General features: G+C 42.5%; 2 pseudogenes; both read right to left on the bottom strand.

Moving 5' to 3' along the window:
* Nucleotides 1-36,460: 36,460 nt before the first annotated feature.
* On the bottom strand, nt 36,461-38,787 carry LOC109676736 (thyroid receptor-interacting protein 11 pseudogene; annotated as a pseudogene).
* Nucleotides 38,788-45,224: 6,437 nt separating this feature from the next.
* LOC109676739 (protein mago nashi homolog pseudogene) lies at nt 45,225-59,124 on the bottom strand (annotated as a pseudogene).
* Between the last annotated feature and the right edge of the window lie 12,965 nt (nt 59,125-72,089).

Raw genomic sequence — 72,089 nt, 5'->3', positions numbered from 1 at the left:
GGGCACTGGAGCACAGCAGCCTTCAGGATAGATGCTTAGCAGAGCTAAAGGCCAGGCTGGGGTCACAGAGTCAAAGACCACCATGCCCCTGGGATTAGCCCATGAGCCACACTCCCTCTCCTCCTCTGCTCCCCCTTTGCTGAGAGGTGCACTTTTCACATGGCTGCTTCCCACTTATGTTCATGGGGTTGATTTGCTCCAGCAGAAAGCACTGTGACAGCTGAAAGCATATAGCTGCTGCACAGGAGAGGTTTGTGTCCCCTCCCTTTCATTTTTTTTTGGAGACAATTTCACCCTTCACAGTCCTATGTGGCTCATGTAGAAATTATTCTGCAAGCCCATCCCATAGCTCACAAGACTGTCTGGCTGCCTCTTGGGCCTCAGACCTGCCAGTTAAACTGGGACCATCTTGGAAAGGCATTGTCGACAATGAAACAAGCAATTATGTTTTCAGATTCGGTGGCATAATATCGCAGAAACCAGCAATTATAGAATCAGAATGGTATCAGACAGAGTAGCAGGGAGTGAGCATGGATTATTCTTTAAATAGCAGTTCCGTGAACTCATAATAAATAGGTATTAAGTGTTAAATGTATGATAAGTAATTCTTGACAGTGCAATTATCCAAACAGAAGAGGGAAAGTGGCAAAGTGGCATTGTCAACCTCTTCTGTGTGTAGCACGCTCTGTAAGACGGAGACATGGGGTGAATTTGTCTTTGTTTCAGCCTCCAGTGGGGCGAGAATACAGATATGGGCACGGCAGGAGAAAGGAGGGGATTTGAAAGTTTCCAAGAAATGACAAGTTTTCAAAAGAGCAAAGCCCTTTACAACTGGGGTGGAATGTAGCTGTCCAGAAATTTCCATGACAACGAGCTCGGATTGATACCTAGCCAGTTAATCAAACTCATATTTAGGGGTCCCTGCTATGAAATAATTTGCATAAATGTACCTAGCCTGGTTTTTGGCAAATAGTAGGTGTATAAGAAATATTTGTTAAATTTAGCTGTACTCTTAGAAGTACAGCTATTATGTAAGGCTGCACAGGTTACTGACGAGTTCCAGGGAGCAACATTCATATACACTGTGATGTGAACAGTCCCCCTAAGAGTTGTGGAAGAGGCTGGGACCTGGCTTTGAAAGCACAGTAGAATTTATTTTAATTGATGCAGGGGAGAATGCACTAATTCAGTACATGTATCCAATGTGTAACGTCCAGATTGGGGGAATCGGCACCTTCATCTCCTACTCATTGATAAGGAAAACTGATATCTGTGAAATTGGAACAGGGCAAATCACATTTCAACTCTGTCAGTGACTGTCCCCAATATTATTTTATGTGTAAAAGTGACAGACTATTAGAAATCAAATCTGAGCTTCCCTCATGAGCTCTGTGTCTTTGGGAAAATGATTTAATTTCACTGAGCCCCTGTTTTTCTGATTATAAAATATTTATAAGGATTGAATGATATAAGGCATTAATAAGCTTATGAATAACTATTCATAATACACCTTCCATTTTCCTCCTGGGCTATCACATATACTACATTTCTTAGTACCCTGACACTTAAGTGTGCCCATGTGACTGAGCTCAGGCTAACAGATTGTGAGTAGAAGTGATGTGTGTCGCTTTACTATGGCCCAGCAGAGAACTCGAGTCCTGGGGAGTGACGGAGTGATGAGATGGAAGGAGCTTGGGTCCCTGAAATCTTGTGGATTAGGCACATAGAGCAAGTAGAGAAACACAGAACCTGGGGGTGGGAGTGTCAACTGGTTAACACAGTTACCGTCATCCTACCACCTCCATCTGGAGGACTTGGGCAGTGTGTGCCTTGGGCCAGCTGTGGAGAGGCCAGATTGAGAGGTGAACAAGAAAGAGTTTTACAGTGTCATTACTTAGAGTTCCTGGGGAGAACACAGCTGACCATGGTCACTCAGGGCAGCACCAGAGCTGCCATGAGGCAGAGGGACAGGGTAGGGCACCCATGATTGAGTCCTAGAGGATTCTTAAAAAGAGAAGGATTGGAGGAGACACATGTCCCTTGTTCCTTGTCTCTGTACTGTGATGCCCTGCAAGAAAGCCACCACCAGGTGCAGACCCTGCACCTCCAGAGCCTTGAGCCAGAATAAGCCTCTTTACAACTCACCTAGGCAGTGGTACTGTGTCATTGGCAACTACTCAAAGTAGACTAATCAGATGGGAGTGAGTGACTCCTCTCCAGAGTCTCAAAACTGGATCTTGAGAGCATTTGTCAAATCTGGATTTTAGAGCTGAGCCTGACAGGTGCTTGTGTGTGACTGCCATTCAGACAATGCTTCGTGCTTGCCAATTCTGGATCCACACATTTGGCTTAGTGAGATGACATGGTGCTATTGTGCTAGTACAGACAAATGACCAGCTGCAAAGCAAGGTCACCAGCACTGCTGAGAGACAAGGTCTCCAGAAGGATGGTGCTTGGAGCCACTTAGCAATATAGAGCCCTATCCCACTATGGAGTGACACTGTTGGAGAGACCACTTGTGTAAGCATGTGCACTGGGTTCACCCTGGCTTCTTCTTCTTTGAAACCCAAGCCTTTATGTGAACCATCCTCAGCAAGTTACCTGATGAGAAATGTGAGAAATGTGCCCAGTTGTCCCTGTCACCCAACCAACATATAACAAACGCCATAACCAAAGCTGCTAGGCTGATGGCAGAGGCATCCATCCACTCAGTCATGCCAACAGAAGAATCAGTCAGCTGAGCCCAGCCCAAATTACTGCCTTGCAGCATCAGTGAAATCAGTTGTTGGTTCTCGTCACTGAATTTTGAGGCCAAGTACATTATCAATGATAATGGGTGCACTGCCACACCTCGACCAACATCCAGTGTTTTTCCCATGACCTGCAAAGCCCTACATAATCCCCAAGAACTGACACCACCCACAGCTTACTATCCACATCACTATGACTCTCTTTATTTCTCTTTATCCTTTACTAGTCCAAGAAGCCCCTGCCTGGAAAGATAAAACATCGCCACCTTATTGCTCATCCCACAGACTTCCTGATATCCATCAACATTTTGATGGAAAATGTCAAACAACAATTTGTACATAAGACTCTTTGAACCCCTTGCTTCAAGACCCAACATCCCTGCATCCTCATCCAGGTCCTAACCAAACTCCCTCACTGAGAGACTTGCCTTAAGCCAGACTCCAAAACTCACATGCCTGTCCTGACATGACCCTGGTCTGAGACACTGCAAAGATTGTTTAGGTGATGCTGCCCTTATTTGGGTAAGAACAAGGTCAACTCAGTCCCGTCCACAGCGGGGTGATGGTAACATTTTCAGGGAGCTGCCTTTCATCACCTCTCTTTCCTCCTTCCTGCCACTCACACCACTCACTCCCCACTCACACCAGCCTCCTGCCCTTCCCTGAACAAAACAGCGTTTTCTGTCTTAGAGAGTTTTTGCGGGCTGCTCCCACAACCCTCAATATTTACTGTTTCTTCTCTTCCTTCATTCAAGAATGTTCAAATGTTGCCTCATTTTCTTCTTGTGCCTAGTACATTGGCATCCTTCTGGCTCTTCATTTTATCTTGCTTTACTTTTGCTTCTTCTCACAGCACCTATCTCTGTCTGATGTTACTACACACACACACACACACACACACATACACACTCACAATTGTGTGTTTATTTGTTATTTTCTCCTTTATTGGAAAGTAAGGTCCAAGGAGAGAGGACCCTGGTTAGCCTCTGCATCACTGTACCACTGTGAACTCACAGTCTAGGAGAGAGGTTCTAAGTAAATACATGTGAGTGTGTTAAAAACAACAAAATAAAACTAAGCCAGGTTCTGGTGGCTCATATGCCTGTAATCCTAGCTACTCAGGAGGCAGAGATCAGAAGAAAAGCGGTTCAAAGCCTGGGAAAATATTTTGCGAGACCCTATCTCAAAAAACCCTTCACAAAAATAGGGCTGGTTGAGTGGCTCAAGGTGAAGGTCTTGAGTTCAAGTACCATCCACACACAAAAAAGCCTAAGATAATTAACTTTTGAAGAGAAAAGATTCGTTTAGGCTCATGATTTTAGATGGTCCAGTCCATAATCAGGCAGACCCGTCTCTTTTAGGCCTCTGTGAGAAGCAATGGCAGGTAGCACATGGTGGAGCTGAACTACTCACCTCATGGCCCGGAAGCAACAGAAGAAGAGGACGATCCCAGGGTCCCACGGTCAATCCCCTTGGAGGGTGAACCCTCACCATCCAAAGTCCTCCCATGTGCCCTGCCTCCTGAAGACTCCGCTTCCTCCCAACAGCACCACTTGGGGACAAATTCTTTAACACAAGGACCTCTGGGGGACACTTGAGTGAGCACTGATAAATATTAGATGTGTTATTTTTTTGTTGATGGCAGAGTTGTTACTGACATCATTCTGTTCTGTCCTGTGCTTTTTCTCTCCAGAATGGAGCTCCCACTGCACTCCCGTTTCCAATTCCTGCTGAAATGCCCTCCCCACCCCATCCCCAGCCTCTCCACTGACTCTGCTCCATCTTCCTCTTTAGCAGACACCTGGCTCTGTCCTGAAGCCACTGCTTTGCTGACAGCCTCTTATGCTCCCTGACAGCCTGCTTAGTCTCCTGTCCACTCATTTCACATGTGGGGTTTGAACTGGGCATTTTTCTCACCCTCTCTTCTTACTTTTAACTCTTCAGCCTCAGAGGAAACCCCTGCTTCTTTGATGTCACACAGCTGTGATTCATGGCCCTTTATCAATCCTCACTAGTGTGGTCCTCTACCTATTCACACACCCTTCCCCTCCTTTACTAAACATTCAGGTACCTGGCTCCCATTATCTCTCCCCACTCCCTGGTGGCTTCTCCACCATCCATGTGGACATCCACCTACTCAACATCCAGTCTCATCTCTGATGTCCTTTGCCCACACCATTTGTCGCCTCTCGCCTTTAACTGTTCACTCCCTGGTGACTCTCTGGAGTCTACTTAAGAGCTCTTCCAAGGAAGAAATCTGAAACTCAAGCATGTTGCTATCTGAGTGCAAACTATTATCTTTTCAAAACTCGTGCTCCTTAACACATCTAATCTACAGGATAAAGAAACATTAAGTCAAGTTCCTTGGCTTCTTGGCTTCCTCCTCCTCATCCCTCTCTCCTGGCTGCATGTCTATTCCAATCAACTTGGGCCATAAATTCTTGACTTTCACATCCCTCTTGCTGGGAACCGCAATTCATGGACTCCACTGTGTTTCTGTCACATCTGCCAGCCATATTCTGGCCTTCCTTCAGCCTTGATGTAACCTCTCTATTTTTTCATCCTGACTATTAAGCCCTAAGGGAGGAAATCTCACCACCTTGCAGGGTCGCCTCCAAAATGACTCGGTTTCCTGAGTCTATTCTCTCCTACTCTCTGGAACAGCTATTTCAAATTTCTCCACATTGCTCAAATTTCCTACCCTACTACCTCCCACTCTCTGGAGGCAGCTAGCCTTGTCTCCTAAAGACAGACAGCTTTAGACAGAAACTCCTCAGATTTCTGATACAGATCTGCAAAGTGAGGTACATTTGTTCCTCCTTTCTGCTGTGACCTTGAAGGTAGATTCTGTCTCCCTCCCCCAGCTCTGAATTTTTTCCTCTCCTGAATTCTTTTTAGACTTCGCACAATTACTCTCACTGTCTCTCAAAAATCCTAGTTTTCCCTTTCTTACTGATTCTACAGTATCTGGGCTAAACCTTGAAAGTCTTCTGATGAATCACAAAATGTTCCTTGACCCTCCAAACCCACCAGCTGCAGCCACACTCTCCCACAGCAAAGTTCCTGAACAAGGAGCTGACAGGTCCTCACAGTCTTGCCCTCATCAGCCAGCATCTGCCTCTTCCCGAAAGGCTGATCTCATGAAGGGGAACGACTACTCTTGTGTGCTCCTGTACTTGACCTTTCTACTGTTAACAACTGTGAGTTTCAAATCCTCCCCTCCTTGCCTTTGTGGCAATGTGTACTCCTATTCCTCTGCCTTCTCTGGTCAGCCCAACTCCACGTTCCTCATGAGGCTCCATCCATGTCTCCCTGGCACTGAGGTTCCTTGGTTCTGTTAGCTACCCTTCAGTGCAGACTTAGATTTTTCTCTCCCCTCTTCGCACTTTCCTATGGCATTCATAATTCTCTCTACGCTGATAACCTCAGAACTGACATTTCCAGCCCAGCTTTCTTCTGAGTTTCAAAAAAACTTTCCCAAAAGCCCACTGGATATCGCTGGGGCGGATTAGCAGGCAGGGAAAATAACTTCCCAGGAACTCTCTTCTCTTAAGTAACGAAGCCAACAGGCACCCCAGCAGGTCCTGAACCATCTTGAGAGCAATAAATCCCCTCTAAATTGTAAATACCCTGATGGTCATAAAGACCACTGCAAGATACCATCCAGAAGATGGGTCTGCCCATCTCTGGGTATGCCTTTCTTGTAAAAAAAAAAAAAAATGGCCTGCCCCAGTTTGACCTCCCAGGCCAAGTCTTACTTAGGACCTCATGAATACTGGTCGCATCACATACATACAATTAAAGACCTAAAAATTAGCATAAGCACATGCACAGAACACCCCTTGTTATGGAATAAGACTGTGTTAAGTAAACCCACCAGCCACTCTAGCCCTCCCTAAGGACTGCCCACATTTTTCCCATCTTACAACTTATAAAATGGACGTAAAGAAATCAATGCTTCTCTGCCACCTGACAGAGCCCACTGCTTCCCTTGCAGTGCTTTTCTTGTTCTATCTCTTTCCTTTTCTTTCAATAAAGTTTTGATACTGTTTTGTGATTTGTGTCTCTAAGTGACACAAGAACTTGAGATCTTCTGTACTTGTTTCTTCTTAGACTACTCAGCCCAGTAATACCTCTGTCCACATGTCATAAGTACATCAGCCCATTACAATGTGTGCATTTCCAGGTCATCATTCCTCGAACTACCCCTAGGTGCTCAAACAGAAAGTGTGGTTTCTCCTTTGGTTGCCTCCTCCCTTCATCCTCCACTGAATATAATGTACTTTCTCCATGTTCCATAAATCCATCCACTTCTAATCAATTTACTGCCTATTCTTTAGGTCATTAATATTTCTCTCAGAGATTTCTGATTTCCCTCCAATCATTGCTATGGCCTGAGAGATTATTCTAAAGTGGGAATCTGATCCTGTTAGTCCCTCCCTTCAAGGCTGCATCAGGGTTTCTTGTTGTTCTTAGGAAAAAGTCAAAATCTTTCTCCTGACTTCTGAGCCCTTCATTGCCTGGCCACAGGAATCTTCTCCAGCCCAGGTCAGACCCTCTCAGCTTATATTCTGGGTTCTGACTATAGACCACTATTTCCGAATTCTTGAGCAAGCTGAGTGTCTTGCTTCTGGAGCTCTTCACCTGTGTTCTTCTTCCTGGAGTACATCCTCTGCACATTTCCTCTCCACTAATTCTTATTTTTCTTTCTGATCCTAGTCCAGGAAGTCTTCCGGACCTCCCAAGCTACATGAGGTCCCTTTCCTACCTACCCTTTCCCTGCACTTGTCACAGGACCCTGTTGTAGCCTCTTTACTGACTAGTCATCCACAGGTCTTCAACAGTATAATGAAGCCAGCACTCACTTCCTACCCCAGCTCCCAGCACAGACTTACACAGACAATATCATGTAAATTAGGTTACAAGAGGGTCAAGGTGACAGTGGGACTGAGTACCGTTAGCCCCTCCCAGCATTTCCTTCAGTTCTGCTCACCACATCCAAGAGCACTGGAAACCAGCTGGTTGAGCAGAGCCATCCTTCCACCTTTCCAGAACCAATATGTATAAAATCCTGGAGCCATTTTAGATGCTTTTATCTTTTAAAACACTCCATGTAGTTTTTTCTAATTTCAAATGTAACCTAGCATAAAGTAAAAAAATTGCCAAATGCAAGAAAACAACAGCAAAATGAAATCATCTATTTGCTACCATACAGCGGTACCTGTTATTAAATTTAATTGGGAGTCTCCAAGCTTTTTTATTAGCATAAATGAATTGTACAAAAGGTTTTCATTGTGATGTTCATGTACAGGCATATAATGTGCTTTGATAAAATTCACCCTGTCTATATTACTTTCTTAACTCTTTTCTCCTCCCCCGACCATCAACAGTTTTTACTGGGTTTCTTTATGGCATTTTATTTTCATATATATATATATATATATATATATATATATATAGTGTGCTTCAGTCATATTAACTCTCCATTACCTTCTCCTTCCCCTCCTCTTTGTTCCTCTGCCAACAGCCCCCCTTTTACAGTCATACTATTATTAACTTTTAAGTCTAGATTCTGTAGATAGCAAAAACATGCAATGTTTGTCTTTGTGAGCCTCCAAGCTTATTTTTTATACACTTCTATCCACCTTTTTTCTTTTATAAAATGAATTAATGGCACACATTGTTTTGTATTATGCTTTTTAAAAAACTTGGCAGTATTAGAATGACTATTTTCAGTGTCGTTATTTATTCTTCTCTTAGTCTTCCACAGTTTACTTCACAAAATCCTCAACTGCAATGCCCATCTATTGTAAGAGATTGAACTGTGGAGTTAGTTCCAGGTTCTTTGTTTGTTTGTTTTGTTTTAGCTAGACAAACCTTATAACTTCAACTTTGCAGGCATCCAATTTGATTTCCTTAGACTAAATAGTGGACATTATGAATGCTGTTGATACATATCCAGAAATCCTGAAATAATTCACTCTCACCCAGAAGTATAAGTGGGTTTGTAGCATTAAAAATATATTCATATACTTGCCTAGTTAGCAGACCATATTTGTCATTAAAATGTGTATATTTTATTAAGAGAGAGATTGAACTTATTAAAATATACTTATTGAGCAATGATCATTCTGTGCATTTGACTGTTCCAATCTCTTTATCTTAGTTTCCACACCAAGAAGCAACTAAATTGCCAACACCCAACCCAACCAACCTCTGTCCAAGTCAGGCTTGCCAATGCAAGCTTTAAATGCAGCTCTTCATGCAAGGTACAAGAGCGACAGGGTGGCCCATCAGCCTGTTGGGAATGACATTCACTCAGCAGACACTTGTCCAGATCTGTCATGTCCCAGGCCCCATGGAGCATCAGGACCACAGTAGTGGTCCTTCTAGGCCTGCGAGGGAGAGATAATTAAAAAGTCAACAAATCAATCAATAAAGACGGTTTCAGCAAAAATAAACAGTGAAGAAACATACAGTGAAGTGGAGGAGAGTTGTAGGGGAATGGGCACTCAGGGGAGGCCTTTTTGAGAAGGGAACATTTGACTTGAGTCAAAGAACTAGATCTGGGGAGAGTGTGTTTTGGGGAAAAAGAATGGAAATGGCATAAATGTGGCAGATTTGAGCATCAGAGGAGAAAGAGCATGTTGTCGTGAGAACAGCATAAAATCAGCTCTGAGACGCAGGAAGGGGTCAGGAATTTTAGGACTTTGGGACCATGGGGAGTTGCGGGAGCTTTTGATGTGTACTTTCGAGTTATTCTCACAAAATCTTGAGTGTTAAGTATTTATATTTCCACTTTACATCATTTCTGGAGCAGAGAAGACTCTTGGTCAGTATTTATCAAGGGAAGGAATGAGGGCACTGATGAATAGAAGAAGAAATAAACTAGTAGTCAAGCTGAGAGCTTCCTGAAGTTGAGGCTTCTTCAGAGACCACCCACAGAGTGGGAGAAAATATTTGCCAGCTATACATCAGACAAGGGACTGATAACCAGAATATACAGGGAACTTAAGAAACTAAACTCTCCTAAAATCAATGAACCAATTAAAAAATGGGCAACTGAACTAAACAGAACTTTCTGAAAAGAAGAAATTCAAGTGACCAAAAAACACATGAAAAAATGCTCACCATCTCTAGCCATAAAGGAAATGCAAATCAAAACCACACTAAGATTCCACTTCACCCCTGTTAGAATAGCCATTATCAGAAACACCACCAACAACCTGTGTTGGCGAGGATGTGGGAAAAAAGGAACCCTCATACACTGCTGGTGGGAATGCAATCTGGTTCAACCACTCTGGAAAAAAATTTGAAGGCTTCTTAAAAATCTAAACATAGACCTGCCATATGATCCAGCAATTCCACTCCTGGGGATATACCCAAAGGAATGCAACACAGGTTACTTCAGAGGCACCTGCACACCCATGTTTATTGTAGTGCTATTCACAATAGCCAAGTTACAGAAACAACCAAGATGCCCCACTACTGATGAATGGATCAAGAAAATGTATTTATACACAGTGGAATTTTACTCAGCCATGAAGAAGAATGAAATCTTATCATTTGCAGGTAAATGGATGGACCTGGAGAACATCATTCTGAGCGAGGTTAGCCAGGCTCACAAGACCAAAAATTATATGTTCTCCCTTATATGCAGACTTTAGATCTAGGACAAATACAGCAATGTTGTTGGACTTGGGTCACATGACAAGGGGAGAGCACATATGGGAGATATGGGAATAGGTAGAAAACCCAAAACATGAAAATGTTTGATGTCCCCACTCCAGAGGAACTAATACAGAAACCTTAAAGGGACAGAGGTCAACATGAGAAGGGAATCAGGAACCAGTGTAAAGATCAGTTAGAGATGAATCAACTTGGGTTGTAACACATTTGTACATGGAAGCAATGTTAGGAATCTTTCTGTATAGCTATCCTTAACTCAGCTAGCAGAAATGCTTTGTCTTCCTTATTATGCTTATGTCTTCTCTTCAACAAAATTAGAAATAAGGGCAGAACAGGTTCTACCTGGAAGAGAGGGGGGAGGGAGGAAGAGGGTGAGAGGAGCGGGGCAGGGAGGAGAAATGACCCAAACAATGTATGCACATGTGAATAAATTAATAACAAAAAATTTTTGAAAAGAAAGCCTTCTTCAGGCACATTGAAATTACAGAAGTTTCTTCATTCTAGTTGATGTCCTGACAAGGCTAACTCTCAGAGAAAGAGAAGTCACAGAAAATGCAGGATTTGATAGACTGAGTTAAACACAGCACAGCACCTCAAAGCACTCATTTGGTTAATTGTGGGTGGAATTATTTGAGCAAAACATCTCGTGCCTACAAGCAACTGCAGGCACAGGCAGAGAAGCCAAACCTGATCCTGAATTGGATTCCTTCAGTCCCTGCTTTGATGGTGGAAACACCATGACAACTGTGAAGGGCTTTTTATTTTCTTTCTTTTGGCTCAAGTATCACTCAGGAGGATTTCCTGTCTTCTTTCCTCCTTGGCAGGTGCTAGAAAACTTGGGCAAATATGACCCTAAATTTGTCATTTCAGGGATCTTATAGGTAGACCTTCTGGTTCATAGAACAGAAACCAGAACCTCAAAAGGCATCCTACCCATTGTACCAGTCATTCATTTACTCATCTTTTTTTGTTTGGTTTGGCTTCATTTTATTGTTTTTTGAACAGTAAACACTGTTAGAAATATACATAGTTCTTATAATCAGAGAACTTAAAACTAATTATATATGCATTCATTAAGTTGCAATTATAATAATGACCGTGAATAAAAAGTACAGAACATTAAGGACACATGCTGGGGAAAGCTAACTTTAGTATAAGAGTCAGAGAATGCTTGCCTAGGGAAACAAATTTTGAGCTCAGTTTTGAGCAATGAATAGAAATGAACTTACATGTACCAAGTTTATATACTGGAAAATGAAGAGCATTCCTAACAAAGGGACACAGAAAAATCCCAGAGTGGGGAGGGCATGATGTGTCAGAGACTCGTTCTTTGACTAGGGTGGCTGGAGCTTGGAGCAAGAAGAGGAGAGAGCTCCTTGAAGGGGCAGGTCTTCTGAGCATTATAAATCAAGTTAAGGAGTTAAATGCTTCATCCAAGGAACAATGAAATATTTGTTCATTTTTGCTGCATAATAATCCCCACATCATCTCAGTGTCTAAATCACATATGTGTGGATCAGTTAGGGTAGCTGATTAAGTTATGCTCAGTTGTTGACCTTGCTGTGCTCAGTTGAGTCTATCTGGGCTCAGTTGAACTTGACTGCACTTGGTTCATCTTGGCTATGCTCTTCCATCTGCCTGAAGGTAGCTGGGAGATCTTCTCTGGAATGGCCTGTACTGGAGCATGTTGGCTGGGTCAGTTCTGACCTGCAAGCTTCTCATCTAAGGACCAGTGGAGTAGCCCAAGCAAGTCTACTTGATGTCTGATGGCAGAAGTATGCCAGGCTGCTGAGTCACATCCTTCTCATTTTATCAAGCAAAGCAATGCTCAGATTCAAGGTGCAGGAAGATTGATGCTTCTTTAGTGGATCTACTAGGAAGTCACTTGGCAAAGGATGGGAATATAGAGTGGGTTGAAGAATGGGGGCCATTGGTGTAATATACCAGGAATGGGTAGTCGAACAAAGGTTGTGATTTTTTTTTTCAGGCAAGGTTTTGCTATGGAGCCTTAGCTGGCCTTGAACTTGTGATCCTCCAGCCTCAGTTTCCTAAGTGCTGAGTGCTGGTATTACAGGTGTGTGCCACATCTCTGCCTTGATGAAAATTTTTATTGACATAGCCATTCAAAGAAATCCTTCACCTCACCAATTATCTATTTTTATTGAGGCAGGAATATGACTTTATAATATAGCCTATACTTTTATCATTCTAAGCTTTCCCTCACCCTAAACTCATAGAATCACAGAATCTTAAAACTATCTTCTCCCTTTTGTTCCTCCCAGCATCTCCTCCCTGGACTAAGCATCCTAATTAATATCCCTTTGGTGTCTCCTCCTGCAGCCCACCTTCCATATTGCCTGCAATGTGGCCTTTGAGCTTCTCCTTCCCACAGGATAACTGTCCCTATCCTTGGCTTGTATTGAAGGTCATTCTTATGATGGCCCTGGACCATAGTGCACAGTCTCTTCTATCAAGGCCCTGTAACCTAGAAGTTCCTGAGCCCTCATCCTCTCCCAGATACCTCCCCATTGCATGTGTCTACACCCCTGCACATTCTTATCTCCACTGTTCTTCTGTCTAAAATAACTCTGCCCCTTTATTGGCCAGCAGAAAAATGTTTCTATCCAACATGGTGATCACCTCCTGCTATTCCTGCTCAGCATTCGAAGATAGCTCTGAGTGTCTCTTCTGTGCTCCCAGACATCATGCGTTCACCACCCTTTCCTTCTTGTCTGGTCTCCTCTAATATGGTTGTGGTCTGCAGGCACTCTTGTCTATACTCAAGGTGAATCAGCAAAGGGAGAAAATACAAAAACTTTATTTCCGTTTATTTTTACTGGTTTGCTTTAAAATTGTCTATTCGTTTATGCTTTATAATAAATTAATATAGAAGTACAAGACTATAATTATGAATCATAAATTAAAATACTTTTTGAAGATCTATGATCAAAAATTTTTATAGATTGGGTTTTGGAAACTACTCTTTTGTACCATATACTCCTTGACAGATGAGACTTAATCCATTTTCTGTTGTTGTACCTGAGGCTGAGCACTTTAGAGAAAAAAGAAGAGATATATTTAGCTTGCAGGCTGAAAGTCCAAGCTCAGGTGGCCTCATCGGTTTGGCCTTTGGTGAGGCCTCTGGCTACATTACAGCATGCTAGATGACATCATGGAGAAGCATGTGTGAGGGGGGACGTCACATAGCAAGATAGGAAGCCACAGAGATTCTGAATCATGTTCACTCTTTATAGCAACCCATTCTTGCGGGAACTAACTCCCTCCAGAAGACCAGCATTAATCCCTTCCCTGCCCAACGAACTAATTACCTTCCGCAAGGCCCAACCTCTTGAACTTTCCAACACTGCCACAATGGGGACCAAGCCTCCCACAAATGTAAATCTGTGGGGACAGACTCAGACCACATGCAAACCAAAACATACCTCAGTATCAAAACCAGACTTCAACTCTCTTAGTTTGCAGTGAAAGCAAGTAGCTTCAATGTACAAAGAGAGTTTCATCACAGGTGGAGAGTTTCATCACAGGTGAGCAAATCAGCTAATGTGTCAAGGTCTCCACCTCTCCCACATTTTATAGAACAGCATCATTTTCCTGAACTCCTGGTAACAAATTCAAGGTTGGTTCTAGATGGGTAGTAGATACGTTTGCCAGCCATTGCAGATGGATCAAGGTGGGTATCCCCTACTGCCAGCATAAAGGTTGCCTAGGAAAGAACCCTAGAGCAGGATTGAAGTGAGTTCCTCTTCTTTTTCTGGTCTGTTCTAGAACATTTGCTGCATAGGGAATGTCCAACAGTCTCTGCCTTTCCCATATAAACTGAGCATGGTTGAAAGGAAGAGCCTGCACTTAAGGTCTTGGCGGTGCTAGTAATCCCAGTTGAGAACACTTTCTGTCTGTGTCTGGGCCAGTAGCTTGACACCACATTTTATGATTACCAGAAACAAAGGTCCTCACTCAACTGTTCTTGTCACTAGAACAAGGTGACTTCTATTACATTTACAAGCAAGAGCTGACTGCCCTACAGTTGTGCTTTTTTTCCAAATCCACCATGGCTCCTGGGAACTCCACTCCATGTATCATCGCATTTCTTCCACACAACAAACATCTCATAGATGATCTCATATCCCATTTTGTACATCAGAAAACTCAAAGCTTGAATAGCTTATCCAAGACCACACAATTAGGTGGTGGCAGCAAGGAAGAACACCCAGGTGTGTCAGCCTACGGTGACATCTTTAGCCATCTTGCATGAACCAGCTCTAAAAATAAATTAATTAATCCAAATGAAGGAGCTGGTGAACATGAAAAATTTCTCCTAATTCCAAAACTCTAAAATGGTATGAAAAAAAATCTGAACTGCTACACTATGTATTTTGAAGTCAAAGAGCAATGCTCATGTTTATTAGTGACTGCTTTGGAAGCTCCATGGCCCAGCATCCAATAACCTCAGCCCAATACCCAAGGTTGCTTACACAGATCACATGTCACTAAGGCAAACCCAAAATGGCAAAACCTATGACTGTGCCAAAAGACTGCTGTATCCCCACCATCTGACCCTTGAAAATCCTTTCAGAAAATACAGTAATGACTTGGTTGTAATGACAATTCAGGGCACATGTGACTTCTTGCTGCTTTCTTTTGCCAGATATGGAAATGAATGTCTTATTCTGGGAAATTTTCATAATTGCCAAAGATGACTCTTAAAGCTTTCTTTCAGAAACCCGGGCTCGTTTTTAGAAAAGGAAAAAAAAAAAAGAAAAGATTGCTTAACAGCTAAGTGGAAACTCACGAGCACACATGTTGGATGCTCATTTCTGATGAGGAAAGGAGGAGGGAGTTCTAGCATAAATACTAGTTTTATTATCTTCCAGATGGGAGATAACTTTTTTGGAATTTAATCTAAGTTTTAAAAATTGTAGATCAAGTAAATATTTCCATAGATTTCATTATTTGAAAGAACAAAGTCAAAAGATCTTGATAGAATATCTAATTTAGAAGGAAGGGCAAATACAAAGGTTATTCATAACCTGGACCATCTTCCTTCTTTCAAACCAGTCTCCCTTCTAGCCTCGCTCCTCCTGCTCCTCTCTCCTCCACCCCCTGTCTCACCAAAAGGACTTCCTGAGTCCATCCTAACTGCTGCTTTCTTTTCTTTGCTCTCCCACCTTTGCAGAGACCCTTGTTTACTGCCCTTGTTTTTTTTTTTTTCTGAATAGACAACATATGATAGTTTTCTAAGATTGCAAAACAAATGCAGCCATTCATCCTCAATGCTGGGGATAGGAACAGAACAATGCATTGCTAGGTGGTGTCATTGTTGTGTGAGCAGCACAGGGCACTCTCACACACCTCAATGGTTTAAGTCAGTCACTCAATGTGGCCTCTGGCTACCATCAAGGGACCCAGTAAACACAGTGGGCGAGGCTGCCACTGGTGGTGTAATGCTGCATGATTTTTGACTTTTTTCCTAAGGAGGAGTATACACTAAGATAACAAGTCTAGTATAGTAGATACATAAATAGCAACATGGTGACTCTCCTTATCAAGTGTTAGGTACTTATATTGTAACACATGTAAACATGACAGTGTATCCCCTGTACAACTATCCTAAGCTAATAAAATGTTAAGAAAGTGTTACGCACTGTAGATAACTGTACATGCTATATTTTGTAGGAGTGGCTGCCTGGTAGCTTGTTTATGCTCCAGCCTTGCCACAAACACGTGAGGAATGCATTGTTCTGTGACACAAGAGCTGCGATATCATAGGTGATAGGAATTTTTCATCTCTATTATAATCTTAGGGGATCAGCACCATATATCACTGTCTTTGACCGAATCGTTGTTATGCAGCATGGGACTGTACTATACTCTGGTGGCTTCAACAACAGAAATTCATTATTGCACAGCTCTGGAGACCGGATGTTGAGGACAAGAATTCAGCACACCTGATTTCTCCTGAGGCCTCCTTCCTCGGCCTGCAGAAATGCTTTCTCACTGTGCCCTCACGTGGCCTTTCCCCTCTGCCTCTGCATCCCTCTGTCCCTTTCTCCTATAAGTACCCCAGTCCCACTAGACTAGGACTCCATCCTAACTCGTGGGCTTCTTTGAAGTCGTGGGAGGTGCGGGTATGGAGCAGATGTCGGTTAAAGGGTACAACAAAGTTTCAGTTCAACAGGGTGAGTACATTTTGGGGCTTTATCATACATCGTGTTAATAATGCCAAGGATGTACTGCACACTTGAAAACTGCTAAGAACCAGATGTTAAATGTTCTCACCTCACACAGGCAAAAATGCTAACTCTGTGAGGTTACATTTGCTCATTATATTAATTTATATGTTTCACAATGTATATATACATCAGATGTACATTGTAAATATGAGTAATTGTTACTTATCATATTACCTTGACAAAGCAGGGGGCTGACCTTATCTCCAAAGATTGTTATTTTCTGAGCTGTGGGGCTTAAGGCTTCAGTTTTTTTAATTTTGGAGGGACACAGTTCATCTAAAACATGGCGCCACACTGTTGAGTGGGAAACTCTGTTCTGAGGGTTGGCCTCTTATTTCCAATTGTTCATTGAAGATGTTCACTTTAGTTTATCGAAAAAAAGTCATTCGATGACTTAAATGATTTCCAAGAACCTTTTTTTTTTGGTGATGCTTGGATTTGAACTCAGGGCCTCATGTTTTCTAGGCAGGTGCTCTATCACTTGAGCCACACTTCCAGTGCCTTTTTGCTTTAGTTATTTTTTAATAAGGTTTCCCATGTTTGCTTGGCGTGGTCCTCAGATTTTGAGCTTCCTACATGTGCCTCACAAGTAGCTGGGATTGCAGGCTTTCGGCACCACTCTTGGCCCAATTTTTGAGATCCTTTTATAAAGGAGAAATTGTTTTAGATGTTGGGGTACAGTGGTGAATGAACAGTTGAAAACCCCTGCTTCATGGAACCTAAATTCTAGTGGCAAGAGACAGACAAAACACTGTTTAAATACATAGTGGCTAGACAGTGAAAAGTGCTTTGTAAGGAAGAAGAGAAGCATTTGGGGTGAGAGTGGCAACAGTTAAATTGGTCCCCAGTGATTATTTTTCTGTAGTGAACTGAGAAAGGGTGGTCTGAATTAATATTAAAGGAGGTGAAAGATCAAGAGTAAGAATTTGAGATCCTTGCAAGAAATGAAGAAGGATCTTTTTAAAAAAAATACTAGGCTTCATAAAAAACTCAGCTGAATATTTTCTCTCCTATGTGGAAGATAGATCCAAAAGATAAATGTGTACACAAAAACAAGCATGACCATATACACACACACAAGCATGCACGGGCGCATTTTCAATAGTGGGATTGTTTGACGGGGGTACAATGGAAAGGAAAAGAGAATGATACAGAGTGAAAGATACTGAAATATACTGTATCTGTGTAGGAAGAAGGCATAAGGAAATGCACTGAAAGCTGCTGAATAATATTGGGTAGAGGGGAAAGGTAAGGGAAAGGGATAAAGGGAATTAATCTGACTAAAGCTGAAATACCATCATGAAATCTCTTTGAACAATGAATATGGGTTTTAAAATGAAGGATAGGATTGTAAAACAGGTCCTGTTAGGGGGTGGGTGTTAGAGGGAGGGGAGAAGTGAATAGAGGAGGTAAAGGAGGGTGACTGTGACCAACGTACCTTATATACTAATATGAAATAGAACAATGAAACCTATTGTAATTGTTTTAAGGAGGAGATGAGGGAGAAATTGTGGGATGAACCTAACTAGGGTACCTTGTAGGCATATGTAGAAATGTCACAATGAACCACTACCTGTACAACTAATATATGCCAATAAAAATGTTTAAATGTGGAATAAAAAGAACTTGAGCTGAGAATTTAATCTGGAGATGCTACTTCTCAAGTTGAAGTTCAGGTTCTCAGGACCTCAAGTTCAATATGCCAGAGTCTAATACTCACCTGCAGAAACAGACCAGGTACTCACTGAGTACTCGTTGGATGAACCAATGCACCTACTCCTGGCTCCGAGAAAACAGAGAAGCATAAGACAGAGTCCATCTCCCAGGAGCAAACACCTGGACAGCAAGGACTGTATCTTATTTTGGATTCCCCATGTGCCGGTCCTGAGACAGGATGTGAGTGCAGATAGCATATTCAGGAGGTGAACGGGAGTACGGAAGTGAGGTAGAAAAGAAAGACACCCATTGAAGAGCATTTGAGCTGACTTAGCACTGTGAGTAACCAGAGCTTTACCTAGGCAGGGAAACTCCAGGTGGTACAGGCATAGCTTGGAATTAGGCAGTGGGAGGCTGCGTTGCTGAGGCTGATACCCTGCCTTCTGCCAGGCACTGGTTGAGGGATAAACCTAGAGGGCATTGGAGTCTAGAGCTTCAGCAGCAAGAGGAAGTTCTCAGCAGTTAGAAGACCTATACTGAGAGACTAAGGGGACTCTGGATATGACGACACTTCAGATTCCACCTACAAATGCATCAGAAAGCAAACGCAAGGTAATGTAATGAGTCAGTGTCTTAGTCAGTTTCATATTGCAATAACAGAATACCACAAGCTGGGTGACTTAAAAAGAAATGAAAAATATTTGGCTTACAGTTCTGGATGCTGGGAAACTCAAGAAGGTGGCACCCACATCTTGGGAGGGCCTGGTGTTGTATCATCCCATGACAAAAGGCAGAAGGGTGGGCACTCACTATCATGAAGCCTCTACGGACATACTGGGCCCCTCCTCTCAACACCGTTGCATTGAGGATTCAGTCCTCAACAAGTGAACTTTGGGGAATACAATCAAACAATGGCAGTCAGTGACACAGCTCATTGGATAAGGATCATACTGAGTTAGCCTGAGGCCCTAAAACACGACTTGGTTCATCTGTACATAAATAACCATTTGGTGAATAAATGTACAAGTGCTATAGGAAGTGCGGTGCTGAGAACAGCAATTTCCACAACAGCTTTGCCACATTGCTAGTGTTTAACCTTTTCTATTCTTCCCATGTAGAAAGCAGATTTCCTACCCTACTTTGCAGGCAGGTAAGGCCACATGACTGAGTTCTGGTCAATGGATGGTGGTCAGAGAGGATGTCACACTTCTAACTAAACCCTGATCTTCTGGACAGAGCTCTGAGGACCTAGAGGGGACTTAGCCAGAAGAGGGGAGCACTCAGTTTCTCCAGGTTTGCTACTTGGAGGAGAGCTGTCTTGGAAGGCACCTTCATCAGGAACATTTATGTTGGACATTTGTTGAAAAAGAAATAAACTCTTATTGATTAGACTACTGGGCTTTTGGAACTGTTTGTTATAGCAGTTCACCTACCCTAATGCAGCAGATGCCCTGGAAATACTTGTGAGTGAATCGTAATCAGAAGGCATCATCCACTTCACTCTGCTCAAAGTCAGCAATGCAATGGAGAAGCCTGAAAGCAGCGGCTCCCTGCCAGTAACTGAAGGAAAGGATGAAGTGATAGAAATAACCAATTTCTTTTCATTCTCAGGGTCACCTAAGGCCAGTCCTACTTTAAGTCCTATGAAAAAGGCCTGTTTACTTACATTTATCCTTCAGAAATATGAGACCATTTCCCTTTATTCTGTCCCCAATAAAAACAGAAAAGACTTGGCCTTCTGCCTGCATAAAATTGCTTCATATACACTTGGTGGTTATTGTTAAGTCATCTCTTTCACCTTTTCTTCTAAGTTCTCATTTTATTATATAAGTCAATGCAGAAACTAGCTTCAAAGTTTCAGCCCCTTGGAAAATGAAGCAGTTTTATAAGAGAATGGGACTGAGTCTACATGAAGTGAGCTGTTTCTTCCAGAACCAGCTGGTGGATCCTTCTCTTCCCTGCCTCCTTCTTGAAGGAGAGAAACAAAGGCAGGTCATAGCCCAGAAATTTCCAAGTGGAAAAATAGAATACAGAGAAGAAAATAGTAGACACTAACTTTTTGGCAGGCACTTTACACTCTTGATCTCTCTTGACTTGGGCAATAACTCTGTGTGTGGGTATTATCATTTTTCAGTATTTAGGATAATTTTGTATTTAGTTAATTTTCCAAGCATATTTTTTATTATTACATTATTGTTGTACTGGGGTGTTTTCCCTCATATGCGGACATTAGATCAAAGGCAAACACAACAAGGGGATTGGATTTTGAGTACATGATAAAAGCGAGAGCACACAAGGGAGGGGTGAGGATAGGTGAGACACCTAAAAAATTAGCATTTGTTGCCCTCAACACAGAGAAACTAAAGCAGATACCTTAAAAGCAACTGAGGCCAATAGGAGAAGGGGACCAGGAACTAGAGAAAAGGTTAGATCAAAAAGAATTAACCTAAAAGGTAACACACATGCACAGGAAATTAATGTGAGTCAACTCCCTGTATAGCTATCCTTATCTCAACTAGCAAAAACCCTTGTTCCTTCCTATTATTGCTTATACTCTCTGTTCAACAAAATTAGAGATAAGGGCAAAATAGTTTCTGCTGGGTATTGATGGGGTGGAGGGGAGAGGGAGGGGGTGGAGTGCGTGGTAAGGGAGGGGGTGGGGGCAGGGGGGAGAAACGACCCAAGCATTGTATGCACATATGAATAATAAAACAGTAAATTTTTTTAAAAAGTTCTTATAATACATCATAGTTGAATTCACCCCCTCCATCATTCTCCTTTATCCCCCCATTCCTGAAATAGTTTCAACAGGTCTCATTTTTCTATTTTTATACATGAGTACATAATATTCCCACTACATTTATCCTCCTACACCTTTCCCTACCTCCCCCCCCCCACTGGTGCCAACCCCAGACAGGACCTTTTTTACCTTCTTGTTCTCTGATTTGAAAAAAAAAGACATTTTTGTTTGTTTAAGATAGTACAGGGAGTTCCATGGTGACATTTCCATGTATATATAAATTGTAACCTGAATTATTTCATCCTTTCTATCTTTCTCCTTCTACCTTAATTCTTTTCTAATAGTGAATTCAATAGGTTTAAAATTCTATATTCATTCTTGTGTAGAAAGTACATCAACCATATTCACCTCTTTAATTTACTTCTTCTACCCTGTCTTTCTTGTTAGTTACCTCCCATTTAATAGATAGGAAAACTGAGGCAAAAATAGACAGATGAAGTCAGCTGCAAAAAGTCACACAGCTTACATGCTGAGACAGCCACAATTTGAAGTCAATGCTGTACATTTCTGATATAGCACTTTATCTTGATGCCTTGAGCTGGTTCCTTACTGCTGTGAGTTGATTTGTGTCCCTCCAAATGATACTGGGGTCCTAACCCTGAGCCCTTGTGAATGTGACTTAGTGAGAAATAGAGTCATTCCAGATGATGAAGACAAGATCATTAAGGGTGGGACATAACCCAATGTGATGGATGTCCTTTATAAAAATAAATCTGAGCACAGGTGCATACAGAGGGATACCTGTGCATGAAGACATCAGGAAAAGACCATGATCTACAACCAAAAAATACTAGAAGCTACCAGAAGCTAAGAAAGAGACATGGTACTCTCCCTGTACCTCTCAGAAGGGACTACCCTTGTCAGTAGAATGATTTGGGATTTCTAGCCCAGAACTGTGAGACAATAAAATCAGCCAGTTTTTGGTACTTAATTATGGCAACCCCAGGAAACCAATATACTTACCATATTGAAGTTATCATTTTCTCATTTGTAAAGTGGGAAAAGGATCACTGTCCCCTTGGAACATTTCATGATTGAATGAGATGACACATGCATCATGTCTAGAACTCCATAAATAGCTATTATTTGTAGCATTATTCTATAGAAAATCTCCCTGTGTTACATTGCAGGAAAAGCTATCAATGGTTTTGTTCCTTCTCTTGCGGGGGATATTTCTTATTTTCAGGGCATGCTTACTTTTCCAATATTTTCTTACATAGTGAGCATTAGCCAACAAAATGAGGAAAACATTTACCTTACAGATCTGGGTGAGGGATAGAAGGCTCCTGTACTAGGTTTCTTAGCAGAGTGTGAGGCTCTGCTCAGCGGGGAGGGAACATGGTTATTTGGCCACATTGCTCTACTTCTTGCTGATGAAATGCCTTTGAAGTGTGACCTGAGTGTCCAGTTTCAGAGCAGGGTCACCAGTCATTCACAACAAAAAATCTTTTTTTTTTCTTTTACAAAATCAGACAACAAAGGGCAAAACAGGTCCTACCTGGGGGAGAATTGGTACCCGTGGGAAGGAGAAGGAGGTGGGGAAAGGGCTTGGGAGCATGAATATACTGTGTACACATGTATGTAAATGGAAAAATAAGACCGTTTGACACTGTTCCAGGAATGGGGGGAGAGAAAGGAGAATGATAGGGGGGATGAATTCAAGTATGATATATTTGATATATTATAAGAACTTTTGTAAATGCTACAATGTACCCCCACCCAGCGCTACAACAAAAAATAAATAAAATAAAGTCCCACTTCTGGTCCAATGTTCTACAACCTGGCTACACCTTCCAGCTCCCAGAGTCTCCAAAATGTGCCTCCTCTTCTGTTTTCCACACTACGGTCTCCCTTGGCCCCCTTCCTTCCCATTCACACTGTTTTCCTTTCTCTGCTCTCAGCATGCAAGGTAGAAGTATTTTGATATTATGTTGGTTTGCATCCATAGTTGCTGGATCCTAACTCCCTCCTCAATGCAGGCCATGGAATCTAGAATTTCTCTTCCCCAAGGCAAGTCACAGAAACTCTAATCTTTCCCTTCTTTCTGTCTTGGAGCTGGCCATAAAGAAGTTCTCTAAGAGCCTCCTCATTCTAGAAGAGCCTGGGGCCCTTCCAAGCCTCTCCTTATGTAATTTCTAATCAGGCTGTTTATTTTAAAACATTAAAATATCCTTTATAATTAACCAGTAATGTAAGTACAGTTTTTTCTTGAGCCACTCCAGCAAATTAGCCAAAACCTGAGAAGGAGTCAAAAGTAGCTGGTTGGTAGCTGGTTGATCAGAAGTTCTGGAGACCTGGATTTGGGGCTGGGTCTGCAGTGGGGAAATGTCTTGTAGAGTGAAGCCTTTCACCTGTGCGATTTGATGCTGCCTTCAGGTAGACAGTATCAGAACTGAACTGGTTTGGAGGATGCCCAGCTGGTGGTCCCCGCAGAATTACTTGCTTGCTATGGGGCAAAATCTACACACCCTTTTGGGTCACAGCTTGAAGAGAACAAAACAGTTGTTTTTCTAAAAACTTTGGTAGGATAGAAATGAAACTGCCAAGTAATGTTGGAGGAGGTAAGGACACGCTGTCCTCTCTGGGGGCAGGAGTCACTGGAAACACCCAGAATATTTGTGTGTTCATCATTTTTGTTCATTACATGGAATGTATCCTTCTCTTGTTGTGTACTGGGACAAGAAGGTTTCAACAATCTCAAAAACACAGCCAGTATAAGCTGAATTTAAATCCCAAATCTGGCAAATGTTAACTGGGCATGCACGGTCTTCAATGTGTCTGAACTTCAGAAATCTTGTCTGTGAGGTGAGGATACGAATCCATACTTCACAGGGTGGCCTAGGATGAAACAAGATAATATAGGTGAATCGCTTCGCAGAGCCTCACTGTAATAGACACATGGTCTATTATCTGTAATATCTGTAATATTATCTGTATTATTATCTGTAAGTCCCTTTAAATTTATCCTTTGATGCGAGTTCTTTCCTGGCCTCTGGAGGAAATTTTGGACAGGGTGCAAAATCTTTTATAATCATTCTTAGAGGATAAATTCCTACAATCAATTCTGATTTCCCAAGTCATCTTATCGTAGTGGCTATAATGTCTAGCCCCGGTATCAATCATAGCTCCTCCCCCTTCCCTGGCATCCTCAGGGGGGACAGGGAGTTTCTTTTCTCTTCCCTGCCATGTGGTCTGTTGACCTTGGCAACAATCTCTGCTCCTTCCAAACTGGAGCTACTGAGAAGGATGAAGGGGAAAAGCAAAAACAAGCTGTCACTTAACTAGCAAAGCTAAGAGTTGGCTGGTGTTTCAAGCTGAGTTTGTGACAATTTTTTTTTTTCAGTACTGGGGCATGAACTCAGGCTTCATGCCTGCTAAGCAGGTGCTCTACCACTTGAGCCACTCCACCAGCCCTGTGAATGTGTATGTCTTGGATATTTTTGAGATATGGTCTTGCAAACTATTTGCCCAGGCTGGCTTCGAAACACGATCCTACTTATCTCTGCTTCCGGAGTAACTAGGATTATAGGTGTGAGCCACTAGCCCCTGGCTACATGTGGCAATTCTTCAGTAGCTCTCCCATCCCTGTTGCTGAGGATGCATCTCTGCCCAGTATCCAAAGACCCTTCCTGACATCCCATTTCCCACAAGATAAGGCCAGCGCCAAAGTATTCAATATGTGACCCCAGACCATGCTTCTGTGTGTAACTCCTGCCTGTCCTTCCAAACATCTCCACTGCAGCCTGCCATAGTTAGGATTTGGAACATTCCCTGAAGTCTCCTGTGTCAAAGACTTGGTCCCCAGCCCATAGTGCCCCATCACAGAGGTGGTGGAATGTTTAGGAGGTGGGGCTTAGAGGGAGGTAGCTGCATCATTGAAGGAGACATCGGGACTCCAGTCTCTCCTTGTCTGTCTGTCTCTGCTTCCTGACTGCCATGTGTTGAGCAGCCTCCTCCACGTGTGCTCTTGCCATGATTTACCATGCTTCCACAGGCCCAAAACAATGGGCCCAAATTATCATGGGCTGAAACCATGAGCCAAAATAAACCTTTCCTTATCAGTTGATTATCTTGGTATTTGGTGACAGTGACAGAAAGCTGACAGCACACAGCCTTGTGGAAATTCCAGCTCAGGCCAGAATACTACGCTCTTTTTCTGCACTCCAGGTTGTGCGTTTGCAAATGTAGACACCTGTACCTAGAACGCACCTCTCCCGTGATTACCTTGGCAAAGGGCGGCCCTTCTGTGAGAAGAGACAAGTGTGACCAAGGGCCCTTTTGCCAGGCAAGGTTAGAACTCAATCCATACAGGACTGAGAATCCGGGCAGCCATTGAGGGGGATAATGATTGATGTAAAGTTTCTGCCTCACAGCTTGACAGGTGCGAACAGTACTTCACTGTCAAGCACGTTGTTTTTCTATGATCCCTAGGGAAACTGAATGTGTTCCTCACTTATTCATTGCTTTCCATTTTTGTGATGTGCCTGGTTTATCTAATCAAACTCCATTATGCTGTTGATGGACTTATTGATTTGGAAGAAGACTTGGCATGCTAAAGACATTAATTGTTTTCTATCATCTATCTCGTAGCCTACCTGCTTTAAATTTAAAACAAGAATGCACCATCATGCATGTGCTGGCATTTTAACTTGACTCGTGGCATTGTTTAATAAATTATCCTTTTAACTTTTAGATAACTAAATGCATTAATCATTTTCCTCATGGCTTCTGCTTAGAAAGTCTTAACCCAGTTTATAATGACATCAGTGTTCTTCTAAATCCTTATCTTATACTTTAAATACTGGCTCTCTTGGTCTTTTTTCTGCTGCTATAACAAATGGTAAAGACTGGGTAATTTAGAAAGGGTAGAGGTTTATTTTGGCTTATGGCTATGGAGGGTGGGAAGTCTAAGAACATGGTGCCAGTATGGTTTCTAGTGAGGGCCTTTTTGCTACATTGTAGCATGGTGGAAAGGTGGAAAGGCAGGGAGTGAACTTGAAGGAAACAAAGCACAGGTGAGAGAAGTTTGTAATGACCTGCTTTCTCAGAAACTAACCCAGTCCTAAAAGAACGCATTAATCTTTTTTAACAACGGAATCCCATTTTAAAGACCCACTTCCAAGCCAGGCATGGTGGTGTATGTTTGTAATCCCAGCTCTTGGAAACTAACAAAGGAGGATCATAAGCTACAGGCCAACCTGGGCTATATAGTGAGAAACCATTTCAAAAAACAAAAAAGTTCCACCTCCCAACACTGCTCCAATGACAATCAAATTTCAACCTAAGTTTCAGAGGGAACAAACTATTCAAACCACATGTTTGCTTTGAACTCTTTCCTAAGCAAAGGTGGAGGGATCTTGGATACAAGAAAATAATACTCCCTGTGTACACACAGACACCATGTTAGCAGCCATCCTCAGTGGCAAACAGGAAAAACCAGACGAACTAAGATCAGAGTGGCTTCTGTCGTCATAGTTAGGTAGGAACCCCAGTCCCAGAAAGGTTAGACCCAGTGAGGGAGGTGAATGAGATGTCCCAGAGGTGGGCCACACATCCCTCTTCCCTGCTCCATGTAGAGAAAGAAAACAAGAAAAAAAATAGACTCTACCCTTCTTTATGTCCTTAGTCAGATCTAGCAGGAGATGGGGGAGGGTCATTTTGGGTCAGACATTCTACTGGAATTGTTAAATGGACAAGAGTATGTTTGAGAAATTGTGTGATCTGCCCAAAGTCTCTTCAAAGGAACACCTACCCTATAGAAAGAGACTTGACAGAGCGTGTTTGAAATGCAGAGTCATTCTATCTGTACCCCTCCTTTAATTGACATTCCTTTATAAACAAGATACAGTACAAAATGACTAAAATGCTTTAGACAACACATTCACATCCTAAACTGACCCAGGGCCTCACATGCAGGAGGCAAGTGCACCTACCATACCAAGCCACACTCCAGCCCTATCAGACTTCACTCAGTTTGGATCAGTTGGCTAAATCTGAAGGAACCACTATTGCTAGGATAAAGCTGTGGCCTGATTGGCTATCTCTGCTATCTCTGAACCACTCACTGTGATGAAAAAGCCACCCCTAATCAAATAAGGCCCCCTCCCCACCCTCGAAGTGGGAGGGGAAAGAGGAGGAGCAATAAATAGAATTCGTTTTTACCCTTCCCTCTGGTCAAGGAAGTGCATTGGCCTTCCTTTCATTTTCATTCAGTCTGAGGCTTGGATCAAGTGCAATGTTACCTGAAAAGCTGTTTTCCAAGGTGTTTATGTAATCAGCAGGCAGAACAGCTATTTGTGAGCTAACAACCTGAAGAAATTGTTTCTTTCTCATCCAGATTTTAACAGTCAGCCACAGTAAGCTTCTCCAGGTTCCTGGGTGTTTCTCCCCAGCTCAACCCTGTGCTTGGCAAGCAGCAAAGTCCCACTTGAACTGATAATAATAACTCACATTTATAATTTGCAATTTGCAAAGGGACCTTCACATTTGGTACCCATTTCATCAGCAAGCCAGAGGAGGAGGATGCTGGCTTTCCTGCTGGTATGTGGATTTCAGAGCCATGTTGCACTAGGGATGGAGAGAGAGGATTCTGATGAGGAGGCTTCCTGAATCCACAGTGGTTAAGCTCATGCATAGTCATTGTGTTTAGTGTGTTATGAAGAACGTTATAGTTCCTGTCTATACAGCAGCCATGTCTCCCTCTTTTGCTGACTGGCTCTATGTCTCCCTTTGAAATATCCAGGATCCCCTGCTAGATATAATCTTGGGTCTTAGTGGACTTGTTAATGAAGGTGTGCATTCTTGCTAGACAAAAATGGCCCTGATGTAAGGAAGCGCAACCAAGAGATCACCCTGTGTGGAATCTGACTGCCGATTGATGGCATGAATGGAAGGGAATAAGCCGATCATCCTTGATCTTGGCTCTGAAAGACTCTGCTTTCTCCATGAGCTCCCTGGCCTTAAATCAGGTTATGAATCTATATAGGACATGACAATGTACAGTGGTCACCATGGCACATGGTCCCACAGACTTGTCACGGTAAGTCTTGGCAAGGCAGAGATGTGTTTTGTCATGAGTGAGAAAAATGGAAGATAAAGCAAAAAGCTAGCGTGATAACTTGTGATAACTGGAGATAGCAAATGACTTACCCACCATCACTCACCTGATAAGTGCAGCTCTGCACCCAAGGCCAGAGTTCTCTCTTACCAAAATGAATTTCCTGGGTTGAGGGCCAAATGTAATCCCTGTGTCCCTCCTACTAATTTCCAAGTGCACTGGGAGGGACCATAGCCCTCACTGAACAGATCTTCTGCTTTTCATCCTGCACAGAGAGACATTCATGCCAGACATGATTGACACTGAAAATACTTGTTAAATGAAGAAGCACATGCTCACAAAATCAGCTGGCTAAATATGGGAAGGCGATTCTTTAAAAGTATTTAGTATATATTCACATATCACAAAACGCACCATGCCATGCAAAGGTTTTAAGTATATTCACAAGTTTGTGCAACCAAGACCAGTATCAAATTCTATGACATTTTCATCACCCTCAAAAGAAGCCCTCTTCCCATGAGTCACTCCCAGTTGTCCCTCCTCCTGGCAACCATTAATCTACTTTATGTCTCTATGGATTTGCATATTCTAGACTTTAATAAATGGAATTATGCCATGTGTGGTCTTTCATGCCTGGCTTCTTTCACAATATTTTCAAGGTTCATCTGTGTTGCGTCATGTTGCTTTTCTGCCAAATGATTTTTCATTTCTTACATATACCACATTGTGGTCTTTCACTCATCAGTTGATGGACATTCTGGTTGTTTTGGTGGGGATGTTACAAACACTGCTGCTAGGCACATTCAGGAACAATATTTTGTGAATATGTTTTTGATTCTTTCATCTATATACCTAGGAGTGGAATTGCTGAATCTCAAAGTAACTGTGTTTAACTTTTTTGAGGATCTGACAAACTATTTCCAAAACAGTTCTACCATTTTATATTACAGCAATGCAAAGGGCTCCATTTTCTCTATAAACTAATGTTTTCTGTTTTACTATTATTTTTATTAATTACTATAATAGCCATCTTAGTGAGCATGAAGAGTTTCCTTTGCTGTTTTGGTTTGCATTTCCTTAATGAGTAATGGTCTTGACCATCTTCTCATGTGGGTTTGTTTGTTTTGGTGGGACTGGGACTTGAACTCAGGATTCCACGCTTGCAAAGTAGGTACTCTACCACTTGAGCCTCACCTCCGGTCCATTTCATGTGTTTGAGTCATTTGTATATCTGCTTTTAAAAGACATTTCCACTCAGTCTATTATCACTGAATATGAAGTGACGTGTTTGGATGCTTGGTCCCCAGGTAGCAGTGCTAGTTTTGGAGGTTGTAGAAACCTTAGGAGGTGGGAACTGCTGGAGGAAGCAGGTCACGAGGAACAGACCTTTGGAGGGCAGACCTGGTCCTGGTGCTGGCTCACTCTCCATGCTTCCTATCCAAAGTGAGGCCAAGTCCAAGGAAGCCACCTTTGGACTAAGCCTTCTGACACCATGAGCCAAAAGAAATCCTCCCTCAAGTTATTCCTGTCAAGTAGGTTTGCACAGCAACAAAAAAATAATAGAAACTCCTTTATCCACTTTTACATTGACCCAGTTGTCTTTTATTGTTGAATGTTAGCAGCTCTTCATATATTCTGGGTGGTAGACTTTTATCAGATATATCCTTCTGTTAATGGGTTGTCTTTTCCCTTTGTTGGTAGACTTCTTGATACACAAGTTTTTGGTTTTGATAACTTCTAAATTATATTTTTTTCTTTCGTTGCTTATGCTTTGTTGTCAAATGTAAGCAAATATTGCCTAGTTCAAGCTCACACAGATTTATAACTATGCTTTATTCTCTTCTGTTTAAATCATTGACGCATTTTCATATGGTGTGAGGTAGAGGATTAACTTCATTCTTTTGCATATGGATATAAAGTTGTTCCTATTTTCAACAAAGGATCCTTTGCTGTAAATATTTTTTTTCTTATTGAATATTCTCTATACCCTTGTAGAAAATCAACTGGATAAGGGCTGGTGGATTGGCTGAAGTGACAGAGTACTTGCCAAGCAAGTATGAGGACCTGAGTTCAAATCCCAGTACCACAAAAGAAAATCAATTGGGTGTAGAATCTCAATGTTATTGCATTATAAGCCCATCCTTTGGCTAGTACCACACTTTGGATTATTGTACTTTTGTACTACTTATTAAAAGTAGGAAGAACCTCATTATTCTTTCAGGATGGTATTTGCTGTTGCATTTCTGATATCTTTTAGGATCAGCTCTTCATTGTTGAAAAAAAAAGAGGCAGAGGAGTTAGAATTTTGACAAGTACAGTCACCTCTTGGTACCTGCAAAGAATTGGTTCCACGACCACTCCCAACACACTGGTGTACAAATCCTTTATAAAAATTGTATATTATTTGCATCTAACCTATATGAGTATCCCATGCACTTTAAATTACCTTTAATTTACCTGTATTACTTTATACAAAGTAAATGTATGTAAATAGTTGTACTATATTGTTTAGGAAACAATGACAAGACTGAAAGCTTCTATGTGCTCAGGAGAGACTGATTTTTTTCAAATATTTTTCATGCATAGTTGGTTGAATCCATGGATGTGGAATTCAGGGATATGGAGGGGAAACTGGACAACTGAAGTACATTGAACCAACAAGTGATTTTGTCAATTTTACAAGTATAACATCTTAACAGTATCAGGCCTTCCCTGAAAAGGAAGTGCCTTGGATTTACTCATGTCTTTGTTTTTTCAGTGATGTTCTGTCATTTTCAGTGCATAATTCTTGAACATCTTTTGTCAAATTTATTCCTGAATAGTCTCTTCTTTTTGATTTTTTTGCAAGTGGAACGTCCCCTTAATTTTACTTTTGTTTAATAAATTTCTAGTGTTTAGAAGTACTAATGACTTTATTTTTATCTTTCAAACTTGTTTACTAGCACTAATAACTTTTTGTTGCCTTTGTTGCGGAGGGTTTCTTTCTTTCCAATATAGATAGTTTTTATTTATTTCTAGCCTGGTTTCCCTGGCTAGAACACCCAGCTCAGTTATATAGAAAGCATGACAGCAGACATCTTATTTCGTTCCTGATTTCATGGGGAAGCTTTGCAGTCTTGCACTACTGAGTAAGATGCTAGCTGTGGGTTGTTCACATGTGCTTTGTACATTGTTTAGAAACTTCCCTTTTCATAGTATGAACTAGAAACCTGTATAAAGGGGAGGGGGGAGGGGCATTTTTTCTGGAACTTTGAAGCAAAATAAAGATAACAAAGACCAATCAGAAATAAAAATCATTTGTTCTCAAAAACAAACAAAGAGAATCCTATGATAAACATAACTAATTAGGTCCTTGAGGAAGTTTCCCCTCACAACTGAATCACTGCAGCTGTATTAGGTTTACTGAGCTGAATATGTCAGCCCATCCTTGTGTCTCTGGAATGAAACCCACTTGATGAAACTGTGTGATCTTTGTTAAGGTGCTGCTGAATTTGGTTAACAACTATTTTATTGAGGATTTTTGCATCTATGTTCATCAAGGGAAGCTATAATTATAAAATAAGGAAAAATACATAAAGTAGATTAAATAAAGGTAAGAAGAGGAATAGAAAAATAATGGATTCATGACTGTAATGCCTGAGTTGGAGATCAGGAGGACTGCAGATGGAGACCAGCCCAGGAAAAAAAAGTTAGCGAGATTTCATCTCAACAAAAAAACCAGGAATGGGTGGTTCAAGCCTGCCATCCCAGCTACATGAGCGGCCATAGGTCCATGGTCTGAGGCCAGCTGAGGAAAAAGAACTAAAAGAGGGCCAAAGGTGTGTTTTAAATGGTAGAGCACCTGCCTTGTAAGCACAAATCTCTGAGTTTAAACTCCAGTATTACACACACACACACAAAATCAGTAGAAGAAAAAAAGTATTTTTTTTTTAACAAAAAGGAACTTCAGAAGCTCCCTTCTGGGTCTTCTAACATTAAAATCTGCCAGGCAGCGGGGTAGTTGGTCCTAGTTGGTGTCTGGTATAGTTCTCTGTAACTACCACACAGGTTACCTCTGATGTGGGCTGAGTGCCAGGCCAGTCAAGGGTCTGCTGTCAGTGTCAAGGTTACAATGACTTTTGAAACCTCCCTTCTTTGTGTCCCAGGATTTGATGCTGGCTCCACAAGTTTTGTGACCTGTGGGCCATGCAAGTTCTCACCGGCTCCTAAGGCCCCGGTCTGTACATCCAGGGTGACACATGTCCAAGCCAAGGTGTGTTCCCTGAGTGTGTGCTAGAGGGAAGCTGGCACTCTGTCTGCTGTCTCAGTGCCTTCAGACCCTGGCCAGCAGTAAACCACCCTGACAGAGAGAGGAGCCTGGGGAACTCAAATGATCCTCTGGACCCAGGGCACAGCTCTCAGTCCCATGGGCATCAGAGCACACAGAGCAGGGAGGCAGCTCCAGAGCCTCAGAAACCACCACGCACTAGCTCAGAGCTCTCCGCCTCCACCATGATCCACAGGCCATGCGACTTGCTCCTCACAACAGAGGCCAGGGACACGGACCACCACGTTCTCCATGGTCCAGGCTCCCTGCTGCTTAAGATGCTGGACAGGTCTGTGTCCAACCCTCTCCTGTCCACCTCTCCCTCTCAGGGCCATCCACCTCCAGACACAGCTGACTCTCAGACTTGTAATTGTTCCTTGTTTTCAGGGCCCCAGAGTGGCTCAGTCTCAACACAGACTCCTCTCAAATGGTGCCTGGGGATAGTCCTCCAAAATATGGGGACCAGCAAAGTGAATTTCTTCTGCAATGTTAGCCTGTCATTCTGGAGGAGTCACTGTCAAGCCAAATTCACTCTCCCCCAACACTGCCTTCAAGGCTTGTGAGAATTGTGGGTTTCCCCTGCAGCTAGGACCACCAGTCTTTTGTCACCAGGACTGCCTGGATTGCTTTGTGGTTGTCACTTTGGGTTCCCTTTCCCCCAGGAAACTAGCAGTGGAGCGGCAGACTGTGTCCTCCTATTCTCTGTGTCACCTTTCTGTTTCTCCATAGTTTTGGTTGTCCTTTTGCCTCTTTCTTGATTCCTGGTGTTCTTCTTCTCTTTCTTTCTTCAACATATATATATATTTGCTTGTTACCCTGACCCGTCTCATCCACAAAGTCTTGTGGAGGAAGCTTCTAATCTACCGTTTTACCCTGGCACATTGGCATATAATCTTTTATACCTACAAATTTCTCTCTGAGCACTGCTTTGACTGCACCCTGTACGTTTACAGAAGTCATGCTCTCATTTTTATTCACCTGCAAGGGGAAATTTCAATCACTAAAGTTATTTGCACACACAGATAAAAAACTGGACATCTGCAGGTCCCAACTTTTCTAAGCTGGTATTTCTGTAACCCCTTGGTGCATACCAGTTAAATAAAGTTTGGGACATTTACACTGCAGGAGACAGTGCTGTGGTGGAAAAGTCACCCTCCCGACCTCAGCTCCCAAAGTACCTAGAGTTACAGGCATGAGCCATTAGCACCTGGCTTTCATTGGGGTTTTTATTCTTCCTTACTTTTGGGGAGTGATGGAAGGAAGATTTTAAATTTTTATTTTTTACACATGGGGTACATACTTGAATTCACCCCCTCCATCACATGCAGAAAATTTCTGGAAAGACAATGTAAAAACCTGTTACCAATGCCTCCGATGGGAGTGAGAATAAAGACAGTGGGCATTCCTTGAGATAGAGGGACATGTGCAAATATGATTTTTGGTTTTGTTTGTTAAATATGTACTATAAGAGTAAGATATAAAAATATTTTTTCAGCCGGGTGCCAGTGGCTTATGTCTGTAATCCTAGCTACTGAGGAAGCAGAGATCAGGAGGATCACGGTTCAAAGGCAGCCCCGGCAAATAGTTCACATGACCTTATCTTGAAAATACCTAACACACACACACACACACACACACTAAATACAAAAAATAAAAGGGCTAGTGGAGTGGCTCAATGTGTAGGCCCTGAGTTCAAGCACTGGTAGTGCAAAAATATATATATATACATCATATATATATATATATGTATATATATATATACATCATATATATATATATATGTATATATTTCCAAAAAACAGTCTGAAAGCAGAGGAAAGCCAATTGCTTCATCTACTTTGATCAGAGGTATAAGGAGGTTTGGTATGAGTCTCTCTAAACACTTTGATAACTTCTATAATAGAAAAGAATTAATACAACAGTACAATTACCTCCCCTTGTTCCTCCTCTTACCCAATGCAAGCACTAACGAGGACACACAATTTCCCGTGTTATATACATTTAGGTATTTCATCACAATATTAGTGGAAATTTCTTTTTCTAACAAAAAGAAATAGGTCCCCACGTATTTCAAGATAGAAACCTTCTTGCTGTCCTTTTTCCATATTTATAAGAGGATTTGGGATTGCTGCTCTCAGGGCATATTGAGGTCCCTCCCTCCTCAAAGAAGAGCCTGTTAGGAAGGTCATAAGAACCTCAGCCCCACCCGGGAGTCCATGAGAAGAAACCTCTGGGTGAGCATGCATCAACCCACTGTATCTGTCCTTTGGAGCTTAGGAGGGACACAATCATTGCCATCCAAGGAGACAATGTGTTCCCAGCCATGCCGTAAGTCTATAACACAAGCGTGGTACGTTGTGACATTTAGCAAAGTTCCTATTCCATGGTTGAATTCACCCCCTCCATCATTCTCCTTTATCTCCCCGCCGCCCATTCTTGGAATAGTTTCAATAGGGCCCATTGTTCCATTTTCAATCATGAGCTCAGTATTTCCACCATATTCACCCTCCTACGTCCTTTCCTTATATCCTCCTCCTACTACCCGTTCCAAAATCAGACAGGACCTGTTTTACCTTCCTCTTCTCTGTTTTTGAAAAAAGACATTTTTGATTAGGATACAGATTTGGATTAGTCTCATTTTCACGTTTCACTTTCAATACTCAAATGTTCCTATGTTAAAGGCGTATCTAAATTTAAGATATCTGCAAGAAATGTGTTTTAAATGGACTTCAGTAATGATACAAATATGACATCCTATAAAACTAAGCTGCAAGTCCGAATTTTTTATGATGAGTTCATAAAAAAATTAAAGAGATACTCTCTTACTCTTAAGGTCCAAATAGATGGTGCTGGTGCTGTTGAAGTGATCTCAGTGTCCTCAGTGACCGCTGTGATGGGAACACACAGTCCTGGATCCCTGTGTCTCCGGCAGCAGCACCTCAGTCAGAGGCACCAGGTGACCGGTTGGGTGATATGGCTGACTACAGTCATATGGCTGCAGTTGCACAGTGTCACTTACATCAAAGTTGTATTTGTGTGAGGAAACCTCATTGTAGTTGATACCTTTAGTAGCCACCTCAGCTCTTGAAACTAAATGGCATGTCCCCTCATGTACTCAACAACCAAAAGGAACAAACTATTGATCATGCAACAACCCTGGTTAGATCTCAGCAGGATGGCACTGAATAAAATCACCCATCTCAGGAGGTTACATAATTTGTGGTCACATTTATACAACATTCTTGATGCAACAAAATTATAGAAATGGTGACAGTAACTGTCAGGGATGAAAGCAGAGGCAGCGAGGGTGCTTATGGTTAGAAAGGGGTAGCTCGAGGGATCCTGTGCTGGAAGAGTTGTGTCTTGACTAGGTGGTGGTCACGTACACCTACACACATGACACAACGGCACAGCACCAAATACACATTCCATCTCAGGGCACCTAGAAGCTCCCAAGGAGAGCCTCGCTCTCAGCCTATCTATGCCAAGTCCTCCAAAGATGATTATTAATGCTTCAGATGATTTTCTGCCCTATGCAGAGAAGTTCTACTATTTGTTTCATTTTCTTTTTTTGTAAATCCCTTGATAATCTTTAAAAGATAAACCCTCTGTCTCAAGCTTAAATGAGCTTGAAAATCAGAGAAGGAAATAAAGAGCTGATCTAGGTAGCTACCAGTACTCATGTCTTCCTTTTTTATTTCTGTAAATTAAGAGAAATCAAATATTTCTAGCTAAAACTAGGAAAATCAGAAAAAGAAAAAATCAGATTGTATAGCCAAAACTTGCTCCTCTGACACCTGCAGTTTCTAAAAGCAATAAAAATATTTTTATTAAATTTAGAGAAATTACAACACAAATATGTCACTTCTGAAAGGCCACTTTGTGATAAACACATACACACAGTGCTCATGGTCCTTTAAAGTGCTAGATAGTCTCTGGCTTCAGAATCACCTACTGCTTCAGCAGGTCTTTCAGCACAGCTAAGTGCTGCTGTCAGGTGACACTGGCAAAGGCGTCAATGTGGATGGGCGGAACATCTGAGATGGGTTTCAGAAGACCATGCCCAGCTCCACCAGCTCCACCTCCAGCTGGGTTAATAAGAGGCCAGCTGCAGAACAAGCCAAGAATGGATTCCCAGCAGCCCTTCTACCCGCCCTGGGTAAAGCTGGATCTTTAAAACTTGTTGATGTACTTGTATTCAGTTTTCTCTTTGCTGGTGAATCTCGAGGTTATATGTCATAAGCAGAAAGCTTTGGTGGGGGGATAGGTGGACAAGATTCTATTTCTAGAAATTTAACAAAAATCTCTGAAAAAGAACCGTTAGGCATAGATTGCTGATTTGGTGTCAGAGGTGTGTTGGGGACACTTTTTGCTCCTCCAAGCCACCCAGTCATCCACCTGGCAACACCACCTTCATCTTCATTAAACAACTGCTCCATCTCCTCCTCTTCATACCAAGGATGCTTCCTATTACCTGTAACACTTCATGGCGCTTAATATTTGGTGTGTGGAAATAACCAATGAGTAGGGTTCTCATGAGGACTTTGTCTATTTTTCCTTCCGTGCTGTTTACTAAATTCACCAATTTCTTCTGTGTATCATCCAACATTGCCTGTAGGAGCTCACTCACTTTGTCTTTTAAGTTCTTCAGTCTGTTCTTCCTTTTGATTTAACTGTTCTGTAAGTCTGGATGCTGAATCCAATGAGACATTTCCTTCATCCAAATGTTCTTGCAATGATGTCACTTTTCCTTCCAGATTTTCTGCTTTTTTCGTCCATTTGACTGTAACCTGCTTTTGTTTTTCTAATTCAGGAGAGTACCTCGCTTTTTCCTCTGGTTGGAAGTGCTCTAGGACCATCTGCAGGCTAGCTAAGGGCAGCGCATACTGCTTTACTTGGTCCTGAGCGACAGTGAGCTGCGATGCAGTTTCATCCCTCTGCTTGGAGACGATGTGCACTTCTTCATGCAGTGACTCCACGTGCACTCTGGCTTGATGATGTGCATTTTCCATTTCATTACAGGCTGAGACTAGCTTTTCCTCCAGTGACGTGACTTTCTTTCTCAGTTTAGCTTCTCTATCTTCCATGGCCGACAAGGTCTGAGTATGACACTCATCCAATTCTGAAAGACGATTGTGCAATCTATCGAGCTCCTGGTTTAACTGTGACTCTTTGTCGTGGAAGTGGTGAACTTCATTCTGTAGGGCACTGTTTTCCATTTGCTCCTGTTTCAGAGTCGACATGACTTGGTCTCTCTCCTGTTGAAGTGTAATTGTCTTCTCCTGCATTGACTTAATTGTGTTTAAGAGCTGATTTAACTCCCCAGCCTGACCCTGTTCTTTCTCTTTCAATAGCTGCTCAAAAGCAAGGGCCTTGTCCTTCATTGAATTGTACTGCAACTCTTTTTCTCGAAGCATTAGAGAAAAGTTCATGTTAGCCTCTCGTAATGCTTTGTATTCTGTTTCTTTCCCCCTGGATGTCTCTACTATTTTGTCATTTTCCTCTTTCAGTTGAGAAATGTCCATTTCTAAAATTAACATTCTTTCCTTCAGGTTTGTTACTGCCTGCTTCAAAAGCTCATTTTCATTCACTTTGTTAATGAAATTTTCATTGGAAGACAGTAACTGGTCACTTTTGGCTTCGATTGAGAGGTCTTTTTCCTTCAGTAAGTTTTGTAATACGTCATGTTTCTCTTTCAGCTGCTTAATTTCTGAATCATGTTGTTTTCTTTCTAGCTCCGAGGAGGCAGTAATCGACTCAGACAACCTGTGACTGTTTTCCTGCAGAGTTCTAATTGTCGCATCCTTTTCCTGCACCAATTTTCTTAACTCTTCCACCTGTTCTTGAGGAAAAGGAGAAAACTCACTCAATCCAGCAGACACACTCGCTGTAAGGGACTCTGCTGCCTGGGAGGTAAATGATGAGGCAGAAGAGAACTGGGGTGACACGATATCAGGTTTTCCTAGAAGGTCCTTCACATGGCAAAGCTGGCCTATGCTGTGCTGAACTTGTGCTAATTTTTGTCCCAGTGTTTTGAATTTGCTCTCCTTTAGCTCATCACTTTGGATGAGGCCAGGGTTGTCTTCTTGTAATTTAGAATTATTTTCACTGTCCACCAAGAGTTGGGCCTGAAGCTGATAAAGTTCCTGCAAAAGCTGGGCCGACTCATGTTGTGTGTTTTGGACTGTGGTCAACAGCTGTCGCTTCCATCAATCTATCACTATGAACAAGTCACCTGGACACGTGGTGACTTCAACAATTGGATTGGTATTTTTCATGGTTTCTATGGGCCAGAAATTCAGTAAGTTCTCATCTGAATATTCTGGTCTCTCTTATAGTCACCGGGACATGTAGGAGTGGGAATGAGACTAGTGAGTGCCTGAGGCAGCTGAGATCTAACCAGCTAACCGGGTAATCTCTCTCTCTCTTTCTCTCTGTCTCTCTCTGACCCCTTCTCCATATATTCACCCCAATTCCCGTAGAGACTGTGTGAGAGCTACATCAGGTTTCCTCACAATGTCACAGCAAGGTGGTCTCAGGGCAGCCTGACTGCTTTTCTTATATGATGGTTGAAAGTTTAAGAGATACCAAACTGGATGCCACACGCCTTTTATCTTCCAGCACTAGAAGTCACATAGCGCCCTTCTACCATCAAACAATTGCAGAAATCAACCCACGTTCAAGTGAACAGTAAAAAAGTATTAAAGCAGTATTAAAATCATGACCGTTTGCCCCCTAACTACAAATCATTCACATTCCTCCCACACGCAACATGGAACTGTTACATGCCGGTGTCGAGGGTCCTTGCCCTCACAGGCCAGAGAACTGCCCGCGAGGCAGCTGAATGATGAGCCAAAGCCGGTGTATGAAGTAGGATTTATTAGAGAGAAAGGAAAGGCTACAGCTAAGACACTGCAGCGGAGCCCGGAGCCGGTCCCTCTGCTTAGGTGAAGGCTGCGGTTGTTATGGACGTTCTAACTCTGAGTTAAGTGGGTTTTTCTCATTGGCCACGGATTCATGGGCTTTCTCAGGTGAACTGGTTTGGTTTGCACCTTTCTTGGGGGAAGGGAACAATCTTGAGAGCATTTTGCTCATCAGCCCTGTGGCAGATCTGTCGGACTCGGTACCTCTCCTTAGGATGCAGGAATGCAGCAGGCCTCCATCTCCTCAGGATGCAGGAGTGATATTGCCCTCCATGGGGGATGGGATACTCACTTATCTGCCTTAGGTCTGCAGACCCAACAGAATCACCTGCTCCCAGGCAATCCCACTACTACCCCTGCTCCCACAAGTCAGACTCCATTATGGCAGCAAGGCTCAGGTGTGAGGTCCATGATCTCATCACCTATATGAGGTCTGGGTGCTGATGAAGGTCCTTGGGCAAGATTCTTCTAAATCTACAATGTAGCACCCTCCTTCCACATCCAAAACTTATTCCTATCATCCTCCGCTATGCAAAAAACCACCACCAAAATCAGTGGCTTAAAACAGAAAGTATTACCTGAAAGTCTCTCATGGTCTCTGAGGGTCCAGGACTTCAGAAAGGGCTCAGCTTGATACCTGGAAGCTGCTGGGCTGCTTGAATCTTTCTATTTGTCCTCTGTCTTCAGTGGTCTCATAGCTTCTCTACACGCTCTCTCTGCATGGCTAGTTTAGATGTCTCCACAGTGGGAGTCTCATGGTGTTCAGACAGCTTACACGGTGTGGAGACCATGTTCTCAGTAACACGTGTGCAGCCATGGAGGGAGGGAGGGCACAGCCTGGAAATGCAGTCTTGGGAACAGCACAGCTTTGAAAGGGCAACCATGGAGAGGCTATAGCCTTGGGAACACTGTCTTAGGAGTGCAACTTTGAGAGAACCTAACCTTGGGTCATCAGGTCCCAGCTGGATGCCAAAGTACACTTACATAACAATGTCTGTTCATGAGCCCAGGCTGCTGTGTAACACTTTCGCGGCATTTGAAGAGGCAGGGAGAGCAGGTTCCCCCATCTCTCCTTTTTTCCTGCAGTTCTGCTACATTGTTGCTTAGCATAAAGCTACCTAAAGGCAATTTCCTCCTGTCCTCATGCTTTCTTTCAGTTTTCCACCAGACCACTCCAGCACCATTGGCCAAAATAGTGGGCTTGACAACAGTATCTCAAATCTTCAAATGCAAATGTCCCAATGAAAAGTGTGGAAGCTGTGTGACTGTTTTATAATGTAGTATCAGAAGCCACATAACTTCACTTCCACTATATTCTGATGTTGAAAATGTCAAAAAAGCATTCTGACACAATCTATGCCTTTGCAGGAAAAGAATGTCAAATAATTTGTAGAGCTGTTTTAAAAGTACCAGAGCAGATTCGTTTCTTGAATAAGCATTTTGGGATCAGGTGTGACGCTATGGGTGAAGCATCCATAGTTGAATCAGATCTGACCTCCTCGAGGAGTTTAGTCAGAAAACAGGGAGGTAATCAGAAGATTACAATTGATGCAGATGAGTTTTTTTTTTAAGGCTTGGAAAAAGCACTGTGGGCAAAACAACAAAGGAGGGAACAACAGGAGGATATTTTGGATAGACCCTTGAAAAAGGTAACATGTTATCTAAACCTTGAAAGGCAAGCAGGGTTCCTTCAGGTCATATGGAGACCAATGTTCATTGCAGAACAGAAATGACACGAGGTATGAAATCCCTCAATTGTCTTTTCAGTCTAGTTGAACAACGGGGACATTCACTAAGCTAAGCAACGAAAGAGAGGTTTGAATGAGTCCAGTGTAGGACTTGTTCACATTCTGAGGTGCTCATAAAACACCTGAAGGTGGGAGAGACTAGCTGGGTCCCCAACAACCTACTAGTGGGCTCTGCTTTTCTCCCATCCTTACCAAGATCTGTTGTAGTTTGGGTCTTAAATTTACTCGAAAGTCCACTCTGTTAAAAGGTTGCCTCCTCCCCAGAGTGGCAGTAGAAGGCAGTGATGGAGCCTTGAAGGGGAGAGGCATTGGGGACGGTTCTTAGGTCATCGGAGCCATGTCCTTTAAGGAGATTGTGGTATCCTGCTTCTTTCCTCTTCCTCTCTTTTTACTTCCTGGCCGTGAGGTGAATGGTTTTGCTCCTGCCATGGTAAGAGACCAGCTAGTCATGGACTAGACCCTCCAAAGTATGGGCCACAACAACCCTTTTTCTGATGTCAGCTTCTTTTGAACACTCGAATCTTTTCCCACTGGCATAAATTCCCACACGGCAACAGTCAGCAGTGTCAACAAGGGGAAGAATGTGGAGAAATATCTTCACCCGGAAATGCCAGGGTAGTATAGAGCAGAACTGTCTACTCAGATTCAAAATCCACTCAACATTGACAATAACCTGAGAGCTGTGCTTCTGGATATCAAAACTATAGATATACTCCTATGTGTGCACACAGTTAGATCATACTGTAGCATCATTTGTAATTTTAAAAAGTGAAAATGATCTACATTTTTATCTATAATGGGCTGGCTGAAAAGATTAAGATACTTTTGTTGATATGACTAAATATTATGGAGCCATGGGAGATGTAAGCGAGATGATGGCACATTAACCAACAGTGAAAGACTTCCTAAAATATGTTAAAACTTGTTAAAGCAAATAACGGCTAATGTGTATAGTGTTATCTCATTTGTGCTAAATCAAAACTGTACCAGAAAATAGTACAGCAAAGGGCAAAAAGCAGAGGTTCTTCGTGCTGTGGGGTTCTTCAAAACATCACTGTAGAGAACGTTAAAAATACAAAGCTAAATTTGTTAGAATGCATTGCAGTGAGATAGACCCCATGTTGGCAGTCTGAGGCACTCAAAGAGGGAAGCCAGAAGGAAGATAACTATAGGACACTACGGTCTGGGCCCAAATGATCTAGGGCATTTTTCCAGGACAGGGGACTGACTCATTTTGCCCAAAGCTCCTGATGCAATACTTTGGAATCTGTTTGTGCAGTGAGATGGGAGTTGGCCACGACAGGTAGAATGCTTGGTAAGCCATTCCAAGTTGGCCTCTAGAAATTGATCTGCAGGAATTCCTGGAGGAAATAATGAAGCTATTCCTTGATTTCGTTTCAGCCTGGACAAACTTGTCATGTTGATATAGATGGCCTACAGTCGTATCCTGCCTTCAACTAAGTTGTAATGATATTGATCTAACTTCTTACCCAAACGTAAGCCCCACCACTTTCTAGCTGTGTGAATTCTGTGAATTTATTTAAAGGTAAAAATTTCATTATCTGTAATTAGATTTGTGTTAGTTTCTTCTTGCTTTAACAGTTGCCTGAACATAAAGAACTTAAGGAAGGAAAGGTTTGATTTGGCTCATGGTTTCAGATATTTCAGTCTGTTCATCAGGGTGAGGAGGGTGTGTTGGAGCAAAGCTATGCACATCATAGTGGTGGGGGGGGAGAGAGAGAAAGAGAGAGGGGGGCAGAGAGAGAGGGAGAAGGAGAAGGACAGGAGAAGGAGAAGGAAAGCGAAGGAAGGAGAAGAGAAGAGAAAGAACGCCTGTGCTAGAGGGGTTTGAGAGAGAGAGAGAAAGAGAGAGAGAGAAGAGAGTGCCTATGCTAGCGGGATTTCTTCTTTTCCCCTTTTTATGTCTATATTCAGGGCAGGTCTTCCTTCCTTAGTTAATCTTCTCTGGAAACCCCTCACAAACATACCTAGAGGTGTTCTTTACTAATTTACTAGGTATCTCTCGTTCTAACCAAGTTGACAAGATTAACTACCACAGAGTTGTTGGTGGTGACAACCTTGCAAGATTATGGAGAGGGTTAAGGAGGATTTAATCTTGGAGTATACAAAGACTTCCGGAGAAGTGCCAATCAAAACTATCAGCAGATATTATAAAATGTCCTCTTTTTTTTTTTTTAGTATTTTTTTTTGTGGTGGTGGTATTGAGGTTTGAACTCAGAGCCTCATGCTTGCTAGGCAGGCACTCAACCACTTGAGCCATTCCACCAGCCCTAAAATGTCCTCTTTATGAACTTTGATCTACAGCCAATCTTGCCAAGGGCCCTGTCTGGGAAAGTGCTTTAGGCAGGGATTGTGACCATAGATAAAATGGCTATATTAGATCCTGCTTTTCACTGCTGGAGTGTTTAATATCTGTCCAGGTAATTGTAGGCTTGCCCAAGGGCAGGTTCACCTTTTGCATGTTCTTCAAATCCTAGTGATTTGCAGACAGTTAGAGCTAGACAAATATTTGTTGTGATAGGTGTTCAGTAGGTAGGTCCAGACAGGGAAGAAAATTGTGGTTACTGAACCATTTACGGGTCTTGGAAAACAGAAAGGTTCATTTCAGAGATGAGTTCAGTTAGACCTAAAAATTGCAAGATGCTTCTTGGCTAACATTTTCTGTCTTTAGGCCCCAGATGTGTTCCAGAAAACTCAAAATGACTAAAAATCACTAGAAAGGGCTGTGGACTAAGACAGCCAGAGTTTCCAACAGAAATCATCCATCCTTTGGCAAGGCTGGCCACAGTTGCTCACCCATTTGTAGTGTCCATTTCTGCCAAGGCCCTTGGGTGATGGCAGAAGTCACCATTCCAAAGGTCCTTGGGTCTTGGCACCTGCTCTCAGATCTTAAAGCAAAATGAGCCACACTCAGGCTCCCATTGGTGTTTTCTGGTGGCCTTTAGGTAATCGGAGATGACATAGTTTTTCTTGAACTGTGGTGGGAAGGAAAAGGTTAGGCACATCCTTACTTTCAAAAATGATTTCAATGGGAGAACTTCTGATCACAGACTCTACAGTCTGATCTGAACACTAAATCAACATAACAGTTTAAAGTAGCATCAAGAAAATTTTCTCAGAGTCAGGCCATGACTGTGGTCCCAGTCTCTCAAGAGGAGGTAGTAGGATCACCAGCCAGGAGAAAGTCAGCTGGCAACCCTACCTAAAAACAAATTAAAAGCAAAAGAACTGGAGGTATGGCTTAAGTGGTAGAGTGCTTGCTGCCAAGTGCAAGGCCCTGAGTTCAATCTCCAGACCTACAAAGGAAAGAAAGAGAAGAAAATATTTTCAGAACCAGGTATGGATGTGCTGATACAGTGCTCTAGTCTCAGGTGTGCTGCAGGAGATGCTGGGAACTTTGTCTTGTGTCACAGACAAAAGTGCAGCAAAAGTGCAGAATTTTATTTAAATAAAGAGGAAAAGCTGTTTTATTTCAGCAGAGATGAAAAGCAGAGAATAAATAAATACTCATATGGGTGGGATCTCAGAAAGGCTGAGCCCATGAGGATCCTTGTCTAGTGGTTTTTATAAGGATTTTATTTGCTGCTTGAAGGGCAGCTGGTTGTGTCTCTGTGCTATTGGTCCATTTATGGGATGATGTCATCACAGCTGTGTTCCACGGGGACACTGTGTATGCCCTTCTTCCCTTCCCAATAGCCCTGAGGTCTGGCATACTGTCTGACATCCTATCAGGGCATGGCTCACATACATTCAGATGCCTCAGTAGTTTCAAGGCCTGGGTGAGGGTTTTAAATTCCCCAGTCTCCCCACACCTGTTTATCTCATCTCTGTGTCCTTGGTAAGTTTCCATCGAGTTTCCCTGTCCTTTCTCTTTTGTTTTTTATCTGATATTTATTAAAGACAGTCAATTGTTTATAGTTTATAAAAAATATTGCCCCAATATACATAAAAATTTCCTAATAATGGTAATTAAAAACAACTACTTCCAACCCCCCTCACTTCCATACTAATATTCAATCTAGATTATTTAATCTTGAAGTGTAATCCAGTAAGACTGAAGACCAAACACTTCATGTCCTGGAGAAGAAAATAAAATACTCATAAGTCTTCTGGAAACTTGAGTTGATTGACATCAATAAGAGAACCAATTTTTGATGTTGTAAAAGAATTGTGTTCATCTCCAATAACGATTTCAAGCTCTGACTGGCCTGCTTGGTCAGGAGGAGGCCACAGACATCATCCTCTTTAGTTATTTCACTGACATCAATTATTCTCTTTGGTTCCTCCATCATGCTTTTATGTACACAGTGTCTGCTGGTTGTGACATCATTTTTGTAATTGATGTCGCCTAGCATATCTCAATTTCCCATCTGCCCAGAACTCAAACTCCAGGAACTCATGACTGAACTTGGCTTTGTGACCTATGTAGTAAAGCAGATCCCCTGTCCCTGTTCTGCATGACTTTTTTTATCTCCTAACTTTTTTTTCCACTGTGTTGTCAAATATTTATTTATTATTAGCTGGATTTTCCATTGTTTCAGGGGAGAAATTATTAGACATTCTCAAATTTAAAAAGGCTTGCAATAACAAATAACAGTTCCTTGTGATGTCCTTTACACAGAGTAGTCCATTTAGAGAAGCAGCTGAATTTTAACTAGAGAGTTACAACTAGAGTCTGCCCTTGTGACTCTTAATTTGGGGCTCAGGCCAGGCATGGTGGTGCACACCTATAATCTCAGCACTTGGGAGGCTGGGGCTGGAGGATCATCAGTTCAAGGCCCGCTTGGGCTACATAACAAACAAACAAACAAAACAATAACAAAAGAACACAAATAATTTGGGGCTCAAATCTGAATTCACTCTTTGTGGTCTTGCATCTAGAACATTAAGGCAGTTTTATCTTGCCTCTTAATGCGTGTTATGTTTACTGAACCTCTTGTGGAACACAGCTTTGTGTTGTTCTGGAGCTCACCTGTCCTTTGAAGAAAGCCTCAGGAGGAGCCTTCTAAAGGAACATCTTTTTAAAAACATTTTATTAGTTTATGATAGTCACACAGGGAGATTGCTTGTGACATTTCCATATATGCATATACTGTATCCCGTTAGGCTCATTTCCTCCATTCCACTCCCTCTTCCCTCTCCCCCTTCTTAAAGTGACTTTGATAGGTTTCAATGCTCCATATTCATATATATATATGTAGAAAATACATCTTTATCCTTTTCATTTACCCTCCTACTCCCACTCTTACCCTTCCCTTAACATTACCTGTTCTATGTTCCTGTCCTTCGTTCTTTAAGTGTCTGTTCGTTGTTCAGTGGGGTTTTGTCTCGGTATCTTCCCTGGGAATATATTGTACCTCCTTTGTTATTCACCCTTACCCCCAAAGTGAACATCTTAAGTGACATGAAGTCCCTATTTTTTTCTTTGTGGTGAAATTAGATTGGGTTGTTCATTACGTTTGTATTTCTTTTTTAACTTTGTACATTGTTCAAGAGCACAGGAAGATAGCTGTATATTGCTGTAGTGCTAGCTTGTCTTTCATACACTGTCCTGATAATAAATAACAGTCAAACATCTAGATGTCCCGCATGATAATCCACAGAGATCATTCAGATACCTAACATGACTGTGGATCAGATGTACTTGATATCACCTAAGAGCACTGAAAAAAAGTCCTGATTAATACCACAGCTTTAAAGAAGATACATTCCTTAGGTATTTTCACCTACATTTGCACCTTTTCAGAAGTGCTTTCAAACACCCATAGATTCCAGAATTATTTGTGCAATTCTGCATTTTATGGTATAGTTCCCATTAGGTATTTGCAGTATTTGTCATTTGCATATAAATCACTATTCTAAAAACATTGTTGTGATTAATTTAAAGCCATCCTAGAAAAGCATACCTATAATGCATACACCAGAATATATGCCTCTGATTTTTATAACAGGATTTAATCAACTAGATTTTCTATGTAATGTTTTTTTTAATTTTTTATTAATTTATTCACATGTGCATACATCTTTTGGACCATTTCTCCCCCTGCAACCCAACCGTCCCTCTCCCCCAACCCCTCTCGCTTCCAGGCAGAACCTGTTTTGCCCTTATTTCTAATTTTGCTGAATTATTTGCATAAGCAATAATAAGAAAGACAAAGCGTTTTTGCTAGTTGAGATAGGATAGCTATATGAGAGATTCCTAGCATTGCTTCCATGTACAAATGTGTTACAACCCAAGTTGATTCATCTCTACCTAACCTTTTCACTAGTTCCTGATCCCCTTCCCATATTGACCTCTGTCGCTTGAAGGTTTCTGTATTAGTTCCTCTGCAGTGGAGACATCAGACACGTTCATATTTTGGGTTTCTTACCTATCCCTCTACCTCCTGTATGTGCTCTCCCCTTAGCATGTGACCCAAGTCCAACAGCATTGCTGTATTGTCCCTAGATCTAAAGCCCGCATATGAGGGAGGACATTTTTGGTCCTCTGAGCCTGGCTAACCTCACTCAGAATGATGTCTTCCAGTTCCATCCATTTACTTGAGAGTAATAAGATTTCATTCTTCTTCATGGTTGAGTAAAGCTCCGTTTTGTATAGTACCACATTTTCTTAATCCATTCCTCAGTTGTAAGGCATCTTGGCTGTTTCCATTACTTGGCTATTGTGAATAGTGTTGCAATAAACATGGGTGTGCAGATGACTTTGGAGTAGCCTGTGTCGCATTCCTTTGGGTATATCCCCAGGAGTGGGATTGCTGGATCACATGGCAGATCTATGTTTAGATTTTAAGAATCCTCCATATTTTTTTTTCAGAGTGGTTGCACCAGCTTGCATTCCCACCAGCAGTGTACTAGGGTTTCTTTTTCCCCACATCCTTGCAAACAACTGGTGGTGGTGGTGTTTTTGATGATGGCTATTCTAATTGGGGTGAGGTAGAATCTTAGTGCGGTTTTGATTTACATTTGTTTATGGCTAGAATGGTGAGCATTTTTTCATGTGTTTTTTGGCCATTTGAATTTCTTCTTTTGAGAAAGTTTAGTTCAGTTGCCCATTTCCTTGTTTGCTCAGTCATTTGGGGAGAGTTTAGTTTCTTAAGTTCCCTGTATATTCTGGTTATCAGTCCCTTGTCTGATGTATAGCTGGCAAATATTTTCTCCCACGCTGTGGGTGGTCTCTTCAGTTTCGAGACCACTTCTTTTATTGTGCAGAAGCTTTTTAATTTTAGGAAGTCCCATTTTTCCATCTTTTCCCTTAGTTTCTAAGCTGCTGGTGTTCTATTGAGAAAGTCCTTGCCTATACCTATTACTTCCAGAGTATTTCCTGCTCTTTCTTATACTAACTTCAGAGTTTGGGGTCTGATATTAAGGACCTTGATCCATTTTGAGTTGATACTAGTACAGGGTGATAAACATGGATCTAGTTTCAGATTTTTGCAGATGGTTAACCACTTTTCCCAGCAACATCTGTTGAAGAGGCTATCTTTTCTCCATTGGAGATTTTTGACACCATTGTCAAAAATAAGGTGGGTATAGCTGTGTGAATTCATATCTGGGTCCTCTATTCTTTTCCACTGTTCTTCATGTCTGTTTTTGTGCCAGTACCATGCTGTTTTTATTGCTATTGCTTTGTAATATAGTTTGAGGTCAGGTATTGTGATACCTCCAGCATTGCTCTGTTTGCTGAATTTTGCTTTGGCTGTTCGCAGTCTGTTGTGTTTCTAAATGAACTTTAAGGTAGATTTTGCAATCTCTGTGAGGAATATCATTGGGATTTTGGTGGGAATTGCATTAAACATGTAGATTGCTTTTGGTAGTAGAGCCATTTTTACTATGTTGATTCTACCAATCTATGAGCACGGGAGGTCTCTCCACCTTCTGTAGTGTTCCTGGATCTCTTTTTAGGGAGGTTGTAGTTCTCCTTGTAGAGGTCATTCACATCCTTTGTTAAGTTTACTCCTAGGTATTTGATTTTTCTTGAGGCTGTTGTAAATGGAATTGTTTCCATATATTCTTTCTCAGTTTGTGTGTTATTAGTGTTATAGAAAAGCTAATGATTTTAGTAAGTTGATTTTTTATCCTGCCTCCTTGCTGTAGCTCTTTATGGGGTCTACAAGTTTTTGGGTAGAGTTTTTTGGGTCTTTAAGGTATAGCATTGTGTCATCTGCAAATAGGGATATTTTGACAGTTTCTTTACCGATTTGTATTCCTTTTATTTCTTCTTCTTGCCTAATTTTCTGGCTAGGAATTCCAGGACTATGGTGAATAGGAGTGGAGATAGTGGGCACCCTTGTCTTGTTCCTGATTTTAGGGGAAATGGTTTCAGTTTTTCTCCATTAAGTATGATGTTGGGTGTAAGTCTGTCATATATAGCCTTTACAATGTTGAGGTATTTTCCTTCTATTGCTAGTTTTCTTAGAGCTTTTATCGTGAAGTGGTGTTAGATCTTGTTGAAGGCTTTTTTAGCATTTATTGAGATGATGAAGTGGTTTTTGTCTTTACTTCTATTAATGTGCTGAATTACATTTATAGATTTCAATATGTTGAACCACCTCTGCATCCCTGGGATAAAGCTATCTTGGTCGTGGTGAAAGATTTTTCTGATGTGTTGTTGGGTTTGGTTTGCCGTTATTTTATTGAGGATTTTTGCATTGATGTTCATTAAGGAGATTGGCCTATAGTTCTCTTTGGAGGGGTCTTTTTACTGGTTTTTGGGATGAGTGAAACACTGGTTTCATAAAATGAGTTAGGCAGTGTTCCTTACCTTTCTATTTCGTGGAACAGTTTAAGGAGGGTTTATATTACTTCTTTTTTTTTATTCATATGTGCATACAAGGCTTGGGTCATTTCTCCCCCCTGCCCCCACCCCCTCCCTTACCTCCCACTCTGCCCCCTCCCTCTCCCCGCTACCCCTTCAATACCCAGCAGAAACTATTTTGCCCTTATTTCTAATTTTGTTGTAGAGAGAGTATAAGCAATAATAGGAAGGAACAAGGGTTTTTGCTGGTTGAGATAAAGATAGCTATACAGGGAGTTGACTCACATTAATTTCCTGTGCATGTGTTACCTTTTAGGTTAATTCTTTTTGATCTCACCTTTTCTCTAGTTCCTGGTCCCCTTTTCCTATTGGCCTCAGTTGCTTTTAAGGTATCTGCTTTAGTTTCTCTGTGTTAAGGGCAACAAATGTTAACTAATTTTTTAGGTGTCTTACCTATCCTCACCCCTCCCTTGTGTGCTAAAGCTTTTATCATGTGCTCAAAGTCCAATCCCCTTGTTGTGTTTGCTCTTGATCTAATGTTCATATATGAGGAAGAACATACGATTTTTGGTCTTTTGGGCCAGGCTAACCTCACTCAGAATGATGTTCTCCAATTCCATCCATTTACCAGCAAATGATAACATTTCGTTCTTCATGGCTGCATAAAATTCCATTGTGTATAGATACCACATTTTCTTAATCCATTCGTCAGTGCTGGGGCATCTTGGCTGTTTCCATAACTTGGCTATTGTAAATAGTGCCGCAATAAACATGGGTGTGCAGGTGCCTCTGGAGTAACCTGTGTCACAGTCTTTTGGGTATATCCCCAAGAGTGGTATTGCTGGATCAAATGGTAGATCAATGTCTAGCTTTTTAAGTAGCCTCCAAATTTTTTTCCAGAGTGGTTGTACTAGTTTACATTCCCACCAGCAGTGTAAGAGAGTTCCTTTTTCCCCCGAATCCTCGCCAACACCTGTTGTTGGTGGTGTTGCTGATGATGGCTATTCTAACAGGGGTCAGGTGGAATCTTAGTGTGGTTTTAATTTGCATTTCCTTTATTGCTAGAGATTGTGAGCATTTTTCGTGTGTTTTTTGGCCATTTGAATTTCTTCTTTTGAAAAGTTCTGTTTAGTTCACTTGCCCATTTCTTTATTGGTTCATTAGTTTTGGGAGAATTTAGTTTTTTAAGTTCCCTATATATTCTGGTTATCAGTCCTCCTTTAAAGGTCTGATAGAATTCAGCAGAGAATCCATCAGGTCCTGGACTTTTCTTTTTTTGGGAGACTATTGCTGCTTCAATTTCATTTTGTGTTATAGATCTATTCAGGTGATTAATATCCTTTTGGTTCAATTTTGGATGGTCATAAGTATCTAGAAATCTGCCCATTTCTTCAAGATTTTCAAATTTACTAGAATATAGGTTCTCAAATTAGTCTCTGATGATTTCCTGGATTTCCATGGTGTTTGTTGTTATCTCCTCTTTTGCATTTCTGATTTTACTGATTTGGGTTTTTCTCTCCTCATTTTAGTCAGGTTTGCCAGGGGTCTGTCAATCTTATTTATTTTTTTCAAAGAACCAGGTTATTTGTTTCATTGATTCTTTCTATGGTTTTTTTGTTTGTTTCTATTTCATTGATTTCAGCCCTTATTTTTATTATTTTTCTCCTTCTGCTTGTTTTGGGATTTGCTTGTTCTCATTTTTCTAGGCGTTTGAGCTAATGGTTGAGTCAATGGTTTGAGATCTTTCTGTCCTTTTAATGTATGCACTCATGGCTATAAACTTTCTACTTATGTCTGACTTTGCTTTCTTCCATAGGTTCCAATAGGTCATGTTTTCATTTTCATTAACTTCCAGGAATCTTTTAATTTACTCTTATTTCATCTAAGACCCAATGATCTTTGAGCAATGTGTTGTTCAGCTTCCAACTGTTTGCATGTTTGTTTTCTCTTATTTTTGTTGTTGAGTTCTAGTTTTAATTCATTGTGATCAGATTGAATGCATGGGATTATTTCTGTTTTCTTATATTTGCTGAGGCTTGCTTTGTGCCCTAAGATATGATCAATTTTGGAGAAGGTTCGATGGGCTGCTTAGAAGAATATACATTGTGCAGAGATTGGATGAAATGTTCTGTAGACATCAGCTAGGTCCATTTGATCTATGATGTGATTTAGTTCTAGAATTTCTTTATTGATTTTTTTGTTTGGATGACTTATCCAATTGTGATAAGGGAGTATTAAAGTCTCCCGCTACCACTGTGATGGAGTTTATGTTTGATGAAATTGGGTGCATTGATGTTGGGTGCATATAGGTTGATAATTGTTATTTTCTTTTGGTGTATTTCCCCTTTTATTGTTATGGAATGTCCTTCTTTATATTGTTTGATTGATGTAGGTTTGAAGTCTACTTTGTCTGAGATAAGTGTTGGTCCTCCTGCCAGTTTTCAGGTCCATTGTCTTGGTAAATCTTCTTCCAGCCTTTCAGCCTAAGCCAGTGCTTGTTTCTGTCAATGAAGTGGGTCTCCTCTAAGCAATAGATTGTTGGATCTTACTTTTTAATCCAGTTTGCCAATCGTTGTCTTTTGATGGGGGAATTAAGTCTGTTAATGTTCAGTGTTAGTATTGATAGGTATGTGGCAATTCCTGTCATTTAGTTGTCTCTGTTGTTTCTGGGTTTGATTGTGGGCAGCTGAATCATTGTTACTCTCTACTTTCTTGCCTTTTCTTCTCCTGTGGTTTGGTACTGCCTGTCCTTTCATGGTTTTGTTTGCTTTCACTTTCTGTGTGCAGAATTCCTTGAAGAATCTTTTGTAGTGGTGGCTTGGTGGTCATATATTGTTTTAGTTTCTGCTTGTCATGCAAGACTTTTATTGCTCCATCTATTTTGAATAATGGTTTTGCTGGGTAGAGTATCCTAGGATTGAAGTTATTTTCATTCAGTGCCCGGAATACCTCATTTCCAGCTCTTCTTACTTTTAAGGTTTCCATTGAGAAATCTGCTGTGATTTTGATGGGTTTACCTTTGTATGTTATTTGTTTTTTCTCCCTGACAACCTTTAATATTCTTTGTGTATTCTCTGTGCTTGTTGTTTTAATGATAATATGTTGTGGGGTAGTTCTATTTTGGTCAAGTCTGTTTGGTGTCCTGGAGGCTTCCTGTACCTGAATGAGCACCGTTTTCTTTAGATTTGGGAAATTTTCTATTATTATGTTGTTGAATATATTATGAATTCCTTTTGCTGGAACTCATTCTCCTTCTTAAAGCTCATGATTCTCAATTCTAGTCTTTTGATGGAGTTGGTGAGTTCTTGCATATTCCTTTCACAGATCTTGAGTTGTTTGACTAACAGCTCTTCAGTTTTTTCTTTAATTTCCATTTCATCTTCAAGTTCTGAGATTCTGTCTTCTGCTTGTTCTACTCTGCTGGAGTTGCCTTCCATTCTGTTTTGCATTTCTGTTTCATTCTTTTTTCTGAGGTTTTCCATATCATGGGTCACTTCTTTAATATCTATTTTTGGTATTCTCTGTTTCACTTTGTTGTTTATTTAAGGCTTGTATGAGTTCATTTATTTGTTTTTGTGTCTCCTCCTATTCTTTATTTTTCTTGTCTTGGAATTTCTTGAGTGCCTCCTGTACGTTTTGGTGGACCATGTCTAGTAACATCTCCATGCAATTCTCAGTGATTACTTTCAGGATTTCTTCTTTCAGTGTGTTCTTATGGGCTTTGTTGGGTTCCTTGGCACAGTTTATCTTTGTGTTGTTGGAGTCTGGAACTGGTATCCATTTTCTTCATTTCCCTCTGAATTCTGTATTAATTTATTTTGGGGGGAAGAATGGTTTCCATCCCTTTTTCATCATCCCATCTCTCTACTTGGGGCTGTTTCTATCCCTGATCTGTGTGTAATATAGTATTAGCTAACTTACAACAGTAAACTAACAAAACAAGGAAAGAAATAAATGAAAGAAAAAAAAAGACAGAGAGAATGAAAGAAATCAACAGGGAGAGGTGGTAACAAACAAACAGGGAACAAAACAAGCAAACACATAAAAAATAATTCCAGGCTCAGGAACAAAAGAAATTCAGTCTTAGTAGTTCTGGTGTTACTCTCTGAGCATCCAGTCCTGGTATTGGTTTAAGCAGAAGCTCTGTGGTTCGGGAGACTCACCAGTTTTTTTTTTTCCTGTCTTTCAGTGGCAGCTGCTTAGCTCCTCCCTCAGTGGGGTGTGGCTTGTCCTCAGGTTCTGGAGCTCAGCTCTGTGGCCCACTAGCCATCCTGCTTTGGAGTTGGGTTTTTTTCTGTGTTGGTTTACTGGTTTCTTGTTTCTTTGCCTCATGCCCTTTCTCTAGGACAAGGTCAGAGATCTGACAGCTGGCTCTCTGCCATCAACGTGTTATGCTGGTTTCTGACTGTTTTTCAAGATTGCTGCATAGTTTGACTTTGGGTGTTGCTCACTGGCTCGGGATATGAGTTTTGTGGACCACTATCTGCCCTATCAGGCAGAGGCTTATCACCAGCCCACTGTTGGCCCTTCAGCCTTTCCAGTCTTTGTTTACAGAAAGTTCGCACAAAGATCAGCTCCTCGTCCTCCCCCTTTCTCTGGTGTGCTCAGTGCACCCTGCCCCCTCTGCTGCGTGTTCTTTTTCAGTTCCTTGTTTATTATTGTTTATTTTTTTTGTGGGGTGGGGGTCAGTCTGTCAGAGAGATATGCTGGTTTATCCTAGGGTATACTGTGGGAATACTGCATGCCACTTATTTGCTCACCTGTTGGTCTCCATCTCCCAAGCAGGTTTGGAGCTGGCATCTGGTGGCTCAGGAGCCCTCCTGTTTTCTCAGTGTAATGTGGGTGTGGAGAAACTTTGTACAGGCTGGGGGTTCCAGGTTTCAAAGTTTTGATTCTTCTAGGTCATTTTTTTCTGCCACGTGTGGGTCCGTGTCTCAGTAAAAATTTTTCATTTATGGAGCTCACACTGTGTGCTTCTCCCCTCTAGTCACCATCTAGGGTCCTGTCTCCTGATTTTCTGTGTCTGTGAACACCTGGAATCCTAGAACATGGGATGCTGAGGAAGGAGGATTGAGAGTTTGAGTCCATCCTGGGCTATACCCTGTCAGAGAGAGAGAGAGAGAGAGAGAGAGAGAGAGAGAGAGAGAGAGAGGGTGAGGGAGAGGGATAAGAAAAAAGGGAGAGAGAAGGGGAGAGGGAGAGGAGGAGGGGAGGGACAGGGAGAAAGGGAGACAGGGAGAGAGATCCATGGAAGGAAGAGGGAGGGAGGGAGGGAAGAAAAGAAGGGGGAGTGAAAGAAGGAGGAGACAAAGATGGAGAAAGAGAAGAAGATGAAAGAAAGGAAGGGAGAAGGAAGGAAGAAAGGAGGGAAGGAAGGAAGGCAGGAGGAAGGAAGAAGGAAGAAGGAAGGAAGGATGAAGGAAGGAAAGAAGGAGGAAGGAAGGACGAAGGAAGGAAGGAGGGAAGAAAATGTGTTCATCCTCATAATTGCTTACCACCAACACTTGGTGTTTTATTTTTGACAGAAAGAATGGTGGAGTGGGGGGAGATGACAATGGGAATATGGTGTATAATGGGTCCAGAGTTTCAGTTTTGTAAAAATGAATAACTCTGGAGAGGAATGGTGGTGACGATCATATAACAATATGATGTACTTAATGCCACAGAAGTGTAGAGTTACAAATTTTATGTTATGTGTTTTACAACATTAAAAGAGAAAACAAAAAGCAGATATCTACTTCTAGAAGGGAAGGCTGTGTACTCATTAAAACAGCTTAATTGTCAAGAGTGACCTGCAGTACTTACAACTCAAGGCTACTGAGTCAGAGACTCTACCCAGTTTCATGCAAAACTCTGCTTTGCAAACTCACTTAAAATTGCCCAACTGGGACTCCAGAAGTAGAAATATCCCCCTTTCCTCCATTTTGAGATACCAGCAAAGATCTCTCCTTCCTCAGGAAGCCCTAATGCACTCAGCTATGGTTCATCAATGGTTTATTCCCACTGGCCATTGGGAAGATTGACAGCTGACAGATTGTGGAATTCCCTACCTAAAACTCCCCCAAGGCACCCATTGCCAACGTGTGAACCAGAAAGTAAGCACACATGTTTTATTTGGCTTTCAATGTGCACTGCAAAAAAAATGTGAATTTGTTGTGAAATTTTACACTTTAATTTTAAAGATGAATTTCATGCTTCTCAGGAAAATTCAGAGGCAAATCCAGTTTTTCTCCGTATCTCAGATGTCTAAGTCAGGTCATCCAAAGTGTTCTTCCAAGCAAAGATGAAATGTTTAGTATGTCTTGAATGTTAGTGACCTGCCAGTGTCAGGCATAGTGGTGATTTTGACACAAGAAAATAATACTCAGAGGCACCTGTTCTAATGGGATGATGAAGGTTCTGCAGTCATGGATTAGGTAAGGAATGTCACCACTCTGGACTCAAGGGCAGAAGGCCCGAGTCATGACTCCATCAAGCATTTACCTCCAAAGTGACCTTAATGGAATGGCAGTGGCTGGTGACAGTGAGCATGGGGCAGATGGAAGCTGTCATGACTCTAAGTTTATTTTCATGACTTGCATAAAGCCCTTATATCTGTGAAATCTTTCTCTGTTCCAGCCTTCTTTATCAGAAAATATATTCAGTCCCACACTCACTTTATAAAGTGTGGCTCTGAGCTCTGAGGACTCTTACCATGGCAGTACTCCTAACCACAGGACAAAGGAAGAGCGAGTGTCAGCGCTTTGGAGGAACCTTCATTTTGAGTGTCTTTGAACTGCTTTCATAACCCATGAAATTATTTGCTCCTCATTCCTTCTGGAGAACATTTCTGGATACTAAGTCATATGCTAAAAATGCAAGCACCAAAGAGGGCACACTCAAAGTGGATGGTGCTTTGAGAGGGAGCAATATTGCACTGAGGATTCTGTTTTGGAATTTTTACTATGAATATTTCAACAGAGTAGGTTACAGAGTCATTCAACCCATACCCATTACTCATCACCTGGCTTGAATGCACCTTAACCCTCGGCCATGTTCACTTTAGATTGTTTCAGTGTTAGGCTGAGAAAACCTTACAGACATAACTGAACCATCTGGTGTGCCCTTCCTCAATCTCAAGCCTTTCCTTCCTTCTTCGGGGAGAACCACCACCCATCCACAAATTGCTGTATAGCTTTGCCACGTCCAGTTCTGTGCTCTTTCAATCAATACTTGTGTCACTCAACAATCAGGTCAGGTCTGAGCACTGCATCCTCAGACCTGTACAGACGTCATGGAGTATAGTCACACCAACTGAGCCAGCTACAGTGTGACTAGGAAAAATCATCCCATGGGATCACTGTCCTATGTGCTTTCTCTTGACCAAAAGAACAATTCTTAGAGCAGACTGTATATACGTGTACTCATAAAGAACACAATGACAATGTAAGCCCAACAGAATTGTCACTATGAGATCCCCCATATAATGAATATACCTTAGAAAAAAATAAAATGAAAATATTTTACAAAAATTGAAAAATGGAAAAATTATAATTAGCATATAACACTTTGTAGTGCCAATTGCTCTTCTCTAGAGTAATTATGAAACCCTTTCCAAGAGTGACAGCACTGACCTGAACATCTAACAACCACAGGTTCCACTTTTTAAAGAACCTATCAGGTGCCTGGACCTTCCCATTCATTATCCTTACCTGCAGATGTATCTAGTGAGCAAGGACATCTCGCATTGTCCCCATTTTGCACATGATGAAACAGCCCTGCGGAGGTGTTGATTTGTCTGAATTTGTATGTGATAATTGAATGAATGAGCATTTGTGTGAATGAATGAATGAATGAATGAAATTGGTTAACTAAATGTAAAAATAGATGGTCGTTCTAGACTTAGTCTGGTACTTACAGGTACTGCTTTTGTTGCATTAGAACTGTGGCATTCTTTTCTTGTCACCTCTCATACCTACCCCATGCCAGGCTGGTGTTTTCTTGATAGATGCACAAAAAAAATTTCAGTGCAGTCTCATATTTTTCTGTCTGCAATATGGTATAGTTCTATTTTTGAAATGCAGAGATCTTTAACCCACTTAAAAGATATTGTATGTATTTCTGTTCTTAATAGTCCACTACTTTTAAGTGCTTTAAAACTTTAATTACTTGAAATTTTGAAGTATTTTTAAAATCAAGAACACATTGAATTCTCTTGTACCACCCTAAAATTAAAAAAAAATTCCATCATGCTCAATGCTCCCTCTTGCTGTTTACTTTTATGTGTAAAGTACCTCTGATTAGATTATTTTAGGTATGTAGTAGCCATTACTTTTTTTCTTCTTTGGGGTGATGGTAGTGGGGTTTGACCTCAGGGCCTCATGCTTGCTAGGCATGCATTCTGCCACTTGGGCCACTCTCCCAGCCCCCCTGCTTCTTGTTCTTAGTATCCATTATAATAGACTCATGACAGAGTTGTGTCAACCTCCAAGAAAGAAATGATCACACGTCTTCTCTTTCAAGGTCTCCTCACCCCCTCAATATAAAATCCAAATTCAGTGTTCCGAGCCCTCCAAGATCCAGCCTGCTTTCCCCCCATCAGCCTCCTGCTGGCTGTTTTCCAAGTATGTCATTAACTAAGAATCTGATCTCCCCACATGATACTTAATTATCGCTCAAGACCGTTCGTTAGATTTGCCCTGCCATCTCTCTCCCTCATCCCCTCCCTCCCTGCTCCAAACAATCAAAAGAGGTTTCATTGTTCTATTTCTTAGAAGTATATGAAGTCCATCAGCCATATTCCCACACCTTAATCTTCTTCATTCACCATCCCCCTCCCACAAGTACCCCTCCTCTCTGTACCTATTTACCAGTCCTGACTATAGAATAATTTTGGAGTGGGGTGGGGAGTGGATTGAGGTTTCACTTCTGGGCTTCACGTTTGCAAAACAGGTGCTCTAGCTCTTAAGCCACACCTCCATGCTGGGAAAGAAAAACTTTTGTTGAAGGATGTGCAACTTAGCTCACAGGTCCTCCAGTGCATCCTCCGTCAGGGCTACCTGGAGTCTTGTTTTCACCTTCAGAGATGCCAGTGTCTGTTCTGGGGCAGCGGGGCTCCAGGGTCTTGTCAGTCTCCTGGTGGTTCTCATGTGCATTGGAGTTTGGTGGGAGGTTCCCGCTTCCCCTCATGCAGTCACCAGTCACGGAAGTGTGTTCCAATGAATTTATTTGCTGAGAAAATATGGTGACTTGCTTCTTAAGATGCATTTGGAAAGATTTGGGATGCTCTGACATAGAGCACAGGACAAGCCCAAAACAGCCTAGAAGTATGTAAAGAGCTGGCGGCTTAGGCTGAATTCCAGCTCTTCTTGCCCATGTGCTTCTAGCCTGTGGAACTCCTGTGCTACTCAGAGACCAGACACTGGACTTTTCCTCCCTCTCATCACACTTAATCAGACTCACAACCAGCCTGCAAGTGCAGTCGGGAATGCTGTTGCTGGAGAAAAGGGCTTGTTCCAGGAAAGCTCTGATATGTGGCACAAACCAAGATCTTTCAGAAATCAGAAGTCATCTGCTCTGCTCTCTAGGGAGGCAGAAGCAGGGGAAAGAGTGAAGGTGACAAAGCAGAGACAGGCCTCAGTGACACTCTTGAAGTTACAGATTTCAAGCCTGTAGATCCTTTGGGGCCTGAGGGTTAAGGTTATTAGCTTGAATCATGGGTTCAAACCCCAGGTCCTCTTTTCATTAGCTTTATGACTTTGGCCAAGTGACTGTACCATTTGTGCTCCCTCATTTGTAAAGTGGGTAACTACTAACAACCTCACAAGTGTGAGGATCACAAGGGATGACAAATGGAGAGAAAACTTGGCACAGTGTCAGACTTAAGCTTCATTTCCAGACTTGTTACTTCCTAGCTGTGTGGCTTTGAGGCAAGAAATTTGCACCTCGCTGAACTTCAGCTTCTTCATTCAAAAAACCGAATATAATAGCACTCACTTTGCAGGACCAGGTAAAAGGGAAATGAGATCCCTTCTTCTGTAGCGTGTTCAAGGCGGTGCCTAATGGACACTGCATGCTCCAGATGAGCTGGTCACTAGTATGATGGTCCTTGAACCAGGGACCACACATCACCTCTGCCCTTTCTGCCATTGTGGTGTAGAACTGGTGTCACCTGAGGGACCATTCTCTAACCCTGAGCAAACTCCAAGAGTTTCATGTGTAAAATGACTGGATTGTACTGATGAATGAGGACCACTCTCTGAACATACAATTTGTAAGTTCTGTCTCTCCTCTCTCTCTCTCTCTCTCTCATGTGGAACCTGGGCCCCTTGAACGTGCCAGGGAAATGCTGTATCAGAGCTACATTCCCACCCTCAACCCATAATTTACTAGAGAGAGACCTAACTGTGCTCTGAGCTGAACAACTGGACACCCAGACCTGGAATGACAGCCACAGCCACCATCAGAATAACCTACAGAAGAGATTCCACAGTTTCTCCATGACCCTAAAACATGGGTGGTATTATGTCTGTTTCCTGGAGATGAAATGTTCTGACTAAAGATCACGTAGAAACTAAACCTGATTCTGCCTGGGGCTGACACCTGCTATTCTCACCACTGTCCCTGTGTCTACTTCAGCCTTTTCCTTGACTCTCTAATGACAGAATAGCATGTCTTGAGGACCAACAGACAGTGTTGCCTCCTCACTGTCTGTGACTTCTTCATCACCTCTCCTACCCAGGAGTCCCAAATCCTTCTGCAGAAGGTGAAGACATCTATTCATCTTTCCTCTCAACTCTGTCTTTCTTCCCCATCTCTAGCCATACCAACTCTGCAGACTGGAAATCCTCCGTCAGATTTAACACGGACACCAACCTTCACCTCAGCCTTCGCCTTGTCTCTCCCCTTACACCAAATGCCCTGAGTTATTGGAGACCAGAGTAAACACACGACGACAACGTAGTGGAGCAACTGTGGAAACACATGGTCTAGGAGTTACAATTAGAAACAGGATTCCCCAGACCTTTCACACCTAATCCACCATCTCCCCTGCACAAAGGTCTCTTAGGCTGGATCTTATGATTAGCTTGCAGGAGACAGGTGACAGCAGTCAAAACGGAGATGCTGCCCACAGTCACCCCAGGGCATCAGAGGCCACCAATAGGTCTTGGCTCTGAAGTCATAGGAAACCTCCCCTCTGCTTCTAGGGTCGGGCTTGCCTGGAAAGACACTTTCAAGGACACAAAAGTGATCTACAGTGGGGAGTTTGTTCTGTTCAATGTGCTTTTAATTTTCTGTATTGCATGCATTCTTACACACTTAGTCTTTTTTTTTTTTTTGGTGGGACTAAGGTTTGAACTTGGGGCTTCACACTTGCAAAGCAGTTACTTCTGCTGCTTGAGCCACACCTCCAGCCCATTTTGAAGATGGGGTCCTGTGAACTATTTGCCCATGATCCCCCTTATCTCAGTCTCCAAGTAGCTAGGGCTAGGATTATAGGCATGAGGCACTAGTGCCCCGATCACTTCAGTCATTTTTTTAGTGTATTCATTAAATAAACACCTCCAGGAGATACATGGAAAACAACCAGAATTCCTACCATATGTTCCTGAAAGGGGTTCTACAATCCTTTTTTGACTCCCACTTCTTCTGCCATACTCAAAATTCAGCTTTCACCTTCAGCTCTGTCCTCTACTGCCCTTCCCCCAGTTTGCTGCCTTCTCAAATAAGGACGATACTTAAGACCTGTCCTTGTCAGTGTGACACTTCTGACCTTCTGCCCACAACCAGGCTGAGTAGAATCTGAGTGGTGAGTTGAAGAGCTGGAGTTTATGCATCAGAAACAAGGAATAAACATGATCCAAGGAAGAACAGTATTGTATGCAATGCTCTGCTTTTGGAAGGAGCTCTTAGGAAGTTCTCTGTGGCTATAGCCTGTGAATCGAGCAGGAGAGGATGCTGCTGGAGGTGGGTTCAGGTGATGGAGACTCCTAAGATTTCCCACCGTGCATGGAATCAAACTCCATACAACCTCCCATGACCCCGCCCTGCCTGGGTCCCACTCAAGGCGTTCTTTCAAGGCACTAGAATGGCTTGTCTCTCATAGTCTGTATTACAAGTTGCAATTGTCTATTTACATCTGTAATTAATGTGCAATGTTAATTTTCCTCCCATAAAGATGTAAGATTTTCCATACAGTAAAGTATGGGCTCCATGGTTCACTGCTGTAATGCTGATGTCTACCACAGGGCCTGATATATGCTAAACGTCAAAAGAATTCAGTGGATGGATGGATGGATGGATGGATGAAGACCAAACGTATTTTCTCATGAGATGAAAATGCCAGACTTTATTGAAGGATGTACTTCTGGTTTCAATAAGTGGAGTGTTTTTTCAGACCAAAAGAAAAAAAAGTCTCTTTTGCTTCCAACAAGGAGGTTCTAGCTCCTTTGAGCCAGTGCTGAGGGTCTTTGATTTTACAACTGCCCCACCTAGTGGCCACAATGTGCATTCCTCAGGGGAAGAGATGGGCACCCAGCAAGAGTGGTGTTCAGGGAACCAAGGGCCCCCTGCTTTGGGAGAGCCCGCCCTATGTGCCACCCTCCCCCAAGCAGAGGGCCCCAGGGTTTTTAATCCTCACAGTTATCATATCTTGCTGGAAAGGACTTACTAAAGTAAAAACATGTCCCTTTAGAAAAATAATCAGGACTTAGGAAATTTTCATTTTCTAAACTGCTAATAATGATTTGGGTGTGGACATGAAGAGCTGGTGAATGTCTATCCATACCATATGCTCAGTGGAAATGTAAATACTGCACGTGTCATTTTGGAACCAAAAATCGTTGATTAAGTGGGCCATCATTTTTTTTTAAACCAAGCAAATACGCTACCCCCACTGTGTTTGCTAGGCTGTGATTGGCATGTGTGACCCTGGGGGACCCTGACGCAGCCGTCTCCATCATCTTTCTATACTTCATAACATCTGTATGCACCAGCTCAGTGATGGATCATGAGGATACAGACAAGAATGAGGCAGGGGACAGGCTACAGGAGATGGAGAACTGCCCAGATTCAGAATCAGATAATCCTGGTTGCTTTCTCACTTGTCACTTCTTATCTGTCACCTTGGGAAGGTCACTTAACTTTCATGTGACCCATTCTTTTCATCTATACAATGAAGATTGTTAACATCAAACATAACAGAATTGTCATTCCATTTTACATGTGAGGAAGTGACACAAAGTGAAGTCAGCCTGGACCTAGAGTTAGACAGATGCCAAGGGCCACAGCCAGTCCTCAAGTCCTGATCACCCAGGTCCTCAGTCAGGTCCTTTTGGGGCTCTCATTCACGTTGGATAAATGAGTGCAGCATGTAGACAGATGGCTTTTCTGTTTCTGTGCAATGCCGAGTTCTGTCTTAATGTCTGAATGTCAACTTTGGCCACATCACAGTGTCCTGTGCCCCATGGTCCCCCTCTCCAAGGCTAACCTCTTGGCTCAAGATTGTTTTGATTTTGCTCCTTTACCTGCAGTTCAGCAGGAAGTGAAAGCATCTCTCCCCTTTTCCAGACCAAAAAAATCTGCTAAATACTTTGAAATCTTTGCACCAAAGCTCTGCTTAAAACACCATAAACTTTGTTAAGAACCCACACATGAATTTTGGTTCTTTGCCATTTTAATTTGCTGGTGAAACAAGACCGAAGCCAGTGACTTTGTTCTTTGATTTCTCATTCAGAAGACCTAGATATTTCAGCTCCTATTTATCTTACCTCCATGCCCAAGTGCTGTTCTCTGCTGTTTCTTACGCTCACTCTGTTTGCTTCTTTGAAGTCATTTATACACATTTTAAAATCATTGTCATCAACAACGCAATGTGGAGGGCGCACTATTCCAGCCCTTGTCCCCTGTTATAAACCTCTTAGAATGCAGTGGAGAATAATATGCAAATCAGCTCTCCCTGGTCTCTCCCCACAAGTTACAAACATGCTTCCTCTGTCTCCCTTGGTCCCTGGGCGTGCTTGCTCACCGTGAATTCATCTGTTCGTCCATAGTTAAGATGATTTTCTATGCACTCGCCTAGGGAACAGGCCCTGGGGACCTGCAGAGGTGTAGGAGCCAGGGCAGCCCAGAATCAGACAAAAAGAGCCTTGTATCCAGGCTTCACCATTTTCCAGCTGTGTGGCCTTAGGAGGTGGCCAAGCCTGTCTGACTCTTCACTTCTCTCATGTTCAGGATAAAATTTGTTCCTGGTGCATTTAAAATTACTTTGTACCTGGTGCTGAACAATGAGTGAGTATAAAAGTTATACAACACAGAACTCAAACTTTGTGACTTTTTAGCATAGCCTCTGTTTTCAAAGACCTAGAACCAGTGAGGATCCCAGATGTGCGTTCTATCTTCCTGCACAGGGATCACTCAGTATTTATGGAATTCTGCTTCTGGAACGACAGTAGACACCAAAATCCAAGGATGTTCAAGTGCTTGATGTAAAATGCTACAGTATTTGCTTATAACCTGTGCACATCCTCCTGTGTACCTCAAAGCCATCTAGATTACTTACAATGCACAATGTAATGTAAATACAGCATCAGTAGTTGTGGCATGGTGTTGTATTGTTTAGGGAATAATGACAAAAAGCTAAGTCTTCACATGATCAACATAGGCATAATTTTTTCCCAAATATTTTAAATCTGAGATGGGTTGAATCTGAAGATGCAGAGCCTTCAGTTGCGGAGTCAACTGTAGAGATGAAGGGATTCATCTCTGCTGGTGACAAAGTGTCAGACACCATGAGGCTCCCCAAGCACTGGTTTAAAACATGGTGGCAAAAAGAAAAAGAACCAAACAACCAGAAGAGAGACCATAAAGTGATAGGATGGAATATTATCTAGCCATGTTCCTAAAATGCTTACAAAAGCTGCTTCATAATGACAGGAGCAAGTGTTCTTTATACACCGTCAGGTCAAACCATCAGGAAGTACAATCGTGCGTGTCATATGTAACCAAATACTCAGTTTTGAAAACATACAGCTGCGCTGAGTGAAAAGTCTAAATGGTGCTTTCCCTTCATCTTTGGGATTAGGGAACTTTTGTTTCCTTCTTTATTCTTTGGAGTGTTTGATATGACTTTGCTGCCTGGGCATGCCTCAGTTTTGCAATTAGAAAAGCAAACATAAAGTGTTTTAAAAATTATCACAGATTCCATTCTGCCTCCAGCGCTAAAAAATGGGTTCATCTGGGGGCTGGATTCCATCCTCGCTAACTCCTGCACTGGTCATTCAGGTCCTGCTGTGCCCAGAGGACCCCTGGGAGCCAGCACTTCTGCTCACCTTCACTGTAGAGCATGCTAGAACTCCTTAGATTCCTGTTCCATGCCCACCACCTGACCAAAGACCCTGCCCATAAGCTGGGTGACCCCTCTTACAGCACTTGGTTTATCTTGAAAAAGCACAAGTTCCAGGCAGTCACTTAAAGCTGGACATTTCAGAATATCCTTATGAAATATAACCATGCACTGCCTGACAATGGACAGTAATGTGTCCTGAGAAACCCATGGTTAGGTGATTTTGTCAGGCAGACATGACAGGGTGGTCATCAGAAAGCCAGATGGTCTAGGCTGTCACACACCTAGGCTGTACGGTACATGTGTACAGTAGAGACCATTGCTCCTAGGGCCAGGATGAACCAAACCAGGTGAAATTACACCAAGCACAGGACAAAATGATTCAATCAAGACTCACAGCAAACACGCCATGCAGGAGGCTGCTGTATGGCACCATACTGCCTGACAGCAACGTTTTTTTGCTAGTAGCAGTTACTCTAAAATAACAACAGCAAGTATAGTAAAATAAATGCGTAGACTAGTGACATAGTCACTTATTATCATGACCAAGTACTGCTACTGTGCACAATTACAAGTGCTATACTTTCATATGACTGCCAGGGAGGTAGATTTGTTTATGCCAGTGTCACCACAAACCTGGGACAAAAGTGTTGTGATGCACTGTGATGACAGCTACAGTGTTACTAAGTGACAGGACCTTTCCAGCTTTGCTACAATTTCAGGGAAGCACGGTCATAATATCCCTTCTTCCACCGACCAAAATGTATTTCTTTGGTGCATGACTGTATTCATTCAGTTTTATACTTGGGGAAACAGCCTTAGAGAGAGAAGCTTGCTCAAGGCCACAGAAAACAGAAGTGACTGACCCCAGATCTTTGTAATCCTGAATCCACGCCTTCTTCTGCCACTTCATGGTCTTCACTAGTTGAAGCACTGAAGCTGTCACCTCCCCAGTTATTTCCTGACTGACCCAGCTGCCCTTCTTCGATTAGCCTCTGCCTTGACTCATTCCCCATCTCGTGGCATCCACCACTCTATCTTCCTCTCTGTGACCCTTTGCTGTGCACCCAAGATGCTTCACTTCTTGATGATGGCGGAGGATAACCGAGTGGGTGTTATAGGCATTATAATTCTCCAAAGAAAATAGCAAAGAAGACAGGAAAGCTTGACAAAGTGACAACACACGGTCCAGAAAAAGGAGTCCTGTAGTTGACCAGATTTGCTCAGAAAAGATTAAAATCCAAGAGAGAGCAGTACTGTGCTGCTATGACTTTGAACTTGTGGTAATAGCTTCAACGTTTACTTTGGCAGCAGGAAAACAAGAAGTCCTCTTCCTTGTGCTGGGAAGGGGTGGGAGAACTTGAAACTGGGTCATCACCACCTGAATACTCTTGAAGCTTCAGACAGCACATGGGGCTCTCAGCAGAAGCATCCTTTGGGAGTTATTGTTGAGAGTTTTGCCTTTGGTCCAGCTGGGAGGACCCCTGGGGCCACCTACTAGGAAGTAAGGGAGATCTGTTTATTAATAAGGCATAGTGGTGTTGCTTACATAATATGTAGTACACATGAGACATATGAAAGTCATTTGAGGGGCACTGGAGACAAATCTGGAAGACTGCTGAAGAGCTGTTCACATTTGCAGGTGTACACATTGCTGTGCACACATCTGACTCAGTCCAGATCACAAGAACTATCGTGTGCATTGCTTCCCAACTCAGGGTTTCGTGATGTCACATTGGCAGGTAGTCAGGTAGGAACACTGACACCATGGGAAGTTGGCCAACGTGCTAAACCAGGACTGTGTTTCATCTCAGGTGCTGTCATCCTCCAAGGTTCCCTCATCTGCACACTTTGCCTTGTAGATGTCCATGGTTCCACAAGGCCTTTCTAGGCTGATGACTCTCACGTTTACCTATCCTCAGTCCAAGCCGGCTCCTGAGCTCCAGCTCCAGCTCAGGCTGCCCTTTATGTGTCTCTTTCTAGATACAATGGTCTTTTTTAAAAGCCAGCTCCTTCTCTGTGTACTCATCTTAGTGAATGACACTACAGTCCCCCAAGTGAGATCCCTGGAGTCAACCTGTCATGTAACTTCTGCTTTAAGAATTCTGGTAAACGGTGAAGTCCTATCAATTCCATCTGGTAAATCCTTTAGCCTGTGTTCCACTCCCTTATAACAGCTTTGGTCTAGTCCTTCCCTACTATATTTCATCTGCTTATGGCCAAAATCTCCTCCACATCTTTGTGAAATGGTTTTGACTTAAATGGCTGTTTCCCTAATTAATCCCTCTATGATTTGCCATGGTCGTTATAGCAATAGTCAAGCCCTACCACACCAAGAGTCCTCGTGATCCGGACTCTGCCTGCTTTTGTAATGTTACCTCCTAAGGACCACTGACTGACTCATGGACCATGATCCGCCAGGGGGAAACGGGGGCATCTTCCAGTCCTTCATTGGTGGTGTCCTGAGTCTCTTGAGGCTTGCTCAGAACATCCTACGTACCATTCCACTGGTGCCCTCTGCTCCCTCAGCAAGACCCTGCTCACTCAAGCATCCTTTCTCCAGAACTCTTCTCTGAATTGTCCTCCCCTCCAGGGGGAGCAGGCCATGATCTCTGGGGAGGCGACATTTGAGCTAGGAGCTGAAGGATGCAAAGCAGCTAGAGCTCCATACAGAAGAGCAATAAGAGCCAGGTCCCCTGTGCAGGAGGGAGCAGCAGCTGCTCAGAACCCTCCGCTCTGAAACTCAGCCATTCACCTGCTCGCGGGGCCCAGCACAAGAGCGATATCACTGCATGGGCTTCTGACTGGATTTCTGACGCCCTTGACAAGAGATCAAGAGCAACAGAAGCCATCGTGGTGATGGCTGGAGTCACGCTGAGAGCAGCAGGACCTTGCAGAGGATCTTGCTCAGTGGCTGGACTTCTTGCCAGGTGGTTGAGGATGGCTACCACGTCTATGTGAACCTATCAACATCCCGGTCACTAGTGGCCTAATTAAAGTCTTGGGCTTTGGGATGGCCTAGAATGTTCTAGAAAGCGCCCAGATGCTCAGGCCCTGACTTCCTATGGCCAAGGCTCACAGGTTGCCTGGTCAGAGGCACTGCCCCTCCCACACCCTTCCAATTGACTTCCCTTCACAGCTCTTTTCACCGCCTGACTTCCTACTTATTCATTGCAGTACACACCTGCTGCCTGTCTCCCCACATACATCCACACTGGCAGCTTCATAGCACAGTCCTATATTCCCCACTCTTTCCTCAGCTTCTAGAAGGATGCCTGGCCCTTTGCTTATAGGTTCCACTATTCCATGCCTGCACGTGCTTATGAAAGGCAACACGGCAAAGGAAGATTCCGTGATCAGCCGATTATAATGCGTGAGTCTGCTGAGCTATTTTCAAAGAAGAGGAGTGGAGTTCCTTTCCTGAACCAGCTTCCTGCCCTCCAAAGTCTCGCTTCCCTCAGACGGCCTCTGCAAGGGTGTGCTTATCAGCATGAAGAGACGACATTTCAAATCGGAACTGATATGTTTTACTATCTCTGCGAAAGTTTCCACTGGTGTCCTCCCTCAGAGCTCTGCTGCCCCCTGTCATCCTCACAACTCTGAGTGACTCACCCATTGCCTGGGGTTGTGGCGGTCACTGTGCAATGAAAAAAGCACAGTTCCACAAGTGTGACTGTTAAGTTCAAAGCCAGTGGTGATGCACACATGGAAATCAAATTTCCCAGTTACCAATGTGGCAAAAGACATTGTGTGGGCTGGGATGATGGCAGGTGACAAGCTACAAGGGCAGGGAGCCCTGTGGAGGCCATTGAGTGCTTATGACTCAGAGACCCAGTCTGTGTGATACTGTCCATGACTTTTACTAAGGGCATAACCGTGGCTTTTATCCTGATCATCTCGGCCATGACTGGGGAGGGTCATTCTCTTAAGTCTTTGGGAGCAAAAGATGAACTCGGAACCATGGGGGTTGAAACTCAGGAGGGAGAATGCCAACTGCATTCAGATCTCACGGTGGTGGATGAGCCTCCCCCTCCCTTATGTGCATTCTGCAGACCAGAAAAACAGAGACTCAGAACAGTTAAATGGCTTGTATAAAGCCAGGCAGACAGTGATGGGAAAACAGTTAGACCTCAGGTCTCTTTAGCTCCAGGGTTCCTGAGATTTCTCCATCACTCAGTCACCTGCATGAAGAGGTGGCTCAGATCAAATCCACTTCCTACCTCTAGAAAGACACCCCAGTCCCCATTAGAGTTACTTCAGGTAAACCAGGACTGGAGGTTCCAGAGGTCTGTGCTGGTGGTTTCCCCATGTGACCACTAGAGGGAACCAGAGTCTCACAGATCCATCTTGACATTCATCTAGATGGGGCTTAGAGATCCCACTGGGATTCACTACAAACCCAGAGTTTGTTTGCCTTTCTTCTTTTTGCACCTCTTTATTCCAGTCTCTAGTTCATAGTTCAAGGTGGGTGTATAAAGGAGTAAGGAATTCCATGCTTGATGGATGCTTCAAAACCCTATGGAATTTCACCAAATCAGGTCTAGAAACCTCTCTCAGCCCCACTCAAGGTGTCTTCAATATGCACACTCCAGTCCCACAGAATCAAATTTGACATGAAGCCCAGGAATCTGCACTTATCCCAAGAGTAGACGAACTGAAGTCAAATAAATGTTGAGAACTGCTGCATTTCAGCTCTCACAGAACATGGCACCTCAAGTCACATCTATAGGCAACACCTGTTAGACAATGACGCTCTGGTGGCTTTGGTGTCAATACTGTCATACAGCCATGATCACAAGTCCCCAAGAATGAGATCTGGGGCGTGGGATTTTCCTTACCACCTTTCCTAGGCAGACATCTAAAGGTCTCTGTGTTGGGATTTGGAAAGAAAGTTAGATTCCCTTTGGAATCATAAACAGAGGCAAATTGGTAACTGTTCAATGACTGGTATGGCTTGAACATGTCCCCCAAAAGTTCATGTGTTGGAAACTTAACTCTCAATTTTCTAAGTTGATAGAATTTGGAGGCGGTGCCTTAGGGAATTAATTAGGATCAGTTAAGTTTCATGAAGGTGGGGCCCAAATGATACTATTAGTGGTGTTCTAAGAATAGGAAGATCTGAGCCAGCATACTTGCTCTATCTCACCATGTGATGCCCTCCACCATGTTTGGATGAAGTAAGAAAGCCTCCCCAAGCTCCAAGCTCCTGGACTTCCCAGTCCCCAGAGCTCTGAGCTAAATACTCCTCTATTCTTTAGGAATTACTTGGTCTCGGGTATTTTGTATGGCAATGGAAAATGAGCTAAGACAAACACCCTCCTACTTAGAAAATATCCTCCTTCTGGTGGTTGGATGCATGATGTCCAGGGGTCTCCTTTCTAGAACATTGCAAGTGAGTCATTCCTCTTCCTACAGCATTAAAAGCACAGAGGCATGGCCTCTTGGTCCACCAGAAAAGTGTAGAGAAAAGTGTTCAGAGCTTGACTTTGTTGCGAATATTTAGGATGGGAGCAAAGGAAAGGTAGACCCTCTGTTGTGATTAAAGAATGAGAAGGAGAAAGAAAGAGGGAGGAGAAGAGAAGAGAGACAGGCCCACAAGCAAAAGTGTGAAGCCTTTGAGCAACTCAAGTGGGTTCCATGTAGAATCAAACTCCTATAGGGATGCTGCTGTGATGTGATTTCAAGGGTTGTTTCTCCAAGCTCCCTTTGGACTTATGACACACATGACAAGGTCACAACAGTGATTGTTATGGAAACAGATCCGATCTTGAAAGGGACACATTGCCATTGCCCAGAAAAGACCAACACCTGCCTTTTGCCACCTTCTCCTGAGATTGAAGCAGACCAGGGGGCAAATGCAGAAAGGAGGGAGGAGGCTCTGATTTGAACAGGGTTGTGTCAGGGGTGTTTCCTGGATGCTCTTTTCCTCACTGCTGTGCTGCTTCAGGGAAGCAGGACGTGCTGAAGAGAGTGGGGATGCTCCAGCAGTGCAAACGTCCTTGAGAAGCCATCCAATGCCAACAGCATAGGGAGAATCACATTGGGTTTAGGAGACTCCAGTGGGTGTGACTGTCACAGAAGCAGCAGATTCGAAGTCCATAAAATTCAATTCACCCCATATTATCCTCTTAAGCAGGGGCTGTGCTCATACTGCACGATTACGAATTATGTTAGGGTTACGTGAGTGAATTGTTTTTGATAGTTATGTACTTTTTGAGAAGGATGGAAGCAAAGCATAATTGTATTTCCCTATCTCAAAAATAAGCATCACAAAAAAGGGTGGGTGGTGTGGCTCAGGTGTAGACCCTGAGTTCAAACTTGGGTACAAAAAAAAAAAGAAAAAAGAAAGGAAAGGAAAGGGGAGAAAAGTGAGAAGTTGTGAGGATGAGGACTGTGGGAGACTGTTGAAGTTTGGGAAAACTGGTGTCACTCCATGAGCATAGGCAACTTCTGGAACCAGCAAGCCCTCGCCTCAGTGGTTTGGCTGTGGTTGCATCAGCGGCCATCCCAGAAGCCACATGCTCCTGTGGCCCTCTCCCCTGGAGTGGGGACAGCTCCGTGACTTCCCACATCCACTCAACGCAGTAGGGTCAAGTTCACTTCCAAACCGACACATTAGAAGGCTCGGTAGGGTCCACTTTGAATTCTTGGAATCCTGTATAAAAATCTAACTCTATAAAAAACCTGGCTATGCTGTTTGAGAAACCAATGTAGGGCCAAATGACAAAACAATGGTGAGGAAGAGGTGTCCTGGTACTGAAACTGCACGCAGAGAGACAGACAGAGAGAGACACAGAGAGAGAGAGAGAGA

The sequence above is a fragment of the Castor canadensis genome, chromosome 16 (genome assembly GCF_047511655.1).
Source record: "Castor canadensis chromosome 16, mCasCan1.hap1v2, whole genome shotgun sequence".
Lineage (NCBI taxonomy): Eukaryota > Metazoa > Chordata > Mammalia > Rodentia > Castoridae > Castor > Castor canadensis.
The sequence above is the reverse complement of the archived record's forward strand: the minus strand, read 5'-3'. Positions and strand labels throughout refer to the sequence as shown.